This window comes from Silene latifolia, chromosome 10 (genome assembly GCF_048544455.1).
Source record: "Silene latifolia isolate original U9 population chromosome 10, ASM4854445v1, whole genome shotgun sequence".
Lineage (NCBI taxonomy): Eukaryota > Viridiplantae > Streptophyta > Magnoliopsida > Caryophyllales > Caryophyllaceae > Silene > Silene latifolia.
In genome coordinates this window covers 26,571,667-26,642,407 of record NC_133535.1, presented here as the reverse complement: position 1 = coordinate 26,642,407, position 70,741 = coordinate 26,571,667, and the positions used below count along the sequence as shown (strand labels likewise).

At 38.0% G+C, this 70,741-nt stretch overlaps 7 protein-coding genes across 9 annotated transcripts; 4 read left to right on the top strand and 3 right to left on the bottom strand.

The window, feature by feature from the left end:
• Positions 1-18,035: 18,035 nt before the first annotated feature.
• Positions 18,036-25,740, top strand: LOC141605403 (putative glucuronosyltransferase GUT1). Its single transcript, XM_074424139.1, has 8 exons — positions 18,036-18,576; positions 20,690-20,836; positions 21,011-21,075; positions 21,564-21,633; positions 23,060-23,278; positions 24,450-24,593; positions 25,049-25,184; positions 25,263-25,740. The coding sequence occupies exons 1-8, from the start codon at positions 18,223-18,225 to the stop codon at positions 25,490-25,492; spliced, it is 1,365 nt and encodes a 454-aa protein (XP_074280240.1). The 5' UTR covers positions 18,036-18,222; the 3' UTR covers positions 25,493-25,740.
• Positions 25,741-26,310: 570 nt separating this feature from the next.
• On the top strand, positions 26,311-28,420 carry LOC141605404 (psbP domain-containing protein 4, chloroplastic). Its single transcript, XM_074424140.1, has 5 exons — positions 26,311-26,788; positions 27,292-27,395; positions 27,482-27,593; positions 27,832-28,059; positions 28,169-28,420. The coding sequence occupies exons 1-5, from the start codon at positions 26,476-26,478 to the stop codon at positions 28,231-28,233; spliced, it is 822 nt and encodes a 273-aa protein (XP_074280241.1). The 5' UTR covers positions 26,311-26,475; the 3' UTR covers positions 28,234-28,420.
• A 316-nt stretch (positions 28,421-28,736) lies between these two features.
• On the bottom strand, positions 28,737-30,784 carry LOC141607332 (putative glutathione S-transferase parC). The gene is made up of 2 exons (XM_074426687.1): positions 30,452-30,784; positions 28,737-29,078 (listed from the first exon to the last, which is right to left on the bottom strand). The coding sequence occupies exons 1-2, from the start codon at positions 30,782-30,784 to the stop codon at positions 28,737-28,739; spliced, it is 675 nt and encodes a 224-aa protein (XP_074282788.1).
• Positions 30,785-34,565: 3,781 nt separating this feature from the next.
• On the top strand, positions 34,566-45,150 carry LOC141605401 (transcriptional corepressor SEUSS-like). 2 transcript variants are annotated; one of them, XM_074424136.1, is made up of 11 exons: positions 34,566-34,948; positions 35,222-36,218; positions 36,514-36,918; positions 37,007-37,126; positions 37,911-37,959; positions 38,073-38,287; positions 38,373-38,441; positions 40,538-40,635; positions 41,314-41,407; positions 42,031-42,100; positions 43,381-45,150. In XM_074424136.1, the coding sequence occupies exons 2-11, from the start codon at positions 35,574-35,576 to the stop codon at positions 44,280-44,282; spliced, it is 2,667 nt and encodes an 888-aa protein (XP_074280237.1). In that variant the 5' UTR covers positions 34,566-34,948; positions 35,222-35,573; the 3' UTR covers positions 44,283-45,150. The 2 variants fall into 2 exon arrangements, with proteins under 2 accessions (XP_074280237.1, XP_074280238.1); XM_074424137.1 differs by having other exon boundaries at positions 34,649-34,859.
• A 35-nt stretch (positions 45,151-45,185) lies between these two features.
• Positions 45,186-46,440, bottom strand: LOC141605402 (thioredoxin M-type, chloroplastic-like). Its single transcript, XM_074424138.1, has 2 exons — positions 46,046-46,440; positions 45,186-45,719 (listed from the first exon to the last, which is right to left on the bottom strand). Exons 1-2 carry the CDS (start codon positions 46,281-46,283, stop codon positions 45,400-45,402), a joined length of 558 nt encoding a protein of 185 aa, XP_074280239.1. The 5' UTR covers positions 46,284-46,440; the 3' UTR covers positions 45,186-45,399.
• Positions 46,441-49,007: 2,567 nt separating this feature from the next.
• Positions 49,008-55,496, top strand: LOC141605399 (small RNA degrading nuclease 5). The gene is made up of 14 exons (XM_074424133.1): positions 49,008-49,275; positions 49,409-49,465; positions 49,561-49,626; positions 50,127-50,260; positions 50,347-50,450; positions 51,357-51,482; positions 51,578-51,648; positions 52,704-52,763; positions 53,119-53,174; positions 53,535-53,595; positions 53,724-53,991; positions 54,454-54,638; positions 54,778-55,073; positions 55,292-55,496. Exons 1-14 carry the CDS (start codon positions 49,060-49,062, stop codon positions 55,413-55,415), a joined length of 1,824 nt encoding a protein of 607 aa, XP_074280234.1. The 5' UTR covers positions 49,008-49,059; the 3' UTR covers positions 55,416-55,496.
• A 362-nt stretch (positions 55,497-55,858) lies between these two features.
• LOC141605400 (scarecrow-like protein 1) lies at positions 55,859-59,905 on the bottom strand. Of its 2 annotated transcripts, none has more exons than XM_074424135.1 (3): positions 59,543-59,905; positions 58,904-58,961; positions 55,859-57,873 (listed from the first exon to the last, which is right to left on the bottom strand). In XM_074424135.1, the coding sequence occupies exon 3, from the start codon at positions 57,749-57,751 to the stop codon at positions 56,096-56,098; it is 1,656 nt and encodes a 551-aa protein (XP_074280236.1). In that variant the 5' UTR covers positions 57,752-57,873; positions 58,904-58,961; positions 59,543-59,905; the 3' UTR covers positions 55,859-56,095. The 2 variants fall into 2 exon arrangements, with proteins under 2 accessions (XP_074280236.1, XP_074280235.1); XM_074424134.1 differs by lacking the exon at positions 59,543-59,905 and adding an exon at positions 59,120-59,421.
• Between the last annotated feature and the right edge of the window lie 10,836 nt (positions 59,906-70,741).

Genomic DNA, 70,741 nt, shown 5'->3' with positions numbered 1-70,741 from the left:
TTATTTCATATACTTGAGTATTGAAACGAAATGGGTATTGTTGATTGTTGCTTGAGACGGTATTAAATTGAGCTTGAAACGGATTTTGGTAGGAAAAAGGGAAAAGGGCGGAAAAACCGCCCAAAACAGCCTATAAAGGGGCGCGGCAAACCCGGCAGGCCCGGTGGGTCCGGCCCGGATTTTGACCCGTCACTTTGGGTCGGGTCTTGGGTCTATTGTTTGATGTTTTGGGCCTATGGTTCATGTTTTGAAGTATGTTGGTATTTTGGCATGTAGGAAATTGTTTAAGCTAATATTTCCGTTGAATTGGTTATTTTATAAGTTGGCATATTTTCTCTATGTCAATAATTTTCACATGATATAAATTAAAAATGGCAAGAGTATGACATTGTGGTAAATTCCGTGATGTGGGCCAAAATGGGCCAAGACTCTGAGCTGGGCCAATTTGACCAAATGAGTTTGGTCAAGCTAGGTTTAAACCGGTCAGCCTCGATTTGACCGATGACCCGTCGCGGGACTAGGGTCGAGGATTTGTCTTTGAGTATGATTGTCTTTTCATATGTTGGTTGTTGGATGAATTGGTTGCCTTATACTTGAGTCTTCTTGCCTTGTTGCCATTTTAGCTTGTTCTCATGAATTATGAGATTAACGGTTATTGAGTTTTGGATTACTAATGAGATTGTGGATATTGTTGGATTGTCAGCTGAATTTACATTTTTGTAGTCTTTCACAAGGAAGGGTGTTATCCTAGAGTCCTTGATTTGAGTATAAGTATTTATGTTGCCAGTTTGGACTCTTTGCCCCTCTTATGGTTAAGTGGGTGTCCTACTTGTCTTGTGTGGTGTTGGTATCTTAGACCATCATCATAGATAGGCCCTTATAGTCTTTGACGAGTGTATGTTCACCGCTTGATAGCCTTTGTGTCTTAGCTTGGTGGGTTTATATCCAAGTTAGGGTATGACTTCCTGACGTACTCTTAGAAGTATGTAGTCAGCTTAAGTACTAGCCAACCCTTTGGTGGACTCCTTAGGGGTACTCATGTGTTGTTATCATGGGTCTTGGATGCGGTAGTTTTTCGCATGTCGCTAGGTCTGCGCAGGTTTAGGACTAGGGTGTTTACCTTACCTCGTGGTATAGACTCGAGTTACAGAGTGACTATTGACTGTACTAGGAACTTATGCCTGTCTCTAGATATATTGTCCTTTCTTGTTTGATGATTCTATGAATCATAGAAGGTGAGATGCAAGCCGGCTATGGTTGATAGAGTTTGGATTCCTGGATGTTATGTGATTCACATGATAGTGTAGTATGAGTCGGTCTAGTATTCACATGCTAGGACTAGGTGTTGTTATATTGTTGTTCACATGATAAGCACGATTGTCTAGCATCTATATGCTAAGGCTATGTGTTATTCACATTCATATTCTTATGTTTACATGTTATATTAATTATGACATTTCGTGACTGGGAGAACTCGGAGTTACTCCCCCACTGACTGTGGCTTTCGTATTTGTATAAAATGCGATCGACAGGTATGGTGATGCTTATATGGGGTTCATGGACGAGCTAGCGAGCAAAGTAACCTTGGGACTTACTTAGATTTGGTTTTATTTGTAGAGACTCTTATACGAGTTTTTATGTCACATACATTTTAGGGACATATGTCTCCCTCTTTACATTTGGTTGTATAACTTTGCTATTCGCGACTTTAGCGATGGTTATGTTATGAAACTTCTATTTAGGCCTTGTATGTTTTGACACCTTTTAATTTGGATATCTCTATTTTATTCTTTGGTAAACAATTTCCCGTAATATTCACATAAAATATTAAGGAAAACCAAATTATTCCGTCCTACCATAACTTAAACACGGAAATATTTCTTCCACATGAGGAAACCACTTGGGAACAGACGCAGCAGGTGCTGCGCCTCTTCCAAGAGACGCAGTGGCTGCTGCGCCTCTTCCCAGGTCCTTTTCTGCGTAATTTTCGTATCTATTTCATATCTTTCCGAGATTCACTTCCAAAGACTCTCCGAAACCCTAATTCCTTCACGTGATTAGTATAAATAGGAGCCTTCGCTCCTCATATTTCTCACGCGAGTGTCCGCCCTTCTCTTCTCCCTTTGCATTCTAGACCTTTGTTCTTACTTTTTGGCGTCTACGTGCTTGAACATTCGACCACGTAAGCTCGGATCCTTCTGAGTACCAGCCTCGTTTGCATGACCGACCAATTTGACCAACTCCACAATCAATCAACATAATTAATCTAATCGTTTTCCTCTTACGAGGGCACTTTCGTATTTGCATTATAGTTCGAGTCGAGCATCGCTAATCGATATCTTAGTCCTTCTCGTTTCGTCAAACATGTAAGTCTGAGGGTGTATATCTCTCTTTTGTTTATTGTTATTTACTTTTGTATCATTATTGTAAGGTTCATGTCGAAAATACTTATTAAAACCGATTTCTAAAACCGTGCTTTAAAACCTTTTTTTTAAGGATTTCCAGAAGACAAACCGTCGAGAAAGGACGCAGCAACTGCTGTGCCTCTTCGAAGGAGCGCAATTCCTGCTGCGCCTCTTCGTGAGGCTGCCGCAGTTCCTGCTTCCTTTCTTCTTCCTTCGTCCTCTGTAATTCGTTCGTCTTTTGTTTGTTTTCGTTTGTTTCTTGCTAATTCTTTGACCATAATAGCATATTAATTTCATGTATATCGTTTATCATTCATTAACATGTTTTATTCATCATTAAATCCGACTTAAATCCCTTATAATCTCATATTTGCGGGTTTTCGTCATTAAAGTCAATCCGGGTTGTAGGAATTCGATTCGTTCATATTGAGTTTCTGTAATTCACTCCTTTGACATATTTCCATCTGTTTATTGTCATATGCATCGCATGTTCGTCATTAATTTGTCATTAATTTATCATATTTAGTCTATTTCATTCACCCATGTCACTAATCAATCATTCATTCATGTAAATAATTAGTAATATTCCGTCTCATCCATGTTTTATTGCGTTTATGACCATTAATCACATGTAATTAACCTATTAATCACTTCCATCCGAGTAAATATCGTAATCAATCCTTAAATTCACCAATTAACATTAACGATTTTGTTCGGTTAAAACTTACGGCCAGAACTCACCCTTGGAACAGACGCAACAGAATCGCGCGCGCTGCTCTTCAGAGGGCTCTTGCGCTACTGTTCAGTTGAGTTTTGTCTCTGAACTCCGTTGTTGCTTGACCTAATTTAATTAGTTTACGTATAATTAACTATTATCCGTATTATCTCCTTCTGATTTGTTCGTTAATTCTTTCTTTTATTCGTTTTCTCAAATTATCCGTTTTAAAGGTATTTTCGACATAAATCGCTTAATCCATTGTAATTATTGTAATTTTCTTTATTGTAATTTTATTTATTGTATTTGTCATATTTCTTGTATCATTTGTATGTTTTCACATGTAATTCAGCATTAATCCTACTTCGACATTAATTGTATGTTAAATTACGTGTTAACCGACTTAGCCTAATTCTCACATGTTAGGATTAAAACTTGGATGTTGCATTGCATGCATATAATCGACGATATATCAAGTATAGACGATGTCCCTAATCATTAGTAGAGGCCGCTATCGAGGCGGGCGGGATTAGGTGTTCGATCAAAAGAGCTTCCTAATATGTACCCTCACCCCTTACTCCAGATCTCTGTGAACATCCGTGTTCATTGGCATCCACGAGAGTCATTCTAGACATAGAATGCTAAGGGTAACGATTGCTTAGTGTTCATGTCTTTACTTTGTGTCTTGACATGGCACGAGGTATTCGAACGGTTCCAATTTCCCATAAAAATTGGTGGCGACTCCAACAAAATGCAAACGCTTGTTCTCTTCCTCCCAAGCGCCCCCGTGGGCCCCCCGCTGTCCACAAAGGTAGTGAATTTTCAGCCTAAATCCACTGACGCCGGTGTGAGAGACCTAGAGGAGAGGGCTAAGTTGCTTCTTACAGCCCCTTATCCGGAGAGATTGGTGCCGACAAAGGAATAGGTATCGCTTAACAAATTTGAAAATGTTATTCGTAGCTTGAATGTGCAAGTTCCTTTTCTTGAATTAGTTAATCAAGTGCCTGCTTACATGAAATTTATGAAGCAACTTTTATCTAAAAAGAAGTCACTTGAAACTGTGCAATCTGTCGCACTAACTGAGGAGTCATGTTCTTATTTGACCCATACTGCACCTCATAAGCTAGAAGTCCCAGGTAGTTTTTCAGTCCCATATAATATTGGCACCTTTTCTATTGCATTATGTGACCTAGGAGCCAGTATTAGTGTAACGCCTTTGAGTCTTGCTAGGAAGTTGAAATTGACTAGGTTTGCAGTCACTAACATGACAGTACAGATGGCTGATCGATCTGCGGTCCAGCCTATAGGAGTCTTAGAGGACATTCCTGTGCAAGTAGGAAAGTTCTTTTTCCCTGTTGACTTCGTTGTGTTAGATATGCCCGAGGATGCTCACATTCATATCATTCGGGGTAGACCGTTCCTGCACACTGCTGGTGCAGTTATAGATGTTGGCTCAGGGACTTTGACCTTCAAAGTAGGGAAACATTCCATCGTCTTTGCCCAGACAGCTAAGAAGCAAGATCCTATGTGGCCCGTCACTTGTAATACGGTTTCTGAAAAGAAATCCTATTTTGTGCATGCCTGCCTCTATGCCTATTCCTGTTGTAACACCTCCGCCCCAGATTGGGAGCAAATTGGAGGAAGATTCTTCTGTTTTGGATGTTGCAGGAGCTGGTTTGGGGAAGGAAGAGCCGCGTGTTACTCCAGCTATGAAGGAGCCAATCATTCAAAGAGGCGGCCTAGTATGTCTTAGCTAAGGCACAGATGAGGAGCCTGATGAGGAGCCAGTCAAAGTGACGGAGTCCGATTTTGATTTTGATGAGCCAGAAGAGGTCATTGCTTGGGAAGATGTTGAAGCTGTTGATCCGTTGAGTTCTGCGGATGTTGAAGTTGATAGGAGGGCAGCTGAGGAGATGAGCACTATAGAGGCCACCTCTTGTAGCCAGAAGCCGAGCAAGTGGGCCATTCCGTGGCCGTTCTTGATCAACTATTAGTTGATCAAATGCTTTATAAGACATTTTATTGCTCGTTAAACTCCTTTTATTGCTTTTGTGTGCGCGAGACTTCGCATTTTAATAAGTTTGCTTAGGATTTTAAATACTTTAGACTGTTACTTTGGGTTTTGCGCAATTTTAGGCGTGTTATTATGTGTATTTGCAGGTTTATAGCCTATATTGGCTCGATTTATTGAGCTAATTCGAAGAAAATCAGAACTTACAGCAGGTTTTTCAGTCGATCGACTGCCTCCTATAGTCGATCGACTGAGCTGCGAATCCCTAAGCTTCGTTCTGTTCACTCGGTCGATCGACGGGTGATGTGGTCGATCGACCATGTTATTTGTTTGTACTGTTTTCGATCATTCCCCTGCTGTGTTTGATCAATTTGCGGAGTTGAGGGAGTCTTTCCTCCACTTTATTCTCCGACTCATTTCTGTTTTCTTCCGTTTCATTATTTTACACATAATGTTGCGTTTAATAAATTATTTTCTCGGATTTATGCGTGGTATTTTCTATCCTTTCAGGTACTTATGGTAGCACTGGCTACTGAAACCTCCTAGCTCACGCTGGTTTAGAGAGGTTTTCTTTGCTGCGCTTAAAGTCTTGTGAGTTTCCAAGTCCTTACTTCATGTCTTGTTTAGCTAATTTAACGCAAAATCTCATTTCCTTTTGCTTCTTTATATATGATTTTGCACAATGGGGACATTGTGTGATTTGGTTTGGGGAAGGGTTTTGCATTGCATTCATATGTTTTATTACATTTTTGTTTCATGTTTATTTGAGTTTGCATTGTTTTATTTCATTTCCTATATATATACAGAAAATTCAAAAAAAAAAATTGAAAAAATTTCAAAAAAATGCACGTTTATTTTAGCATTTAGTTGAGTCGGAACGGTAGTATTTTAATGATGACATTGCATTTTCAGTTGTTTATGCCTAAGCCTTGCTAATTGACATGTTATTAGTAGAATCATATATGCATAGTCTAGGAGTTTTCGTTAAATTATTTGCTGAATCTTGAGACTTGACTTAGATTTTTGGCAAACTACATCATTTTCTGAGATTTAGAGCCTATAACTGGTGTCATTCATGACCAGTTTATCTAGGATTGTGAGTAGTACTCCTTGTGAGACATGTTACATAAATGTGCATAAATATGAACTTAATCTGCTTAATACCTGTATGCATTCGGGTTCATGGTTAGTTGACACATGTGGAAGAAGTTTCCTTTATTCATTTTGCCCATAAGCTCCACACTGCCAAAAATAGTCTTTTTGTCCCGTTACTACATCCTACACTTAGCCTGCCTTTGTCAAGCTAGTAGTTTATGTTCTTGGGATTGTTACTTTGTTTTTGGTAGCTAATGCTCATTTTGAGATGATGTTGGGAAGATGAAAAAGGAGGGAAAGAAAGAAAAAAATAGAATTGGAAAAAAAAAATGAGAAAAAAAAGAAACGCGTGTTGTACTGTAAAGGGCGGTCGATCGACTGGCCATCTTGGTCGATCGACTGAAGCCCGAGAAAAGAGAAAAATCAAAATCACATGGTTGGAGTTTTGATTAGTTGGTGATTTTATTCCCATGCTTTATTATCATCATTTGGGGAATTACAATTATATCGGAGATTGTGAGATTTGTGCTTAATAATTAGCACCGTTTCGATTGAAATCTTGAGCAAGAAGTTGGATGTTGTTATTAATTTGGTTCCCTTAGTTACTAGCTTGGCTTTTAACTCTGTTTTTATCCAAATTTATTTTAGCCTCTTCTTACCCATAGCCTCACATATCCAAATTTACCTCGGCATGTGTCATGGTCATTTGTTCGGTTGGAATGCATATGTACGGTTGTAGAGATTATTTTCATATTAGATTGCAGGCATGTTCTTATAGGTCGTAGTTAGGTGAGAGTCACTACAAAATGAATTCTTTCTATATTTTACATATACTCACCTGTATTTATTGAGTGATATGAGCGACCCGTGAGAGTCCAATTTGATAAGTCTCTATAGTTGACGGTTCAGCAGCTTTTAACGGCTTCATAACTCGTTTACATGGTTCATATTGATAGTTGATTGTTAGTTGTTGCATTAAATCGGTTTAGGCTATTCAGTTTGCATTTCGCTCTGAGATTGAACTCGTTCCATTAGGTCTTAGGATCGAGTCTAGTTCTTGCTTGGGGACAAGCAAGGGTTTGGTTTGGGGAAGTTTGATGCGTGTACTAAATATGATGTTTTACACCCTATTTTACACGCATTTCAGAGCTCAATCATGTAGTTTATGCTACTATTTGCCCCATTTCGTCTACTTTCGTATTTTTATGTAATATTGCAGATTTGTGCGGAAATGAGTAGAAATCGAGCCGAATTCATCCCCGAGTACCTTGCATTGCATTTGACGTGAAGTATTTACTCAAGAAACGAACTTGGTGCGCATTTCGAGGCCTGAAAGACAAATTTATGAAGAAATAGAAGCGAACTACCAGCTGCAGTGGTCGATCGACTGCCTCTTATGGTCGATTGACCAGAGCGCGTCTTACAGAAGCTACTGTTCAGTGCAGACCAGTCGATCGACTGCCTTGCATGGTCGATCGACCATCATACGAGCTGACGCGCAAATTAAAGAAATAGAACGAGAATTCCAAAGCCCATTGTACATTAGGTTTAGGAATAAGTGTTACGTTATATTCCTATATAACGTAACCTGACATTATCAAGCATATATATTCAGTTTTCAGATTATCATCAAATTTATTAGGGTTCTATATTGAGTTTAGCATTAGGGCATATTTGTTCGAATACAATTTATCTTCGTTCTTGCTTTTCGGATTCTTCCTTTCTCTGCAATTCCTTTTACGGTATTCTCTGCTCCAATATTCGGTTTTATTACTTTATTTTGTTCGTAGTATAGAATTGCTAGAATAGTTTCCCGAAAGCCAATTATTCGTCTCATGTTATCTGCTTGTTTAGTGAATTTAATCATGAATTCAGTATCTCTATTTGTTAATCTTGTTGTTAATTTTATCGTAATCATGAGTAGCTAAATCCCTTGTGCTAGGATGTAGGGAACCTGTAGAAGTAGGCGGCGTAGAATAGTAAACCTGGAATCGCGCCACGGTCGATCGACTGGGTTCCCTGGTCGATCGACTGGCCACGTGGGTTTTGTTTCGTTTTAATTAATTTAATTGCTATGTTTGACGAATCAAGTGCACGCGACTAGTTGAATGTTTAGGAATTGACCGACCCGATAGAGATCGAAAGATAGGGGAGGGAAATAGACTGCCTAATTAAGACGACTAGATTAATGGGATCGAGAGATAAGTTAATTTAGACTTTTAAATCACTTTTCAGGACGAAAGTTAGCATTAGTGATACTAGGGACCTGTAGCGAGATCGAAAGATGTTACCTGTTGAGAATGGACCGAGAGGACTTCTTATTTTCCGTCTCACGTGTTTGTTTTAGACCTACCTGTTTACTGCCGCCGAAACTATAGTGAACCGGCCATCTTAGCACCCTTTTATTATTTGATTTCATCTACTAGCCTAGTTTACTTTTCATTTATTGCCTTAGTTATAGATCAACTCAAAACAACCCTCCCTACTCACTTGTTACTTTAAGACTAAAATCAGACAACTAATAATTGCATTCGCCTCTCTGTGGTTCGACCCTGCTACTGCTATCTATAGTTGTAGTTGGAACTATAAATATTATTTTTGACACCTTACGACGGGTATCACTAAGTATGATCCATTTATACTAGCACATCACGCCCACCAAGTGTATTTCGCATCTTACCATGAGAAATGATAGAAATCAAAAGGCATGGTGTGCAATCTTTAAGACAAAAGCACGATCACAAATTGATACAACTTTTTTTCAAGAAAAAATAGTATCAAATGGAACAATTTTGTCTCCAACTGATGAAATCATTTACGAGAATGCTAATGAAGAGGGTGAAGAGTTGGAAGAGGAGGAAGAATATGAGGTTAATATTGAGTTGGAAGATGATGATGGTGATAGTGATGACGATAATGATGATGATGATGATGATGATGATGATGATGATAATGACGATGAGGATGGTGAAGAAGACTATGAGAATGATGAATAATTTGGTATAGTTCTATAATATGTTATAGTTATGTACATTTTACTTTTATGAAATTAATATTTTTTATGTTTTTAATACTTTCTAATAATTTTATTTGTGTGATTGTAGATGGCAGGAGGTCGAGGTAGGCAGCGAGGCAGTAGTAGAAGTAGACGCCTTAGTACGTCGACATCTGAGCAGGAGGAGGAAACGACGGAGGTTGAGCAGACGACGGAGGCTGAGCCTGAGGATGAGGAGTCAGACCCGGGATACGAGATCCAGTGCACCGACGACAGGAGGATGATACTTGATCCGGCGGGATTATGGTAAGTGTTATTCTTTGTTATTTTATAATTATTCATTTTTTAAATAATAAATACATATTTCTACTTTCTAATAAATTGTATTTCAGGTTTAAGGATCAACAAGTTGTACGAGGAGTTACTGCTAGTACAAAGCAGAAGATGACGGGTCATGTTCCTACTTGTTGGACCGAGGCTAGACTGAACAAAAAGAGCAATGGTTCAATATCTTTCGGGTATGTTTTCTTTTATATAATTTAATTGATTTAATTCTAATATTTACTACTTTTTTAACTAATATTTAATAATTTTTGTAAGTCGTGATACTATTTTTTTTACTAATACTTGATACTTTATTTTTTTGTAGAAATCTTTTGCTTGACCAGTTGGATTAGAGTATGTTTTCCGTCAAAGGTACAACGATATCGGTACCAAACGATATCGGGACAACATCTATAAGGTTGCCAAGAGAAAGAAAGAGTCGGATCATATGAAAGGTATTTAATTAGTTTTGTTACTTGTATTTAATTTTTTATATAATTTAATACGATTTTATATTTTCTAATAACACGATTTTAAATTGTAGGTGGAGCATATGAGGATCTCATGAAGCAACGTGAATTACCCGGGTTCAAGGCTAAGTCAACCCAAGCATCAATCAACAAAAGGGGAGGAAAGAAAGGAGTGGCCGAGCCTACTCATTATGGGGGATCACGATCGTTCTTGGATCGTGTTTTGGGTGTAAGTTTACATATTAATATTTATGCTTATATTTTTTTAATTAAAACCTTCTTTTATGCTTACTAACCTAAGAACTAGTTTTGTGACCCGTGAAATTCACGGGTTGTTCTGTTTTTAGTGTAATATTTTAGTGATTTAATACAATAACATACTACGATCAATTCAATTTACGGTTTTCATGTTTTAAGAGTTGTATAAATTCAATTAGTCTTTTATACAACAATTTATCAGAAATTAAAATTTCATACATTAGATATACTAAGATACCCCTATCAAAACTAAAGTAACTCAATGCATATTATCAAACAAAGATCCCCAAAGCTAAAATGAATTAATAATATAAGTATTCATATAATCAAATTAAACAAAACTATATTATCAAACAAAGATCCCCAAAGATAGAGCATCCTCACAAATTAGATATCAAAATTTCATCAATAATTCTGAAAATAACATAAAACACACAATTAGAAATGTTATGACAAAACTAACATTTCATACCTCCATAAAATTGAAGCTAATACAGTAATAAATTGCGGAACTAAAATTTTTAAAGCAGCAACAACTTGAACAATAATTGGATCATTATTGCCGAATACTTCACCTATTAAACAATATTATACAAAAAATGCTATGTCATCCCCTCAAATTTTCCACCTTTTTGTGATATTTCAAAATATATATAATAAATGCTCAAAAAATTATTAATCATCCACGATTCCACGTTGATGTCACCAATCTTTAGTTAGTATGTAAAATATAGTTGTTTAAGCAATCTTAGTATTTCACTTCTCCTTATAATCTTCTTTCTTCAATAAATCATACCTATTAAAAAAAAGTAACACAATAATAGTAGAATTTGTTTTAAGCAATATTATCGTTATTAACTTAGTTTCACCTTAAGTAATGAAAAAAAGAGGGAATGATAATCAAATCGTAGAGATGTAAGTATATTTACCTTGGAAGAGCTTAACACAATAAATAATCTTGATAGCGCCTAAATGAGAACAAAACAAACACATACGCGAAATTGAAATTGTGATGAACACTTCATAACCCAATGAAACTTCCAATAAAAAAATAAAAAAAATTAGTTAATAATATCACTCTGTTGTTGAGGGCCTTTGAAACTTTTTCTAAAGCTTCTGGCGTGAGGATGAATGAGGGTAAATCAAACTTGTTTAGTAATGGGGTGCCTGAGAGTGTGATGAATAGTATTGAGCAGGCCACGGGCATGAAGAGGGGTAAGATTCCTTTTAGGTATTTGGGAGTTAATATCCAACCTAAGAGATTGGGGATCCTTGATTGCCAACTTCTAGTTGATAGAGTGACTGAGAGAATAAGGAATGTTGGGAGTAAGAAATTGTCTTATGCTGGACGAGCAACCTTGATTAAAGCTGTGATCAAGCTGTGTTCCATTCATTGCACACTTATTGGGCGCGTATTTTCATTCTGCCTAAGACAGTTTTGAACCAGATTGATGCTATGTGTAGAACCTTTTTGTGGCATGGGAATGAGGCTAAAGAGAGCCCTGTTTTGGTGTCATGGGATAGAATCTGCAAACCTGTGAAGCAAGGTGGCCTTGGTTTTAAAAATTTGCATAAATGGAACATTGCCTCCATTGGAAGATATGTTTGGTGGATAGAAGCAAAAGCTGATCACCTTTGGGTTCGATGGATTCATGCTATTTATTTGAAAAACCAGAATTGGCACAATTATAAACCTCCATCCTCCTCCAGCCGGGCTTGGAGGAAGATATGCTGGGTGAAGGATATGCTCAAACAGTTTATTTTTGATGATTCTTGGAAGGATACTGGGCAACAGTATACGATAAAACTTGGGTACAGCTGGCTGGATGAAGAGGGGATGAAGGTGGTGTAGCACCCTTGGATGAGTAACAGGATGCTGCAACCCAAACACTCCTTTTTCATCTGGTTAGTTGCTCAAAGCAGGTTACTAACTCAGGACAGGCTGCTTAAAATACACATTATTCAGGAAAACTGCTGCTTCTTTTGTGGGAATGAAGAGGAAAATATTGATCACTTGTTCTTCACTTGTGTGTTCAGCAACCAATGTTTGCATTTGTTGGCTCAGTGGCTGCAAGTGTTAATACCTGAGAAAGATGTGATTCACTGATGGATTCATTTGAGAGTACGGTCTCTTATGGTAAAACACATTATAGTTGCTGGTGTTGCTACCCTGATGTACCAGATTTGGTATCATAGGAATTGTAGTAGAATTGATCAGGTGGTTCCCAGACCTATTATTGTGTTTCAAAGTGTTAGGACACAAGTTTGTGCTAGGATTCGATGTAAAAATGATCTAGGCGTGTCTAGCATAGCTAAGCAATGGACTGACAGTCTAATTGCTCGAATGTAAGTTGCCTAGGAAGTATCCCTTATAAGTGTAATTGGTGAATTGACATATATAAAACTTACCTTTTCCCAAAAAAAAAAAAAAAAACGATAGAGATAAGAAATTTTTTGCTTACAAATTTTGCCTTCCATAAAAAATATATAAACAATTAAGGATGCGTTTTATGGCTATTAAATATTATTTTTTCATTATTATCAAATTTAATATAGGTATAAATAAAGATCAAGTTCATGACTTTTGGGCATCCATTTTTCATTATTATGAAATTTAATATAAACATAAATATGGGAAAATGAGAAATGGTATGTAAAAGGTTTGCATTATTATTATTGTTATTATTATTGTTATTGTTTCTTACAAACTCCACTTTGCATGAAAGTCGTTTAAAAAGTTATCTTGTATATGTAATTAAAATATGACATATTGATGATGATAGATATTTTGGTTTTTCTTTTAATTATATTTATAAATTTGTAGATATTAGTAGCTTTATAATTCAAATTATTAGATTGTTTATTTACTACATATCAGACCTTTTAGCTACTATCTTTATGGTTAAGGAGGAGTTAGATGAACAAATTGAATGATTTAAATGATGAGAGTAAATTCTTATTTATTTTTATAATTTAAATCATGATCTTATGGTTTTCACACAAAAATAAATATTAATAAACCTTATAATGAGTTTTAATAAATTTATTAAAGTAGCCTTAATATTAACAATATAAATTAATAGAATTTAATTATGATAATCCTACATGGCAAAAAATTAAATGTATTAAGTTGACTTTTAACTATATAGTTAAAATATGACATATTGATGATGATAGATATTTTGGTTTTCCTTTTAATTATATTTATAAATTTGTAGATATTAGTAGCTTTATAATCCAAATTATTAGATTTTTTATTTACTATATAAGACCTTTTAGCTACTATATTTATGGTTAAGGAGGAGTTAGATGAACAAATTGAATGATTTAAATGATGAGACTAAATTCTTAATTTATTTTTATAATTTAAATCATGATCTTATGGTTTCCACATAAAAAAAATATGACTTATAATGAATTTTAATAAATTTAATAAAGTAGCCTTAATATTAACAATATAAATTAATAGAATTTAATTATGATAATCCTACATGGCAAAAAATTAAATGTTGTAAGTTGCCTTTTAACTATATAGTATAGATAGATTATATAGATTTATAGAGGTGGCATTCGTAATGCACGCATGGCTTTTTCTTCGCCTATGTGGCTTTGTCTACGTGGCCTTTTAAGGTTACCCTTTTAATATAGTTTTATAGATATTTATTCAAAGTTTTTTATATGCATGTTTTAATTATTTAGAAGGGAAAGAAGAAGAAGGATAAGATGGCCACGACACCGGAACTCTTTCGTGACACGTATTCCAAACTCACCGACCATGGTACAAAGGTTTAGATTAAGCCGAAAGACAAGGAATTATATGTAAGTTTTAAACGTTTATTATTATTAACTTAGACAATATTTTTGTTTCATTAATTTTGTTAATAATTTGTTGGAATATTCTAATAATAGCTTTTGTATTGATAGGATGCATATTTGCGTGAGAAAGAGGCCAACTCCTAAAAGCCGGATAATGAGATATGGTTTGACTTGGTTAAAGGCTTCAAGAAAGGTATGGTGTACGGAACCGGAGCCGCCAAAGGGGTTTTCTACAAACAACCAAGTAGAAGGTCGCTTTCAATGCCAAAGAATACATATGAGTCGGGAATTATAAGTCAACTACAAGCTCAACTAGAAGAAGAAAGAAGAGCAAATGCCACAAGAGATGAGGAAATGTGGTTAATGAAGGAAAAATGACATGAAAGCCTTTTTCTCCACTTGCAACCCCGGTGCTCGTCCCCCTTTCGACCCTAATGATCCGTTTGGGAGAGGGAGCGGTAGTGGAGCCGGTATGGGCTTTCAATGTAGTTGATTTAGCTATCCCTTCCCCAAATAATGCTAAAAACTTGGTTTGATTAGGTTAATGAACCTCGGATTTTATATCGGTAGTTATGTAAACTTGAATACATTCTGATTTTAAATATATGAAATGTTTGTGTTGTCCATGTGGTGTATGTTGTCGAACTTGCTGGTTTAGCTTCTGTATGCAGATTTGATGATAATTTGGTAGGTACAAAATACGAGTTCTTTTACATATGCCCAGCTATTTTGGCGACTGATTTCAGTCGCCAAAACAGAGTGCAAAAACAGAGTGCTACTGATTCACACAGGTCTTTTGGCGACGGATGGCGACTGATAGCCAATTGGCGACTGAGGAGGGTAGTAGTCCCCAATTTGGCGACTGACAAAAGTTATTAGCATCAAAAGACAGTCGCTAATTTGGCGACTACCACCCTCTTCAGTCACCAATTTGACAACGGCTATCAGTCGCTACATTGTGTTATTGGCGACTACTGCTTCAATCGCCAAATTTGGCGACTACTGCAGTCGCCCGAATTCTATTAGGCGACTAATGCTCGCGACTGGTCTTGAGCGACTAATATCAGTCGCCAATTTGTCTTTGGCGGCCGTTTGCAGTCGCCCGAATAGTTTTTTCTTGTAGTGGGTGATCTATTCGGGGATGGTGAGCAGATTGTGACAGGTGATGATGGTCATTAGCTTTGGGACGAGATGAGGAGTCATCACTCGAGTCTAGCTTCCGCTGTCATGAGATTAATCTTTCAGTTTCAGTTGTTGAACATTAGTAATCTTTATTTTGGTTTTGGTTTTGGTATTGGAACATGTAACCATTAACTATTTATACTTTAATAAATGTTGTTTTGGATTGGTAACTTTGATATACTAACCTCGGGCAACCGAGATGGTGACGGTCTCTCATGCTAGGGTGGTCCTGGTAAGGCACCTTGGTATGTGGGGGTGTCACAATATACCTAAACTACCCTTACCTTAACACAACCCCCAACTAACACCCATTCTAAACTCCCAAATTAATTGGAATACTCAACACCCAAATCAATTGTTCATCACTGCTCCCTCTTTCCCCTTTCTATCACTGCTCCTTCTAAAGGTAACATACACGACTTTTGGACTTCAATTTCAATTGCTCCCTCCTCCCTCCTTCCCAACTCGACTCAAGCTTCAATTAGGGTTATTTTTTTTGTTTAATGTATGATTTAGCTTACTAATTGGACCTCTTTAGGTACCAAATGGAGCGAGAAAACGAGTGACAAGACGGGTGAAGAAAAAATGAAACGAATCATATGCAACAAAGTCTATGTTTGGCAAATGCTCCAACAAAATCACCAACACTCCCTGCTACCTTAGTAAGCTACTAAGCTCTTCGTCATTTCCAATTGATTAAAATTTTCAATTAATCCCAAACCTTCTTAATCTCCAATTCTCCATTATCAACCCAATTCACCGCTTAATCCACCACGAAAACCTATATGATCACCCTCTACTTTCACTTCTCCATTATCAATCACCATTATAATTCCACCATAAACACCGCCAACAATTCGTCCTCTCCACCATGAAACCACCATATTACTCCTTTCGAAACCCAAGGCCGAAACAAGCAAAATTTATGCTGCTATGGTTCCAGTATTACATCTTAGCGAACTCACATCCAAGAGACTATTGTGGCTACGTCTTGCTTTGCGCCTTAAATTCACCACCATCAAACAACTCAAGAAGTTTATGAACTTTCGCAGATGAAGTAAGCAAATGTTCACTGAATTTGGGAAAGCTGTGAAGATGAATTGCAATTCGGGTTAGGGGTTGATTTGAGGATTTTCAGGTTTAATTGAAATGAGTAAAAGTACGAGGGTGTTGGTTGGCGTGTGTTAAGGTAAGGTTAGTTTAGGTATATTACATAAGTTCAAGTCGTAATGTCGTATATAGATCAGGTTTTATAAAATTCGTTAGCGTAGTCATTAGTAGGTGGCAATTTTTCGGATTAAGTGATATTTGAGGCGGTTATTTGTAAAAATGGACATAAAAGGGGGTTTTTTTTGTAAAAACTTGTACATAAAAAAGAGGTTTATTTTCAAAAAACTCTTGAATAATAATACATAATTCTTCATTTTTGTAAACATAAATTAATAAATTAAGTTAACATAAGTAGACGAGTACGGACAAATTCCGGTCCACCCGGTTGAAAATTTCAATTCGGTCCCAACCTTGAATTTTTGATTATAGTGCGGTTTTCGGCCTATGATTTAGTGTCATTTCGGTATAAGGCATTGTTCTTTTGGAGTTAAAGTCACCCCCTTTAAGTTTAGTTCATATAAGTTCAGTTCAGTTATAAGTTCAGTTCAACTCCTATAAATTCAGGTCATCTCCTAAAAATTCAGTTAGCCAAATTCAGCTAAGGGAAAGGGTATGGAATAAAGAAAGAGAAAGAGAGGGAAATGAATGAAATTACCCCAAAGTTACAATGTTGTTTGGTTACATCATTAGAAGGAAACAAATAACCCGAATTAAATTAACCCAAACAGCCACCCGTTAATCCCCACCACCAAACACCACCACAACCACCCACAACCACCTCTCACCCCACCCGCAACGGCCGTCCGTCGATGACATACCCTAGTAACCGCGTAGCCTATTGCTCTATTGAGACCTAAAACTTCTTCCCCTGAGATCGTGCCATTTTTGTTCTCTTCCCATGAAAGATAACACCTTTATGAATCAATTAAAGCTTATGGGTCAAGTGTGATATCAGATCATGTAATTTCCCACATTTGTGAAAAGTTAATAGCATGAATTTGACATTTTTGCCAAGTTCAATCCACTAAGCATATAATTGCATTATTTCAATTCCGTGAACATCTAAATGGCATCAAGGAGAATGTTGTTAATGGCCTCATCAATTTGGTTTTAATTTATTGCTTCATTACAATTTTAGAGCACAACAGCAATGCAGTTACCTTTTTTGGGTGGAAATGGAATGGTAGGGTATTGATGGTAGTGACAGTTCTGGGTAATGACGGGAAAGTTGAGGAGAGAGGGTGGACGACGACGGAAATGCGCTCGTGGTGGTGGTGGCGGTGGAGGTGAAGTAGCAGTATGCAAAGATGTTGGGTTATGTATTATGATGGTAAGTTGGTTACATGGGGAATTAAATTTCATTTCCTAGGGAGGGGGTCAGGGGTAAGGAGTTAGAGAGATATGAGGGTAAAGGAGGAGTAAAGGGAATAATTTACTTTAATTCCCTTTCCCTTTCACTTTCCTGAAGACCCGTAACCAAACGACCCCTTAATTTAGTTTAGTTCAATTTTTAAAAGTTCAAAATTACAAGGCCTAAGTCCATTTAAGTTTAATTTTTAAAGTCCAAAATTAGATGGCCGAAGTCCATTTCAGTTTCGATGTGGTTAATATCCGGTGCAGACCGAAGCATAGTCGTAAATCTCGTAATTACTAACCGCAACCCCTTTAACGATTTTTTTTTTTTAAAAAAACGTTTTAATACTACTCCCTTGTCTTGCTCACTAGACATCCACTTTTCCAGTTCACAGTCGGCCAGTCTGGAGTGTCGACCATTCTCTACAAACAGCCACACCCACCCCCACCCCCACCCCCACCAGAGTAACCACCGTGAGTGGGTTGTAATGTCAAGCACGGTATTCCCCAAATCACGACCATCCCACAACACAACATGCACCCGAACCCACCAAATGGGAGCCCTCGTCTTAATCGCAACCACCTTCTTCATCACTCGCCTCTTCAACCAATCATTCCCTCCTAACAATCCCCACTCTCTTCCCGCTTCTCTTCGCATTTCCGCCGTCAGCTTCGATCCTCACCGTCCCTTCTCCTGGCCCGACGTCGGTTATGGCTCCCACCTTAGTCTCAAGATCTACGTCTACGGCGATGATGAGATTGATGGATTGAAGGATTTGTTGTACGGCCGTGATCACGCTATCTCCGCCGACGCCTGCCTCAAAGGCCAGTGGGGCACTCAGGTATCGCCTACTTTTATCTTATTCGATTCGATATGAGGGGTATTTTAATTAAAGGTCGGGGGAGTGAATTATTAATGTTTTTATCTAGGGTTTCTGATTATGTAGTTACTATCAAGTAGAGCTTTTCGTAGTGTGTGTGTGAAACTTGTCTTGTCTATTGTTTTCTTGTGTAATCTAGTGTTATGTAAGCTTACCAATTGTTTTAGAATAGAAGTGCTAAAATGGCTACATTGATTGCTGAATGAGTGGTGTGTTTGCAGTATTGCTTGATTGTTTACCAATCAAATTATAGCATCAAAAATGATGAAGGATTGTTGAGTTAGGTTGGGAGTAAATGAGTAATTGTTTTGGTGGCAATGAGACTACAAACCAAGGAAAAAAGGGGAAAATTATGAAGGATGAAGGGGTGGAGGGGGGGATACCTTTTATTCCTCAAGGAGGAAGTTATTAGCCTAACCTCGTCTTCATACGCACCACGTTACTTCCTCCTTTTATTTGTATTTTCCTTGTATTGCCCATCTGACAATTACCGCTAATCCATGTAATCTCTAAGCGGTGATGGTAGTCTCGAGTTAGTTACAAAAGACATGGAATCTTGCTCTATTTGCTTGTTTCCATAAGAACTATGAAATGTGTTTGATACTTTGATTATTCCGGAGTACCTGTTATCAACCATAGTTGATTTTTCCTTGCTGCCTTGACCGCTTGACCTCATAACTTTGCAGCATATGCCATACTTATACACAAGGATCACGACTTCTATATGGTTTCTGTCTTGTCGAAAACAATATACCATTACCTCCATATGGTACTCCCTCCGCACATTGTTCACTCCATTTCTCTAATATATGTGAGAAGTATTTTATTGAAATGGGTGAACATAGGTGTGTGGAGGGAGTGCTATTTTTCACTAGGAGCTTATTAAGTATTAACTCGCTCTCCCCTGGATTGACTGAGAGTATGACAAAGAGCGTGCCTCCGATTAACCTTTGGTGAGTGATTGGAAATTTGGTATATATTAAATAGCTAGAAAAAGAAAAACTAAAATCAGCCAACTATATATGTGCATTCCGTTACACTCTTATGGTGATAAAGTGAATCTTTTGACTCAGTTAGAAATGGGGATATGAAGCTTAGTATCGAATAGGAAATTTCCAAGAAGGCTAATGGGATTGATTAACTTAATTCCTGAGATTTCTTATGCTGCAAAAAACAAAAAATCTCCGTATCTTTGTTCATGATGGAGGTTGTTTACCATGGATTCATGGAAGCTAAGTTTTTTTTTTCCAGACTATATTGTAGAAGCTTGAGTGGTCAAAATACTTAAGCTTGGAGAACTTGTAGTGGAGCTAGCAGAAACTTGTCGGCATAAGGAAATTTAGCTATTTTTTTCTTAAAATGTTAATTTCGTGAAAGATACTTCTGGAACATAAATGTTGAAATGATTGTAGACATATAGTGATTAATTACAATTTTTCGAGGTATTTTCTGTTTGCTTGCCGTTTACAAATCTAACAGTAGCCATATAATGGTTGATTATAGCGATGCATTCTTAGGAATCCGTGGGAGGGGTGACTGGAGAAAAGCTTGCAACTTGGAGGTTGAACTCGCTACAATCTGTTTCTGATGTGTAACTTGAAGGGTTTAGCATTAAGTACTCTTATTATTGTTAGTTTAGCGCAAGTTACACGAACAAGAAATCTACTATAAATGCCTGTTTGCATGTGAATAAGTTTTTATTTATTTATTTTTTATTTTTAAATTAAAGGTGCTTTTCTTGTTGTCATTACTGATTCACACCCTAGGTTGAAGCATATGTCCTCATAAAATTATGTCCACACCTCATCTGAGGTCCTCTTTGTTTTTGGTTATATTTTCTACTCCTTATGTAATGTTTAAAGCTTTGCAAGCTTATTTGTATGATCTTGTAAAGTGCAAGTACTGTCCCAGTTTGTTAGTCCTGGACAAGTATTTTTGTGTAATACTCAAATATGTGCTAGACTAATAGTTGAACTAGTATTTCTATTGCTATTGAAAGCGGTTATGTCACCTTATATATTTTGTTATGTTTTTTGAATTTGGCTATCTTTCTTATTGGAACTTGTAATTGTAGGTCAAAATACATAAGATGCTTTTGAAATCCAAGTTTAGGACCTTGAATAAAGAGGAGGCGGATCTTTTTTTTGTGCCTGCTTATGCTAAATGTGTTAGGATGATGGGAGGTCTGAATGACAAAGAGATCAACCAGACTTATGTCAAGGTAAAATTATTTCGTGGATGCCATTTATTTTGCATGGACCTGGATCTTCCACCCTTTATCCTTAACATGCAAAGCATTTTATATCATGATATTTTTTAAATTTTTTGTAGGTGCTGGTATGTTCCTTACATGTAATTGGGATTTGAGTTATGTGGTTCGTAATGTGCTTTTCAGGTGTTGAGTCAGATGCCATATTTCAGACTCTCCGGTGGCCGGAATCACATTTTTGTCTTTCCAAGGTATGCGTGTTATTTTAAGAAAGTTGTATAAAATGACACGCACTAAATTTCTGTTGTTTAACACTTGGAAGACTTGCTTGATGTGTTTATTGTAGTCAGAAGTGCAGTTTTAGTGTGCCTAGTTTAATAAACCAATATCATTTGCATAATAGGAGCAGTCAAGGGCGCAATTCCAAAGAAATGAAGTTTAAAATTGTGAACTCTGTTTTGACCTAATAAACTACCGAGCTTCAACAATGGTCTACACTGATACCAGGGGTTTAAAGCTACTGCGTACATATACTGCTATAGTTTTGTGTCAAAGTTACAACTTGTTCTGTCTGATATAATGGAATTAGAGTGGTCTACACTTTTACGTGACAAATTATTTCATCCCTGTTTGCTGTGCTATTTTGTCAAATAGTTACTATTGGTATATTGTTTTTCAATAGCAGACCTCTGCCCTAAACTCCCAAATTCCTGATTATTGAAGATTTCCTTGTTTCCAGCGGTGCAGGTGCTCATTTATTTAAGTCTTGGGCTCCATACTTAAATCGATCAATTATTCTGACTCCCGAGGTACTTTTCAATGCTTTTTATGATTCAATTGACCAATCCTTTTGTTTGTTATTATACATATACCTTTTCAGCCTTACAACATCACCTATGACAGGGTAAGTTGGGGTGGATGTAATTAACCTTCATGTGAGAGAGACACAAACAGTTCATTTAGCCCAATAATGCACATCAGTGTATGGTTGTATTTAGGGATGTAACCGAGCAAATCTGAGTACAAGATTGCCTTGGACTTTTGAGATTATGATCAGGCTTTCTGACCCTAGTAGCATGGGGCACGTGGTATCCCATGTGAATCAGCAAGGACCACCTTGCAAGGCTAAATACTCTTGGGTGGCCGATAGCAAAGTAGTACCGTGAGGGAAGGGTGAAAAGAACCCCCATTGGGGAGTGAAACAGAACATGAAACCGTAAGCTCCCAAGCAGTGGCTTGAAGCTTCATAGCCTAAAGAGTCGAAGCTCTAGCTCGGCTCCGAAAAACGCTCAAGCTTAACCCGAGCTCGGTTCAATCATTGTTTTACTTTTATTTCTTTCACCTTTTCAGTTAAAATTAACTATAGTTATAATATTATACTAAAGTAAAAACTAAAAAATGTACTCCAATTACCTCTTTCCCTTGTTTATCTTCCCTTTGTGTTTCACTTGTTAAGAAAATTAGTATTATAATGTAAGTGGGCTTCATATTACAAAAGAGCCAACTTTGATTAAATTAATGCCTTTTCTCTAGTCACCACTGGTGTTGCCCCCAACACCGAATTATGTAGGTAATATTAGGACACCTTGGTAATTTTGGACCCAAAACTGACAGAAATAGAAAGAACGATAATTGGGAAGAAATAGAAGAACTCCCGGAAAGGGAATGTGGGAAGGAAATAGGAGGAAGGAGAGCTTCCAATCCGCTCAGCTCGAGATTGTCTGACCAAGCTTGAGCCGACCTCCCGAACAGATCTCGAGTCCTTTCGAGCTTGGTTGGCTCATTTACATCCATAGCTGTGGTATAATTTACATAGGTGTTTCTATTCCACCATGTACTCTTGCATGCGCTGGAGCTGCAGTTGATGCTTCACATAAAAACTTCTGATTGTTTTTCTATTTCTTGGTGGGCATCCAGCTACTATCTTTGTGTTTGATAGATAATTACTTTTAAAATATCCACATCTCTTCTAAGATGGGTCGTGTTCATGCTTGCATCGTTGGAGGCGCCTTGAACTATTTTTTTCGTCTGTGTGTGTGTGTGTCCCGGGGAGAGGGTAATCTGCAAGTAAAACTATAAATATAGTATGTATTAGGCAGAATCAAGGATAGCTAGCTTGATGGTTAGAGGCTTCACCTTCCATCCAATAATTGCTGTTGGTTAAATGTAGAGTTGGACAATTGAAATGCTTTGCCGTTTAGTGAACTTACATGCAATGACTTTATGAATTTTCAGGGTGATCGCACTGACAAACGAGATACAAGTGCCTTTAACACATGGAAAGATATAATTATTCCTGGAAATGTTGATGATGGAATGACAAAGGAAGGTGCTACTGTGGTCCAACCTTTGCCATTATCTAGGCGGAAGTATCTGGCAAACTTCTTAGGACGTGCACAAGGAAAGGTTGGGCGACTTCAGTTAATTGATCTTGCGAGAAAATTCCCTAATAAGGTATGTTTTTCTGAAACTTTTGTGATTTCCTTTGAAGTTTAAGATGTTCCTCGATTGTTTTAGGCAATTCCATGGCTCCTATAATTTTTTGGTGAAACATGATGAAGCCTTTATGTTTCTGGTGATAAACTAGCTGATTCGTCATATAGATCTTACAAGTCGATTATATCCCAGTTTGAGTAGCATATATAGGAACAGCAACAGTTTTTTTGGAAGTCCCTCTCTGATAAGAAACTAAAGTGAATGGAGAATGTCAAAATTTGCTCCCTGTTCTCTGTGAGGCTGCGTTCTTTCATAAATCTTAAAACCTTCATCGTGCTAAATAAAGATACAACTTATAATCTTGGCTCTGCTAATTAGCCTGTCTCGTCCTTGATAAATAATTGGTGGATATGACTCAAAACTGTCATCTTGGCATAATGTTTGTGGATTTATGTTACTGGCGTATCCCTTTCATTGTTGTGCTTATTAAACAGTGATCAAGTAGCTCTTCATATCTTTATTCTAACTAGAGTTACGTCAGCCGGTGTTTGTGTGGACTCTTATTCGACCCAGTTCCATATATGGTCTTAACAAGGGCATTTTTACTGATCTTAGGAACATCACCATCTTCTATGCTTCTTGATTCATACTCCCATTGGATTTTGACGCCCAAAATATGTCAACCTATGTTACTCGGACTCGTCTACAAGTATCAGACACGACACGGTGTCAGAGTATTGGATGTGGCTATTATATCTAAATTTTCAATTTTTGTGTACGGCAACTAAATGAAGTGTCGGAGTAACATAGATGTCAACTTTGATAGCTTTTTTCTCATAATATACGTTAATTACAACTTTCTTCGACTGATAATATAAGATTATTTGTTTCATAAATCAATGTAGCAAATTTTACATTAGAGCTCGTCAGCTCGACATATATATTTGGAGATATTAATCGCAAAGTTGACATCGACATCGTTACCAATGTCAAATGGAGACAATATAAATTGAATTGGAGTAAGACTAATATCTGTGCTTGATTGACCAATATATTGTTGAATGAAACCCCCCTCAGAGCCTCCACTCATAGGTCATATGCTTTATCATGCTGTCTTTATGGTTGATTTTTTGATAGTTTCTGATTTACTGATAGCTCTTGAAATCTGTGTATTTTATTACATGGACAGTTGGAATCACCTGAGTTGAAGTTCAGCGGACCAAACAAACTAGGAAGGAAGGAATATTTTGAACATCTCCGCAATGCAAAATTCTGCCTAGCTCCTCGTGGAGAATCTTCGTGGACTCTACGTTTCTACGAGTCATTTTTTGTGGTAAGTCTTTCTCTGCCCATAAGTCTTTCTATGTACTATCAAATGGATCCCTCTGATCGGGTCAGTCTGGTATTTTATGCACTTTGTGTCAGTTCGAATCGAATTTGGTCATTTTGGGTTTGAGGTTTTCCGGGTAGAGTGGTTACTGCATCGGGTTATTTCAGCAGGTCGTGTTTATTACGGTTCCTGTCATTTGTTGTGCAAATGAACTTAGGTGTAATTAGTCGTCTCGAAGGATTATTGATCTGGTGATTTTCTGATCAAGTCTACATCATGTCCAGTAAGTTTAAGGCAACTACAGGTCGGATAGAATGATAAGAGAGCCAACAAAGGTTTTGAGTCAATTTCTGGTTTTATTCTGTTCTTACTTAGGCCTTGGATCTGGTTGCTTGATCTAGACTTTGTAGTCGATGTTGTTGCCTCTTCAAATGATGTTATATGTTGGTTCTGGACAGGAGTGTGTACCAGTCATCTTGTCGGATCAGGCGGAGTTACCTTTCCAGAATGTCATCGACTACACTCAGATCTCAATCAAGTGGCCGTCAACACGAATAGGCACCCAATTATTAGAATATTTAGAATCAATATCAGGTTTGATCATATTTTATAATCGATTTCATATTAATATTGCATTTACGTGAACGACTTTCTAAGACTGCGACTGTTCAGATGAGGAGATAGAGAGAATGATAGATCATGGTAGACGGATTCGATGTTTATACGCCTACACTCCGGAATCACAACCATGTTCAGCATTTACTGCCATTCTTTGGGAACTACAACGAAAGATCCGACATTTTCAGCAGTCAGCTGAAACGTTCTGGCTGCACAATACAACAGTCGTAAATAGAAACCTACTACCATTTTCTAGTTGGGAACCACCCATGCCGTTGCCTTGATTCCGCGTTCTGCCCCTTTTTCTCATGGGATGAAGTGGATATAGTGTAGGATACGTGCAAGTGATTTACTGCACTGGCTTAAAACTGGAGAGTTTCAAATAGATCCGGCGACTAGCAAGAATCTGTCTGTAATAGCTTTGAAACATGAATCTAGTACATGCTCACTCATTTTTTGGTTCTTTATATTAGAATGATTAGAATTGTAAATTGTTTATTATCAATGTTTATATATTTTGTATCCATTTCCAATGATGCCCACATGGCCAATTATTCTCTACTTCCAGATTCCGGCTGAAAAAAGAAGCAAAATGGGTCGATAAATTGGCTGTGCTTTTTGTTATGAAATAACCGTCCGTGGATGCAACTTTCACTATGGTTCATTCGAAAATAACATCTCTATGTTGTTAACACAGATGATCGCGACATTATCTTATACTCCCTCTGTCCAGGTCATTTGTTGTCCTTTTCCATTTTGGGTGTCTCAGTCATTTGTTGTCTTTTTTATTTTAAGAATGAATTTGATGAGTACTTTGATCATTCACACTCAATTTATTCCACTTGTCATTTAGTAATTAGCCCCCTCTCATTTCCTTGGTCTTTGTGCCAAAATCAAAGGACAACAAATGGCCGGGACTGAGGGAGTAGTTTTTTCAGGAATACTCCAGTCTGCTAATCTGCAATATTTGATATGAGATAATAAAAAAAAGCAAAAAATAAAAATAAAAAAATACGAAACAATCATGAAGTGCCACGTGTCAGGTTAGAAGTGACATAGTATCAGAGTTGGGTCTTAGTACACGCCACTTTCTATCTTCACTACCACAAACGTTCCAGAGACACATCCACAGTAAGGAGAATTTAACAGACTTTTTGAACACATTTTCTAGAAAAACACAGATTTATTATCACCAAAATCTAGCGTTGTAAAGCTTAGTAGCTTCATACTTTCATTGTTAAAAAACAAGAGAGTTGGAAACTTGGAAATGGCATCAACAATATGCAGTAGCCCTTCTTGTTTTACCTGGAAGAACAAGAGACACCAAAGTTTCTATAATCATAATCAAAATTCCCAGAGCTTCATTGTTCAATCATCATTGAGTTCAGAATCAGAAACATTGTTTGATGGCGATGTATCGGAGAAGTTTTCTTCAGGGTTAGTGAAGAGAAGAACAATGGTTGTGCTTCCATTGGTTTCCTCTATGACAGCTTTGGGATTTCCAGGACAGGGTTTAGGTGTTGTTAAACAAGGGCTCCTTGCTGGAAGAGTACCTGGATTGTCAGAGCCTGATGATCAAGGTTATTTTCTTTTCTTTCATCTCCTTTTTAGACTGTCATTGCTGTATTGGATGTTTAATTGTATACACCAAAGAATTTTTTATGTTGACGGGTTTCAAACCCGCGTCAGAACTCATGAGCACCAGCATTCAACAACTTATTTGGCTAGTGATATGTGAAGATCTTTTTACTGATGTGCCAGCCCCCACCTTTGGCAACTTATCTATCCAAATCCCCAACCTGGAAGAAAATTATGGTTGATCCTGAAGGTAGATAAGATATCTATTGCCTTAAATTAAGACTCGACATTTCCCGTACCTATGTTCTAGTGTTGGACACTGTAGGTAAGGCAAGTAGAAGAGTCGGAGTAACATAGATCATAAGATTCATAACTTGAGTTTTCAGAGGTGAGATTTAAAGGAATTCTGTTATATACAGTGGAAATTAACACCTACAATCTACGGAATTTCACTTGCGCTATTTTGGCTCAGAATACGCTAACAAGACGTAAAATGCTCAGACAGGTTGGAGAACATACCGGAGACCAGATGATAAGTCAGGAGGCCATGGTGTTGGATGGAGTCCAATTATTCCTTATCTTTTCAAAGTCCCTAGTGAGTGGGATGAGGTAAAGATGCCACCTATTTATCATGAAGAAATTCTAGCAAGCGTTTATGACTATTTGTCTCAATGAACTCTTGCTCCACAATGCAGGTTCCTGTCTCGATTGCAGATCTAGGCGGCACAGAAATTGATCTCAGATTTGCAAACCCTAAACAAGGCCGCCTTTCCGTCATTGTTGCTCCTGTTCTCAGATTTTCTGATAGTGAGTTTCCTCGAATTCATCATATTATTGCTGCATTGTCATTTTACAGTAGTTCTGCACCCGAAATCACAACTAGGAACTCAAATATCATATTCACAGTGTCTAATATAAAGCCAGTTGGGGTCCATTGTGACATAAAATTGTATTTTAGCTCAATTAGTGAGCTCCATTGTGCATATTTAGACAAGTGCTAGTGGCAACGACTGACATGAATTCTCTGGCGGTTTTATGAGCACAGATCTTGGTGACAACGTCACAATTGGAGATGTAGGACCGCCTGAGAAAGTGATCAGTGCCTTTGGACCAGAAGTTATAGGAGAAAATGTAGATGGCAAAGTACTACGCACAGAAGTAGCAGAGCATTCAGGACGAAAATATTACCAGTTCGAGTTGGAACCACCTCATGTTTTGATCACAGCTACTGCAGCTGGAAATCGGCTTTATCTTTTCTCAGTCACTGGAAATGGTAGGCACATGTTCTCCCAATAACATTCTAAATGTTTTGAATAACACAACTTATATGAGACATTGTCTGGACAAAGTTGGACATAATTTAAAACTTCTGTGAATTGCAGGTCTTCAGTGGAAGAGACACTACCCAGATCTGAGAAAAATAGCTGAATCTTTCCGTGTTGTATGAATAGGCTAGTACATAGCACAAGATTCAGAGAGAGATTACAATATATTTAAGGTTGTCATAATTAGTTCATTAAAGTTTCAGACTTTCCTTTCCGAAGGATTCCTCAGGTTCAGATGTTTGCATCATGGGCACTTGAGGCTTCTGTAATATTATATGGCAGTCAATGATCTTTACAGGAAGTTGCTTATTTATAATTGGTTCAACACAGATTCCAGCGGACTTAGTTGGTGATCGAGTTGTGGTTCTCATAAGTCATAACCCAAGTTTGAAAACCGTAGCATCAAAATTGTCCTTGTGGTTCAACACTTGGCATACATGTCTACCAAGCCATTTACAACAAACTGATTAAACTTCAATCCCTTTGGCCCAAAATAGTACTCTCTTTATTCATTTCAAGTTCATACGTTTAAATAAAATAACCCCACATATATGAAACAATGTATGCAAATGAAATACACACAGGAGAGACCGAGGAGAATAATAATCGGCAGAAATACATGAAGTTAAGCTAATCCAAGGTTACGATTACGTTCAAGAACGTAATTATAAACTTGGACAGGATTAGGAAGAGAACGTTGAACACTGGGTCGTTGCATGCATCTATTGGCCCATGCAATGAGTTCAGGGCACTCTGCCTGGATGCTAAATTGTGCGCAAGTTTCATAAGTATAAAACCAGCTATAATCTGGAATTAATGCAATGTCCAAATATCCAAAGTTGTTGCCTCCAAAATAAGGCTTGTCACCAAGTTCCGCCTCCAACAGTTTTAGGCATTCTATGAATTCCTTCTTTGCTATTTCTGCTTCACCTTTGGCTCTGGATAACTTCATTCCCACGCTCATCAACTGCGTACAACATTATTTCTTTTTCATACGGAGTATATAGATAAAGTCTCTAGATGATTTGGTGTTCTAAGGCTCAAATCTACCTAAAAATGTTTGCAAATGGGGACGGTTTGAAACTATTTGTAGAATTTGATAGTAAAAACACTACTTGAAGTAGCGGCTTTTCTCTATACACAATATTAAACACATACAATGAAATTATTGAGGTAAACATATCAGTAATAAGTAAAAGTAGCGGCTTTTCTTCTGTCGGATTATTTTTTCTTACCAGCTAGGTTGTACGGACACTCCTCCTAATCAGCGTTCCCGTGTCGGACACTCGTGTCAGACACGACACTCGTCGGACACACCTCATAACGTGTCGGACACTTGTAAAGCCGTGTCTAACTTTCATCTTTTATTTGGGCACGTGTCCATGGTATTTTGAGCCGTGCTCATGGTATTTGGACACACCTCCAAACGAAATCAAGTTGAATTTAAGATAAATGACGAGAATTGTTATATGGTTGAATTTGGTGGGGAAATAAGCTGAATTGGAGACAAATGATGTTCTTTAGACTAGTAATGAAATGTCGAAATAGATTGATTATAAGTTGGTTTTTGGTTTTGGAAGTGAGAATGAGTTAACTTACTTTCACTTATTTAAATTTAATATTCAATACTTTTTCAAAAATAAAATCACACATATATAACTATAAAATATATATTTTATTAAATTTAAATGACGTGTCCCGTGTTCTAAATTTCATGGGATGTCGTGTCACGTGTCAGTGTCTGTTTTGGTGCAACCTAGCTTACCAGTATGTGTTATTTTGTGAGGTAGCTACTTTACTTCTGATTCTCATATATAGACCCATTCTAAGACACCAAATCCTAAGACACTAGGTAATAATATTCTGTCGGTCAAGTCAATAGTTTACATTTACTCTACTTCCTCTCATAAAATAAAGTAAATATAAACTATTCACTGGACAGCGTCAAAGGGAGTATCAAGAGAAAAAGGATTGTACATCGGATGTACTACATCATACTTAATGACTTTTTGAGTTTTTGTGTATTTTTTTCGAGTATTATAGAGTTTATAAATTACATTTTAGTTTTATGATGTCAAAAATCAAATTTTTTTGAGCTTTTATGTAATTTTTTTGAGTTATAATGTAACCTTTTGAGATTAAAATTTAAGTAAATAAACTCAAAAACTTTAAAATAAAACTAAAAAATTTTAGATTAAAACTCAAAAACTTTATTTTAATACTCAAAAAGTATACCATCTGATGTACTACATCAGATGTATAATCTACTTACTGGAGTATCAATTATCAACAATATAAGATTATGAATGTAAATGAGAAGAACGAAAGAGTAGTATGAACCTTGGTATCAATAAAATGAGCCAAAAACCTAGCTCGTGACTTCAAAAAAGGATCAACCGGAAGCAACATAGAAGAATTATCCTTCCACACTTCATCAATATACTCCACTATTATTAAGGACTCGCATATTGGTTTCCCATTATGGATTAAAACCGGAAGTCGGTTGTGAACCGGATTCATCTCCCGTAGAAGTACGGTTTTATGAACATACGGGTCCTCTTGTAAACATTCATACTCCGTAATACCTTTTTCTTCAAGTGCAATTTTGACTCTCATGCAAAACGGACTAATCCAAAAATCTAATATCTTAATTTCATCGGATGTCGTCTCCATTCTCTATTGAGTTGTTTGATTTTTAGTCGCGTTTTCGGGTGATTTATTTGTTACGGAGTACTTCAAAAAATTGGCATTGTTTTATACACAAGTTTTTTGGTCTAACAGTCTACCTAATTTGGCTTGGTCATGCATGGCTAATTGGCTACCGAGTTATTAATGATATTATGGGACGTACGCAAGGCGGCTCAGCGAAATTTAATAACCCATGGATGACTAATCTTCTACATAATCGCGTACTTTACATTAGCTGTTACGTTAAAATGAATTTGGAGATGCGTTTTTGACTTTGTCACCGAGATTTAAAATAAATCAATATGAGCTTTGTTCTTGATGGGAAGGTACGGTAGAAACCTTGAAAAAATAAAATGAAGGGCTTCGTCCTAGTCAATTGTTGCTCTTTGGTTTTGGACAAGGACCAAGAAAAGAGGAGGGGGTCAATTAGTAAATGACAAGTGGATCAAATTCAGTGTATAGGATCAAATTGTTAATCAAGTTCATTTTTAAAATAGAAAAGATAACAATTGATTGTGATAACCAAAAATGAAAAAAAGGACAACAAATGACGGGAAACGGAGGGTAGAAGGAGTAAAAGAGTTTAATTACTTGCCATTCTCATTGAACAATTAGAATATATATATATATATATATATATATATATATATATATATATATATATATATATATATATATATAAGTTCATATAACATTCTAGATGTTTTGGGTCAAAACAATTAAGTCAACGCTATTTGAATCCGAGTCGGGTCAACGCGCTCCTTTTGGATATGATGTGTTGGGTTAATGCGCTCCCGTCTCGAAAGGTACCTGCACACGATACGCAACAAACAGGGCCTCAGGGGGTTCCCGAGGACTCCCTCTCTGATGCCTAAGTTAGTACAGTACTTATATCAGGCCTGGATTTGTGCAAATTCTCATTTGTTATTAAAGAGACGTTTTGTTAATTTCAATTTATGCACAATTCATCTATATAAGAATCTTATCTATATTAATATAAAAGACAATACTCAATCCTCAGCGCGCCACGTCATTAATGCAATTTTTTTTTTTTTTGGAAATTCATGTTATGGTGGGACCCATGAGTATGCAATGTATTTATTTGTTCAGATTTCCGTCTTTTCAAACATGCGATAAATTCCGTCTTACACAAATTCTATGAAATACTATTATGAAAGATTTTTATGAATTAATATTATGAAATAATTTTATACATTCCGTGTAAATAAAATTAATAACATATACGCAAATTGAATTACAAATGCGAGTAAATAAAATTGAATTACATAATTTTTAAAACAAAATTACATAATAATAAAATTACATAATTTCAAGAAGGAATTATATTTATATACGGGATCGAACATAAAACGGAAATGAATTACATACATAATTTTTTAAAACTACATGGTACAATAATTTTTGTTAAAAAAATAAATCTTGACGGAGTATTTACTTGGAGTATAAAATATTCATGTATTTTGGTTAATATTATTGTACTATGCAACAACATCCCAACATAATTTTTTAAAAGTACATGGCACAAAAAATTTTGTTTAAAAAAAATCAATTATGACGGAGTATTTACTTGGAATATAAAACTCGGCAACTTAACTATCAGCCGCACACACCGAAAATAGTAGGTGACAATGATAGGCAACCGAGTTAATTTAGTCTTCAACTACAATTTAAAGCAAATTTTAATTTTTTTTTAACTGTAAAAAAACAAATAAATTTTAATTTAATTTACAAGTGATTAATTTTTTTTTAATAAATTTTTTATAATAAATAATTCGCAATTGTTATAATAAATATTTTTTTAATAATAACAACACGATAAGTTAACAGTCGAATTTTTTTAAAATACTCCCTCCTATTTCCTTTTATTTTCCCCTTTCTTTTGGGCACAAAAATTAAGAAAGGGGAAGAAAGAAGGAATAAAGTAGAATAAATTATTGTAGGTTGTGAAATTTATAGGTGAGGGAAAATAATAAAGAATGAATGATGAATAAAGAATAGATAAAGTAATGAGAGTTGTTGATTTTTTAAGAGAGAGAAATTAATAAAAAATGAATGAAACTTACCAAAAAAGGAAAGAGGGAAGATAATCAAACTTGTGTGAAAAAGGAAAGAGGGAAGATAATAGGAAATTGGAGGGAGTATGTTCTTTTTAGAAAAAATAATCCTCTCAAATTAGTATAGAAACCGAGGATTTATGTACTTGGAGCAAAAATTCTGGCAATTTTACTATCAGTCTCGCACTCCGAATTCGGAAGATGACAATGATAGGCTACCGAGTAATTTCTACTTCTACAAGTACGAATGATAGGCAACGTTAATATCATCCTGATAAATTATGTAGATCGTAGATTTAAACCAACTAGATAAGTACAATAGAAATGCAAAAACAAATATACATCCAAAAACATTAATACTGACCCAAATACATACCCGTGCAATTTTACACGAGTTTAAAACTAGTTTGTACAAATTCAATTGTACGGCGAGAAAAGTTATTACCACGATAAATAGAACTACTCTTGATTAAATAATGACTACTTTTTATGATTGAAAAATGACCATTATTATTTATTATAAAATGATCATTTTTTTTTTCTCAAAAACACGAAAGAGATTGTGGCATAAGAGAATTGTCTTTAAATTGTCGAGCCATTAAATAGTCTTAAGCCATTGCAAATAAATACGTGCCACCACCAAAAGTACAATACATTATCACCATCATCATTATGTTTGTAAATTAATTATTGAGTTGACATAACATATGATACAATCCATCCATCTATCTATCCCTTGTACATAGCCTGATAGCCATCCATCCAACCCATAGTGGAGGAGAATTTGACTTCCTATTTCATTTCAATTTCTAGTGAGGAAAAAATAACATAAAATGTTTTTTTGTAATTTATTTTAGTCTTGATCAATTTTTACACTTGCTTTGGAGATACTACCTCCTATTTATTCATTTCCTCCCTTATTTCTTTTTAGATAAGTCGAGTTTTCTTTCCTCTTTCCTTTTTTGGTAGCTTTTGTGTAGTCCAAATTTAATTACATGTGGGGTAGAGTGAAATAGAGTGTTTTGTGTGGTCCAAAATCATTTTCTTAATTCTTGTGCAAAATAAAAGGGGGAGGAAATGAGTGAATAGGAGGGAATATATAATAAAAGAAAAACTCAATAAAAAAAAACATTTTCTTAACAAAGAAAAACAATTTATGTTTTTAAAATAGAACGAATAAAACTGATTAAAATATCTAAATAAGAAAAACTTGAGAATTGACATGGTATAGCTGGAGGGGGCAAATTCTCATTACAGATTTATAGACGGTAATGTTACTCTGAATGAGATGGATAAAATGTGAACATTTTCTTTTAAAAAGTTATCACCAGCTTATTGTTAGAAGCTGTCAATTTTACTTCAGCTAATCTTGCTTGTGATGGGCTAATCTCGTCATAAGCCTGTGACCTCTCACAAAAAGGGAGATTTGACAAGGTGAGTACCTTATGTGCTTCTCATTCATCTCTCAATGAGTATTTTGTAAGAGGAAACGTTATCCGTCACAAGCTTGTGACGGATATCACCTGTCTTCGATGAGATTTGGTGATTTTACTTATAACTTTTATTATTAAATTATTATTTTTTATTGTAAAACGATGTTATTTTTCTTGTTGTAAATTAAGACCGTTTTAGAGGAAACTAGCCTAGGGAGTATGGTAGAAATTAAATCAATTGGAATGATAATTTGACGTCCGCAAGAAGAGACATCCTCTCTCCACACAATTCTCTCTCTTGTGCTTCGATACAGCGAAGAACAGCAGACAACCAAGGGTCCAATAAATAAAACTAAATAATTTAATAAATAAATAAATAAATAGAGTAAAACAACACATACTCAGAATCTCAGATAATACGAAGTACAACCCAACACTTTTCATTAGTTTACAGATTCTCATTTTCACAAGAATTTTCCCAAAAACAAAAAAACAATTATACTTTAACAAATTAGGGAAGAATAAAACCCTAAAATTCAGTCATTTTCATTGGTGGGTCTTTTTTCTTCACTTGTTTACCAATTTGACAGTAACCCAGTTCATCATTTTCTGTAAATTCCAATACCCTTTTCTCAATTTTGGTAATTTCTCTTTCTATTTTGCTACTATTTTCGTCGTTTTTAGTCAAATTTTAGTCTTTTTTAGTAAACTAATTTTCGTTCTTTGTATTTATTTTACTCAAAAGGTGAAAATTTGTACCCTTGTGCTATTAAAAGTAACAATATTTGAGCTTTGAAGTTGGTTAAAGCTGTTTCTGTTTCCATCTTTTATCTCAATTTCTGCATGAATTTCTATTTTTATGGGATTTGTATTTATTCCTGAAAAATGTATTTTGTGTGTGTGTGTGTGTGCAGAATGAGTGAAGGGCCCGGCCCGAGCGCGAACCCGAAATTGTAGAATGTTTGGTGGCAAAACTAGTAGCTTGGTTTGTATAACATCATTACTGGGTCTTCTATTTACTGACTCTCAACTTGTTATGGTCATGTACAAAGGTGTATCTTATGCTTCACTGTTTGATTGCTACTTTGGAGTGTCATTCCCTCGTTTTCGAAGTAAATTGATCGATGGGTTGTCGTCTTATATGTTGAATTTTGAACGTTCCTTAGTGTAAAATCAAGATTTTCTTGTTGTTTTAGATGGTTAATTTTGTATTTATATAATTTAGAGGTAAGTGACTGTAGCATAAGATTATTTTAGATAACAAAGATGGGACCTTCAGGGCATCCCACCACCCCAATTGGTGGTGCCCAATCTATTATGCCGTCATTTTTAGGGTCGAATTCCGGGATGTTGGGAGGTCAAGGGGGTCAAATGCCTTCTCAAGGGGGTTTCTCTTCTCTAGTTTCACCTAGAGCTCAGTTTAATAATGGAAACTTGTTGGGAAATGGCCCTAATGTGGCATCACCGATGAACCATTCTTTTAGTAATGGTAACGCGAGTCCCATGATTCATGGTGGGATGAATGGCTCAAGAGGATGTATTGTTGGAGAGCCCGAAACCAATTCCCTTTCAGGACTTGCAAACGGAACTGGGTTCAATCCTCGGCCTTCTTTAGCAACTACTAATATGAGGAACCCTAGTACATCTGGTCAGGTTCAGGGTCAACCGTTTTCTAGCACCTCTGATAATCATATGTTGCCGGATAATTTGCGTTCGCCACAGCTTGAATCTCAAAACTCTCAGCATCCACAATTGCCAATGCAACAATTTTCTGCCAACCAGCAGCCATATCAGTCAATTAGGGGTGGGCTGGGTGGCGGTGTTCCTATGAAATTAGAACCCAAGGTGACTGGAAATCAGCATGGGGATCCACAGCAACAGCAGCTACAGTCTTTGAGAGGTCTTGGTCAGGTTAAGTTCCTTTTTGGTGAATATTATTTTATATTAATGTTTTAGCTAATAGTTTTCATATTCTATTTTAGTCAGTCCCCACCAGGCCACCAGTAGTTAATGTTTCCATTTTAGGCAAGTTTTGGAGAATGAGTGTAAGACTTCCTAGCCCACTTGCATGTGCACCGTGGTAGATACCCACAGACACACCCATACAATACTTCCAGCATAGTTCGAGCAACATAGTCCCCATGTGAGGGGAAGGACCAATCTTTGTTCTTGCATCTTAGGGCTGATAAGACTCGAATGCTTGCAGGTTAAGTTGGAACCACAGCAACACCAGAATATGCGTAGTGTCGGTTCTGTAAAGATGGAGCCGCAACAATCAGATCAGTCTTTGTTTTTGCAGCAGCAGCAGCAGCAGCAGCAACAACAACAACAACAACAACTCATGCACCAGATGTCAATGCCGAGGCAGTCTTCGCATGCTGCCTCTGCTACTCAGCTTAATCTATTGCAGCAACAAAAAATACTGCAGTTACATCAACAGCATCAACATCAGCTTCTAAAGTCTATACCTCAACAAAGATCGCAATCACAACCTCAATTGTCACCCCAGAATGTGCCTCTTAGGTCACCCGTAAAAAAATCTGTCTATGAGCCTGGGATGTGTGCCCGACGGCTCACGCATTATATGTATCAGCAGCAACACAGACCAGAGGTCAATGCCAGCATTTTGACTCTTCTTTTGTGCATATATCATGGGTAATGCTGTCTGTGGACTAATACTTGATGTAATTTTATTACAGGATAACAATATTGAGTTTTGGAGAAAGTTCGTTGCTGAGTATTTTGCTCCAAATGCCAAAAAGAAGTGGTGTGTTTCCATGTATGGATGCAGTAGGCAAACAACTGGAGTTTTTCCTCAGGCAAGTTGCTCTCTTATGAACTCCTACATATTTGTTATTTCTTGGCAGGAGTTAGCTAAGGGTTCATTTCTTAAGTCTTGTAGTACACTCGCATAACCCCATCACATTTCTATTGTCAACTGTCAAATCGTACACAAATACTTCTATGAGTTGGTCTTGAGGCCCACCCATTATCAGAATTGATTAAGAAATACTCCTCCCGTCCCAGTCATTTGTTTACCTATTCCATTTTAGGGTATCTCATTCATTTCTTACCTTTTTATTTTAGGAATGCTTTTGATGACTAATTTGGTCATCCACAAGCATTTTGGTCCACTTGTCATTCAATAACAATGCACAAAATTGGTCCCTTTCACTCTCCTTGGCCTTTGTGCCAAAACCAAAGGTAACAAATGACCGGGATGGAGGGAGTATATAAAATTGGGTGGACTTGATGTGAGGCTGTTGAATACAAGTCTCACTCTGATTTGAATTAGCATTGTGTTTATCTGGTACGTCCTCTATTTCACTCAGTTAGCGTCGTTTGACTTTTTCTGCGAGGAGGAAAAAGTCAAAAAAGCTAATGGAGTGAAATAAATGGGGTACCATTTTGCCTGCCATAGTGCTCTGCACCAATAGTGTCACTAGTGGTTTTACATTATCGCTGCATTGTATCCTTTGACTGTAGTATCTATTTTATCTACTTTTTTGTACTGCTTCACTTTTCTTACAGACATTAAGACGTCAAATAATGTTTTATTTCAAGACGTCAAAATAATGTTTTATTTCAAATGCAAATTAGCAGGATGTATGGCACTGTGAAATATGCAAGCGCAAGCCGGGCCGTGGTTTTGGTGCGTAGTTCATATCTCTCGAAGGCCTTATGATGTTTTACCATAATTTATTAATGGTGCTTCTTATTATTGGCCTTTTAATGACATCCAAACTTCTAATTTTGGTGTTTTAGAGGCAACTGTTGAGGTCTTGCCGAGGCTTTTCAAGATCAAGTACGAAAGTGGCACGCTGGAAGAACTACTTTACATCGATATGCCGCGTGAATATCAAAACTCCTGTGGTCAAATTGTCCTAGATTATGCAAAAGCTATTCAGGAGAGTGTATTTGACCAACTTCGTGTTGTTCGTGACGGCCAACTTCGTATCGTTTTCTCTACAGACCTAAAGGTTTGACTCCACAATTTCGTATTTTGATGAACTTGAAATTTCTGAGGCATGTTATTAAATTTTGACTGCGAGCAATGACTATCAGATATGCTCGTGGGAGTTTTGTGCCCGACGACATGAAGAGTTGATCCCTCGTCGACTCTTGATACCCCAGGTGACTAATCATGTTGCTGACTATATTTATTTCTTTATGTGAGTTCATTTTTCTTCAATTTATTCAAGAGATTGAGTCAATTCATAATTTAAGAAATCCTCCCGAACTTTTATATCTCCTTGCAGCCAGTTTATGCTTTTGTAAATATAATAGTAGCCCTCAAATACACATTATTTTCTTGCCACTCCAAAGATGGCCCATCTCCCAGACACTCAAAAGTCGAAACGCATCAATGAATACTTCATATTTCTGCTACGTGTATTATGCTTACAGTTACTTAGAAGTTGCCTTTATCTGGCTTTGAATCATGTTGCATAAGATTTTTTGCTACCCATTTGGCTGCTCAGTTGTTTTATTTTGTAAGACACAGCATTCTACACGTAATCTTGTGTTTTCTTGATTTGTACTTGTGTTCCAATGTAATGAAAAACCGGGAGCCAATGACAATTGGATACCAAATAATATCTCACACTCAAAGGATAAACACAAATCAACACAATCCTCTCAATCAAGCTAGCTATAATGTAAATATAGCACATATATATTATGTGAATCAATTAGTTTATATTGTATAGGCTCCTCTCCTTATTTAGATGTATGTAATCCCTATATATAGTGTACATATATCATCAATGAAAACACAACTCTTTCACACAAATAACCAAGTCTTATATGGTATCTACGAGTCTCAATCGATCCAACCCTCTTCGTCCCAAACGCTCCTCTTTCAAATGCCACCAGCGCACCATTCCTCACCCGTGTCCCACCATGACAAACACCCACCCTGAAACTCTCATTCCCAACCCCCACGACGCGGCCAAACCACTCACGGCCCCGAACCTCAACCACGTTGTCAAGTTGACGCCCCTCAATTACACGGTTTGGCGTTTCCAACTCACCAATATACTCTTTGGCCTTAGTCTCCTCGGCTTCCTTGATGGATCCGAAACCACACCTCCTGCCACCATTGTTGATGCCAACAAGCAGGAGACACAAAACCCTGCACACCTGTCTTGGCTCAAGCAAGACGGGCTCATTCTAGGCGCCCTTATGGGCACCATCACCTCCGCCCTACAAACCTTAATAGTACGGGCCAAAACCGCTAAAGAAGCATGGGACATTTTAGCCCATACTTACGCCAACCCATCTCGTATTCATATACAACAACTAAAAGAAAAACTCGATTCGATAGTAAAAACTACGGATCAAACCATCAGTGACTATGTTCACTCTATCAAGGCCTGCGTGGATCAACTCGCTCTTATGGGCAAACCAGGCCTTGATAGAGTGAACATAGTCACTGATGGTTTGATCCGTAGTTTTTACTATCGAATCGAGTTTTTCTTTTAGTTGTTGTATATGAATACGAGATGGGTTGGCGTAAGTATCGGCTAAAATGTCTCATGCTTCTTTAGCGGTTTTGGCCCGTACTATTAAGGTTTGTAGGGCGGAGGTGATGGTGCCCATAAGGGCGCCTAGAATGAGCCCGTCTTGCTTGAGCCAAGACAGGTGTGCAGGGTTTTGTGTCTCCTGCTTGTTGGCATCAACAATGGTGGCAGGAGGTGTGGTTTCGGATCCATCAAGGAAGCCGAGGAGACTAAGGCCAAAGAGTATATTGGTGAGTTGGAAACGCTAGGCCGTGTAATTGAGGGGTGTCAACTTGACAACGTGGTTGAGGTTCGGGGCCGTGAGTGGTTTGGCCGCGTCGTGGGGGTTGGGAATGAGAGTTTCAGGGTGGGTGTTTGTCATGGTGGGACACGGGTGAGGAATGGTGCGCTGGTGGCATTTGAAAGAGGAGCGTTTGGGACGAAGAGGGTTGGATCGATTGAGACTCGTAGATACCATATAAGACTTGGTTATTTGTGTGAAAGAGTTGTGTTTTCACTGATGATATATGTACACTATATATAGGGATTACATACATCTAAATAAGGAGAGGAGCCTATACAATATAAACTAATTGATTCACATAATATATATGTGCTATATTTACATTATAGCTAGCTTGATTGAGAGGATTGTGTTTATCCTTTGAGTGTGAGATATTATTTGGTAAGATATTGGTAATAATGCTATCCGTTTCTTGTTTTTTGTAGGTTACTCAGCTTGAAACTGTTGCTCAGAAGTATCAGGCATCCACACAAAATTCATCATCGAATACGTCTGTCTCAGAATTACAGACCAACTGTAATATGTAAGCTGCCTTCTCTTCTTGTTGGTCAGAGATAGTAACTATATTAACTAGCAGCACTGACGACACTTCTATGTGGGAACTTTATTTTAATCACCAGCCATATCAGTCCTATAGCTTGTTTAGCGACCACGTTAAACCACATTCAAAGATCTTTTTTTTAACAGGTTTTGTATTTCGTTATGCGTCTGTAACTCTGTATAACATCATTATCATCATCATTAGAGCCTTAATCCGAGTCGGCTAACATGAATCATCCTTCGAAACTGTAAATGGCCAGTTACATAAATAAAAGAAACCGGGCAAATAGAAAAAGGAGAATGAAGGGAAACATGATAAATCATCGATACCATTCAATAACGACGTGTCCTTTATTCAATCTTCTTTGCTGGATGGTTTAGTGGAACCAATTCATTTATAAAGTTGATTGACCTGCTTGTCTTGCTTACCTATTTATACAACCTTTTTTCTTTGTTGTATTTTCCGCATTTCGGAAGCGAAAGTTTTTTGCATCAGTTCAACAACATTGGCATTACCCTATACTCCTTTAGTGCAGGCTTCCACTAATGGGTGGGGGTGGAGGGCAGTTGCAGAACCCAAGAATATTGAGTTTTTGACTTAATTGGAAATGAAAATGTGTGATTTTGTTTCTTTCAATTTCGCTTTGGATACTTGTGTCAGGTTTGTTGCATCGGCTCGACAACTGGCAAAAACATTAGAAGTACCATTAGTTAATGATTTAGGTTACACGAAGAGATATGTCCGCTGCCTTCAGGTATGTTGCTTCTTTCTGATCTGCTATGTGCTTGAGATAGCTGCACAATTTTTAATAGTCACAGAAGTATTTTGTTGGTTTATCCCACATTCTGGCTGTTATAATATACTCCCTCCTAGTCGCTCATTTCTTCCCCTTCCATTTTGCACAAGAAATAAGGAAATTGATTTTGGACCACACAAAACACTCTACCACACATGCAAATGAATTTCAACCACACAAAACTTTCCAAAAAGGGAAAGATGGAAGAAAATCCAACTACCATGAAAAAGGAAAGGGAGAAGAAATGAGCGACTAGGAGGGAGTAATTAGAGGCCGTTTGGTTCAATGGTTAGGAATAGAATGGAATGAGAAACCATAAAACTATTAAAAGTATGGGGTTCCAAATCCTACCTTTTAGGTTCATGTCAATCTTAACCATGGACGAATGAAGTTTGAAACCAAGGGGGAGAGGTGAGTATGGGATTCCAAGGGGTTGGAATGGAGTTTGGATTCATTAGGTATCTAACTCCATTCGAAAATCCTCCAACCAAACAGTGGAATGGATCAAATCCATTTCAATTGAGCCAACCAAACACCCTCTTATTGATTCTTTTCGCTTATGTTTGATTTTGGCTTGGCAGATATCAGAAGTAGTCAACAGTATGAAAGACTTGATTGATCATAGTCGGTTGACAGGGGCAGGACCTATGGGTAAGTTTGAATTTTGTGTCTTCATGAACTACTCTTATGTTTAGTTAATCTGATTTCTTTATTTAAACTGATCATTCTAAATCTGGCCTTGCTCCCCTTTTGTTTTTCACTTTTTCTTTTCTTTTTTTTTTCGCATTGAGGTGTGCGTTCACCCATAGACAGTTCCAAAGGATGATTCATGTCAGCCGACCCCAAATCATTTTGGGATTAAGGCTCTGATGTTGTTGTTGTTGTATTCTAAATCTGGCCTTTACGTAACTTTTCAAAATTCTTGTCACATGTATTAACGTGTTAAGTATTAAGTGAAATAGATAAAATACTTGTTTCTCTGCTATGATGAAGAATCACAGGGGCATAATGTTGCTGCATGATTGCATGGAACTTTTTTGTTATAAGTAATAGGGAGTAGAGTGTATTGAGGAAAGGACACACCATGGGGTTGTTGCCCATGCAAACTTCCACAGACCTCCATCATTTTTGATATATCGTGTCTTTTGAAGGCTTAATTAAACTTTATTGGAGTACATATATACTCTGGACACGGTCTTGTAATAGCTTTTGAATATGAGGGTGTAGGTTGTATAGTGGATATGCTTTTGTTAATGGAGATTATGATAAAATTGATGTCGGTTTTTCCTTTAATTTTGCGCCATTTTAAAATCTAATTAACGCAACAAGAAGCTCGTTTTTGGTCGACGAACTTTGAAGTGTGACTGTCTACCATAAGAAATTCATTTTATAATTGAAAATCATTGGCCTTTGGAAGGGTAAGGCCTGAGAAAGAGTTGAATTTATTCCACAGCCCAAATGCTTCAAATGAATTGGTGTACTTTCCAGATTTATAATCCTGTAAACATGCATGATGATCACGCAATAAATATTTGCTCAAAACTTATATGAGACGGTCTTGTAGGTGAGACCAACCCATCAAACATATACTCCCTCCATCCCGGTCAATTGTTGTCCTTTCGTTTTGGCACAAAGACCAAGGAAAGGGGAGGGGGCTAATTATTAAATGACAAGTGGACTATATTGGGCGTGAAGGATCAAATTGCTCATCAAATGCATTCTTAAAATAGAAATGACAACAATTGACTGATACACCTCAAAATGGAATAAGACAACAAATGACTGGGACGGAGGGAGTAATTATATTTGGCCTCTAATCATTTGGGCTTGTCTCACATGTGAGACCGTCTCATAGAAATCTCACTTAAATTTTTTTCATTTTAGGACTTGCAAATTTCTCACTCTTTTTGTTTTTCTGCTTTTGTTTGCAGCAAGTTTGGCCAAGTTTTCTCAAAGAATAAGTACACCATCTGCACTCCAGGAGCAAAATCAGCAACCTGAGCAACCATTGCAGCAAGCGGTGGCTCTCAATTCAAACAACAACAACAACGATCGAGTTTCTAGTCAGGGTGGGACCATGCAGGTTCCTTCAACCAATGGGGTCGCTAGTGTAAATAACTGTCTCTACCCATCTTCCTCTACTTCACATAGTACCATAGCTGCGCTTCTGCACCAGAACTCAATGAACTCCAGACAGCAGAACCCTATTAACAACACTAACGGCCTGTACGGTGCTGGAAGTTCAGTTCAGATCTTGTCGCCAGCTCAGCAAAACCCTTCTCCATTCCAGTCACAAACGCTGTCCTCTTCTAACAATCCTCTTGAAAGTTCACACGGTGCCGTGGCGGCTCCCAGTATGAATCACATAAACCAGGGAAATTCACCAGCTGTGCCTAGTATGCATCAGCCCACCATTTCAGGTGGAGATACGAAGGATACCCAAAGCTCCGTTCAGAAGTATATTCAAGAAATGAAGATGAATAATAATCAGCTCAATGGTGGAGGTATGGTGGCCATTGGTTCTCTCGGAAGTGATGTGAAAAATGTTCATGGCACCTTGCCTAATGGCAACTTGCCCATAGATATCCCCGCCTGTCTTGTGGGTAACAGGCCTACAAACGATAATTTGGGTATGGGCCCAGGGCCGTTTTGTGGAATTGGCCAAGGATCCATGGTTAATTCTATAAACGGAAGGGTAGGTATTACGCCTATTGCTCGGGATCAAAATATGAACCACCAACTGCCAGAGGACTCGGGCAGGCAAATCCTTAGCGGTCTTGGAGCGGTCAATGGCTTTGACGACCTTCAATTCGATTGGAAATCGTCACCATGAAGGGTATAATACGAAGTGGAAATTTCTTTTAAAAAAGACAAGCTGCGAACTCTTGAGCTTTGTGATTCATCGTTCTCATGAGGAAATAAATAGTACGAATGTGAAATTGAGGGATGCGGTTCAGGTTTCTACAGTCTACTAATTTCAGAAGAGTTAGAATAGCAGCATAGTGTTTTACTGTTTTACTATCAGCTTAAAGAAGTCACATCCTTTAAACATACACACTTTAAAAACCCGGTCTCTCAAGCTTACCCACTAATTATAGAATGACATGGAGGTTTGTTTCACTCTCATAACATGGAAGACACTCTCTTGTGAGACTAGCTGCCCGTGAAGATGGGCTCTCACATTCTGATATCTGACTTGGTTTCCTCATTTCTCTTTCTCGAGTTTTGTTGTCTACCTATGCGAAGAACAGAGAATGGCAGTTACTGGGCTATAAAAAGAGGTTTCGAGCTTCAATCAACAACCTTGCAGGTCTGGGAAGCCATCTGTACACTACATACATTCGAGCTTCAATCAACAACCTTGCAAGGCTATTTTCTTTCAGTTAGTTAGCAGGTATTAACAGTTTCTTGCAGGTGATTATAGGAGTTTGGGGTTAAAAAGGGTAGAATGTATTAATACGCTGATCTTATATACCGTCTTTAGGTAGGAAAAAAAGTTTTGTACTAACCTGTATCGAAGGAACAGTTTTCTAGTGCTGGATGTATCTCGTATGGTTTTTGTATCGTTGAGAACAAGGGTCTGAACAACAGAATGTAGGTAGCAAGTATTTGGCAGGAGTACTTCACTGTCTTGAAAATTGCCTCAGAAATTACATTGATCTTATTGTTTATATCAGAAAGGCGAATCGTTATGAACTGTACTAGTGGTACTCGAGAATTTTACCACCAAAGCTAGTTGACATCTGGTAATAAACTTATCCTTAAAACAAACATATCATGATTACATCAATGTTGATACAAACTCAAAGCTACTAAACTATACATAGGCAATGCTTTCATGTAGATTCAAACATTTCATAATTTCAACAAATAATAATGCATTACCAAAGACTAGTCATATACTCGATCGAGTCGGCTTTGTTTTTGAAGAGTAGACAATAAACAAATGATCAAAGACCTAAATATTTATCAATCTTGTCAGTCAAAGTGGTCTTAGGCACAGCACCAACAATACTGTCAATCCTTTCTCCATCCTTGAAGAACAAAAAAGTAGGAATGCTCCTAATGTTGTACTGTGTTGCAACATTTGGTGATTCATCCGTGTTCAGCTTGAAAACCGCTATCTTCCCGCCGTACTCCTTTGCCAATTCGTCGATTGTTGGAGAAATTATCTTGCATGGTCCACACCATGGTGCCCAGAAGTCCACCAACACCGGGATTGTGCTCTCTAGGACCAATTCTTTCCAACTTGAGTCATTCACATTTAGGACTGTACAACCAGTAAATAAAGTAGTGTTAATACAGCATAACCGTGTTAATCGAATATCTGACTAGCACCAGTGTTACTCAAGATGGAGAGTTATCCATGTGGTTCTACTCGACTCTAATTCGGACTAAACCAGTTGTTTTAGAAAAAGTCTGAAATTTAGAGTAGAAAGGCAAATCCTAGGTCAATATCAACGGAATTACTTTTTCACACAGTCGATACCAGATTAATACATATTCAAGAAAGGCTAATACAGCAAGCAGAATTGTAATACAATTAAGCATGGCATGGAAATAAAACAAGGAAGGGTATGTAGCTGAGTTGAATACCTTGGTCTACAGCTTCACTGGCCTTGCATACAATGCTGGGTTTTCGGGTTTGTCGAGGAGACGACACTAAGTGAGTAGTTGCAATTGAGGAAGAAGATAACACTGGAAATGATCTTTTTAGACCTTGAAAACTTGGCATACTACACTTTGCTGCACCAACTTGTTTATGGGAGTTTAGAACAACTGTAACTCTTACATTTGCTGTTGTGCTTAATTGCAGACAATGTTCTACTGCCATGATTATTGTTTGGTTTTTAGATTTGTGGGTTACAGTTGCTGTTTCTGTTAATCTTGTGCTAAATGTTTTTCATGGTAGTGGATATAGTTGAGGTGAAATCTGAGGCTGTTGGAATGATCATGTTCATGTGGATGGCATTTGTTTGTTTTAAGGACTTGAAAGCTGCCACATTGGTTATTGAAATTCCATGTCATTCGACTAAATTTATTAACAACTACGGAGTATCTTGTGACCGTCACAAGTTTGTGACGTCTCACAACTCCACTCCCATTTGTTCTCCCCCTTGCTTTTTGTGAGAGGTGATAAACTTATGATAAAAGAGAAAAAGGAACATACATCGGATGTACTACCTCTAATTTTTTTTATTTTTGAGCATATATGTATATTTTTTGAGCTTATTACCTCAAAATTTATTTGTTTTTGAGTATATTCATTTTTTTTTTTGAGCTTATTAAAATAAGTTAGATATTAATTTTTTTCCATCAAAACTCAAATTTTACTAAATTTATATGTAATGTTTTTGAGTTTCATTGTAATTTTTTAGAGCTTAATGTTTAAGTGAATAAACACAGAAACTTTATAGTAAAACTCATAATTTATAAACAAAACTCAATTTTTTTTTATAATGCTCAGAAACTATATAATTGGTGGTAATACATCAGATGTATAATCCACCTACTGTAAAAGAGAAATAGTACCGTCACAAATGAGAATTTGTGATTTATTAATGCTAATAAGCGATCTAAATGTTACTCATTCTGTCCTGGTCATTTGTTTATATTTGGTTTTGGCACAAAGACCAAGGAAGGAGGAGGGAACGTATTATAAGATGACAAGTGGATTAAATTGAGTGTGGATGGTCAAATTGCTCATTAAAGACATTCCTAAAATAGAAAGACAAACAAATGACAGAAGACCCCAAAATGGAACAAACAAACAAATGATAGTGACGGGGGAGTACTTCGTAATATCTTGCCCACTCGTCAGTCGTCCCGTCATTTGGTTACCTTTGGTTTTAGCACAAAAACCAAAGAGACGAAAGAGATCATTTGTAGATATAGGCGCTGTTTGGTAAACAGCGCTGTTTGGTAAACAGCATATTGGCCAAATTTTAGCATATTCAAGGCTTTTAGCATGTTTGACCAATCAATATGCTAATTTTAGTGTTTGTTAAACAGCATATTGAAACAACATATTTGGGGTCAATATGCTGTTTTACAATATGTTGCTTACCCCAGCATATTGTAAAATAGGAAATTTTTCTCCATTTTACATAGAAAACTAACAATCTACTAATCGTAATCTGCCAATTACCAAACACTCAAATCAATTCTGCTAATTATAATATGCTAGTCAAACCTTCTGATAAAATATGCCATTTATAATCTGCTTTTGCAATCTGCTTATGTTGAAATTAATCCGCTGTTTACCAAACAGGGCCATAATTACAGTGTGACAAGTGGACCAATATAAGATGGATGATCAACATTACTAAATTAAAATTTAGAAAGTAAACAAATGAATGAGGCACATAAAATAAAATAGATATAAACAAATGATCGGGTTTTTTTTACAAAGGGCTAAAGGCTAAGGGGGTGTTTGGTTCACGCGTGGGTATGAGTTTGGAATCGGAAATCTTACCTGGGTGGTATCGGGTTGGAACTTGATACCCCATACCTTGTGTTTGGTTCAATTTTGAAGGATATGGGGTTAGAAATCAATCAACCTAAAAAATCTTCAAAATACAATATTTTTAATAATAATTTTTATATTATTAAATCATGTAGATAAAATTTAATCAAATAAATATATAAAAAAAAATTTACAATTATTTTTATCACTTTTTAATTTTTCTAATTTGATACCATGGGTATCAATCTCATACCCACCCCTTTCCCTAGGTATGAGAAACCCATGCCTCATGGGTTTGAGGTATGGACATGAAACCTTCATTTTCGTCAAACAAACACATGGTATGAGTTTGGTTCATTCCAAACCCATACCTCATACCTCATACCTATATTGGGTGAACCAAACACCCCCTAAATGTGATATAATTGAACCATTAAATATGCAAAAACTCAAATAAAGTTCTTTATATCTACCCCATTTTATATTATCTTTTTATGACAACACTTAATTGTTGGGAACCCTAAAATTCTATTCTCAGGTTACTTCAAGAACTATTCCATTTGTCCCGATCATGGGAGTTGCTATAAGGAGTAAGTGGATAATTAAATTACCTTTTAAAAATATTCTCAATATAGAAAGATAAACAAATGAATGAAAGATCCATAAATAAAATAGGTAAATAAATGACCGAGATATGTCAATTAATTTAAAAAACGATGGGCATGATAGAATTTGAAATAATAGAGATATATAACACATAAACATGTTCTTTACTCTTTTATGCGGAGTAATATTTTAGCGGCCTAATATATTGAAAAGTTGATCGACATATTTAAATCAAAAAATTATTTAATTTAAATATCCGTTATTTTAAAGTATTAGATAACTGAATAAACTATTTCTACCCACTTTTTTAAGGAATTTTTTTTTGTCTAAACAGTTAATATTCATCAATCTAGTACTGTAATTATTATCGACAAGCTAGTTTTACCGATAAAATCATGAGTTGTGACGATTAAGCCCATTGTATAAATTGAAAAAATACAAACCTGAATGATAAACACCAATCCAACAACACAATAACTTGATTCAAGTGTACAAAAAAAGGGTGAAATTTACAAAGGCCCAAAACTAGAAATCTGAAATGCTAAACACATTCTCCCAACTCAGCCCTCCTCCATGTTTCCTCCCACACTCTTCTCCTCCTCCTTCATCCCTTGTTCTCCTTCCTCCCCCAACCCTTAAACCCAGAAATCACACCATGACTTCTCCCTCCATTAATCCATTAACTAACAATAATAATGACGATAATGACAACAATAATTCTTCTAAATCTTTCTTTGATATCTATGGTCCTCAGGTATCCTTCTTAATTTTCATGGTTTTTTCAATACTTTAATTGTTTGATTATGTCTATATGTATGTTTATGATATGGGTTTTGCATTTTAGCGAATGAGTTAATAAAAGGTGACAACTTTTGTGGTTTGTATAGGCTAAAGCCGAGGTTATTTGGAAGACCCCAAATCCTAATTTTACTTTGAGCTTGCAAGTATGATTCTTTCTTGCCCTAATTTCATTACATTTCTTTTGTTTATTTGGTTTTCTGGATTTCTGATATTGGAATTATTTAAATGTGGAATGCAGGATGTTCAAGGATTAATAACCTGGGTTCTTGCTGATGGAGATATGCACCCTTGGGCTTTTATCAAAGTATGCTTTCTTCGTTTTTTCGTTTTTTTGCGTTATTGCATTACGCAATTGCAAAGATTATCACAGGGAGGAATATTGTGGAATTTCTGTCATTTGAGTGTGCAATTTGGATATTAGCTTTGTAATAGAAATAACTTTCCTAGCACGGAATGTTACATTAAGCTTTCATGCTTGGCACGAATCTATGTTACTCTGACTCGTTATATTACCTCACGTACCCAAACCCGACAATTGAGAGTCCACACTTCACACTCGGACTTGCATATCACACTTGGACACTTCCAAACAAATTTGAGTAACATAGCTTAAGGCTGAATAACTGGGATTTTATGATGGTTGAAAACTTTCACACTTCATCCCAATCGTTTGTTTGCCTTTGATTAAAATACCCCTCACAAAGAGTAAAAAAACCAAACAAATGATTGAGACAAAGGGAGTATATCCTATTGATGTTTGTCTATTTAGAAAGAAATGTAGCTAAACATCATGCCCTACTGCAGAACAAGCCTCTTATTCCAAAAGTGGTCCTTCTATATATTCCGGGCCTTGATGCAGCGTTGTATATGTCACAATTAAAGAAATTCAGCAATTTGAAGAAGTGTTGTGGCAATCCAAAGGCAGTTCAAGCTTTGAGGTTGGTGGTTATCTTCTTCTGTTCTGTGGATTTAATGTCATTTTGATATTTTGTGTACCTTATCTGAATGGTGTTTGCTGTGCTAGCTGTGTATTAGATGGTGTTCAGACAATTGATGCCATCCTCACTTGCAAGTTCAAAAGAAAAAGAGTTCCTGATTCAAGGAAACTCGAGGAGTCGTCTGAAAAAGGTAACAAATACTAAATAGTAATTATGTTATACTCCCTTTGTTTCAGAAATACTTTGCACTTGTGTTTATGTACTAGAAGTAAAAGTAGGATTAGAATTATAAATACATGTGTTTTTTTTTTAAATTTATAGACAAATGTAGTATATTCTTCCTTGAAATGCCACAAAAAGAACAAACTCAAGTATATTTCTAATACTAATTTTAAAATCCTATACCCGTATCAAATACAAAAGTATCTCTGAAATAGAGGGAGTACTATAGTTGCTAGTTTTTAGGGTCCTTTGAAGCTATTTTGTCCTCACCCATTTGTGGTCTTCCTTGTCTTCTTATGTCTCGTTAATCCGTTGTGATTTACCAAGAATACTTGCCCCATGTCCCCTATACCAATCCATTATGTAATAACAGCCATCAGTCTTAATTTCTACTGTAGAGAAAATATCACCCTCCGACAGGCTGATATGAAAGTAGCTCCAAATACCCCCACCTCTTAATAGATGTTGAAGTATCCGTTGTGATTTTCCCTCCAAATATTTCCTATGTTGGTGTGGAAATAATTTGCCTTGTAGGAGGGAAATGGAGAGATTCATTTTCCCTCCCATCCAAATCTCTCTACCTGTATTTCGCTAGCCAAACAATGGATTTCTCATCCTTCCAACTCCCTCCCCTCCCTTTTCCTCCAAATCCCTCAATCCAAACACATCCTTATAACTACTTTTTCTAGAAATTGCCCCATTCCTTATTTATCACATTCTATGTAATTGCCCCATTGAGTTTGGCACACTTGTAAGGCCCACCTCCCAGTTACCTTTATTAAGAATCGCGCCTGAGTAAATGTAGTTCCTCAGAGTGGGAGGGAGTATTATAAAAGTGCCAAATTCTCTGATATATCGTAATCTGAATGTGCAGAATCTAGCTCTTCTATTTCTAGCCTCTCCTTTTCTGAGCTTATGAAGGATTTACCATTCCCTATCACTTATTACACTCTCACTTCAAAGCAGCTGGAAGATAATGGATATTGCTTTAATCAACCTGGTGATACTTTATAGTCTTTTCTTTCATCTTCTACACCTTTACGTTGACTTTCTTGATCATTTCATTTTGTTTAATTCTGTTTATATAATATGCAGGATTTCTTTCTACCCGTCCAGCACAGCCCGAGTCCCCCTACTGTGATATTTTAGCTCTTGACTGCGAAATGGTAAGAGTTATCATTGTGTTATCTATAGATTCTGTTAATCTTGCATGAAAAATGTATGATGTACATTCTCTCTGTTTCTAAGCTTTTTGGCTATCAGTGTATTGTATCTGTTGACCTGAGACATAGATAGTGAGATACTGTTAGCAGAATGAAAGAGAAGATGTTTTTGGTTTTGTGAGGTTGGTTTCTTGGCATGGGCCACATGGAGCACTCTGTACCCTTTTTGATGATCTTTTACGTATATTAGACTGCTTGTTACTTCACATGTCACTATGTCAGTACTAGCTACAACAGGCTTTTAGTTAAAATTTTGGTTGCTCTTGTGTTGTGCTCAAGCTTTCATCAATTAGTCTCTCCTCACATCAACCAACCCTTCTCTTTCTCCTTTCCTACATCCTCTACATCTGTTTCTTTGCAAGTTCTAAGGAGTATACATTATAAGTTGGAGATTCTGTTATCGGCATTGTTGATACTATAACAATAACAAAGGTTACGATTTTTGAGGTAACAGAAGAAGAATCAAACCTCACATTTTGGGTTCACTATCTAATAGTTATATATATGAGCTAATGACATACCTTTTTTCCTTCGTATTCAATTTTAGTCGGGTTTGAACAAAAAGGCAGTGGAAATTGAGAGGTAAATTAGTCCTTGGGAAATATGTGTTGCGGGGGGTGAGGGAATAAAAAAATTAGCGTTAGGGAGTAGGTTTTTCTTGGGTGAATCAGAGGAAACTTACGAATCAAAAGGGTGAACTAGATGAACTAGATCAGGAAACAATGAAATTGTGGTCACATGCGACACGTTGTCACTTAATCTTCGAAAAAGGAATAAGTTGGGTTAAGAAGGCGGCTTTCGCAAATAGACATGGAAATTTTTGCCAAAATATGGATAAAAGGGTAGTTTCTGACAAAATTCTATATTTTATAGGTATCCTCTGTGATGTTTAACCTTTGCCTTTTACTCAAGTGTATATAATTATTATTCTCTTACCACGATTTACCGCTTTGAAGTTTCTTTTTGATCTGATCCTGACAGCCTATGTTTCATCTCAGTGTGTCACTTGCGAAGGGTTTGAGCTGACGCGGGTGACTCTTGTGGACGTTCAAGGTCAGGTGTGTTCTTAATGTATTTTCACATCTAAATAAATAATGGATTGTTTTGGATCCTCCTCATAAACGTTACAGCCTTTCTTTATCTATGTTAATTGTTAAGTGAGGTTGATGGTACCATTCAGTTTCCAGTTTTGCATACCGCATCCCCTACATGTATAAACTCGTTGTCATACCCGACAATTAATTAAAAGACTAGATTTCCTCTACTAATGATCTTAGTAGATTTCCATAGACAATGTGCTGTCTTCAGCGGTATGTTGAATACTTGCATAAAGTCCTTTTAAGCTCTATGGTCCAGACTATCTGGCTGATTATTTTTTTCCTATTTTGATCAAACCATCGATTGTTTTTCCAGGTTAAGTTGGACAAACTGGTTAAGCCATCAAACCCTATCGTTGATTATAACACGAGGTACTAATCCTTGAATTACCAATTGATCCTGTCTCCCTTTTTTTTATCTCCTCTGCTTTCTTTTTAGTTTTCTTTGTTAAGCTGCAGCATTGGATTTTCTGGAATCTTCTGTTAGAATCAGTATCTGAAACTCTAGTCCTGTTTATTACTGAAATTATCACATTGAACCGTCTTATGTGAGGTTTATCCTGCTATTACTCAAAAAAGTGTTTCGAATTGGACCTGCTGATAGCTGTGTCACCTGTGTGTAGTGTAGTGGGAGCCACTAGTCAGTCCATTATGGCATTATCTACTGAACTTGGTTGAATTTAAAGTACTTTTCATTCAATTTTTTTTTTCTCCGCGAAATTTTTGTTTCAGATATAGTGGAATCACACCAGAAATGCTGAAAGATGTGACTACTTCTCTTGCAGACATCCAGGTTTGAATTCTTTTTACTTGGTTCTTTGTCGTCGTACCAAAATCTTAAGTCATCTGTGATGTTTATAATCTGGAGTAAACATATTACTTATTAATTATTATTATTTTTGTTTTGCTTTTGGTGCACAGGAAGAGTTTCTGAAGCTTGTTTATAAAGAGACTATACTGATTGGACACTCGTTGGAAAATGATCTGCTAGCTTTGAAAATATCACACGAGCTAGTAATTGATACTGCAATACTTTATAAGCATCCTCGCGGAGGCTCATATAAAACAGCTCTTCGAGTGCTTTCCAGAAAATTTCTCTCTAAAGAAATACAAGATTCGGGAAGTGGTCATGATAGCATAGAAGATGCTAGGACGGCCATGGAGCTGGCTTTGCTAAAGATTAGAAAAGGTTAGTGGGCTGTCCCTTTTTGCTATCATATTTTCTACGTTTTACTTGTCTTTGGTGGAGACTTGGAATGAGGTACATCCATGTTTTTGGCATAGAGATAGTAGCTTAATAGCTAACATTTGTTGATTCTGACTGGTATAACCAGATAAATATAAATAGAGATGGAAATACAAGATTCGGGAAGTGGTCATGATAACAGTTGTTCGGTGGCGGTTTATACAACTACTCTTGTATAACCAGATAAATACAAATGGGGTATTAATTATATTATTGCTCAAGTAAATTGCTTTGTCTTTTATCGGCTAAGGGAATCGTGATAATGAGAGCATAATCAGGCTTGTGGTTTTATATATGTGAATCACTGAACTGCTGGCTCTCTGCCTCTATGCTGTCGTACAAAATCAAACTGCAGTTTTCCTATCTGTTGGCCTAACTTTTTTGGATGCTTTTATTTTTCTGTAGGGCCTGATTTTGGCTTAGCAGCACCGCAATTTACAAGGAAGAAGCTTCTTGCTGTTTTAAGTGAAGCGGGGAAAAAATCATCATTCATTGACGATGTTTCCATTGTAAAGCGTTATGCTACCGGGGAATGTCATGCATTTCCAGTTTCATCCGATGAGGAAGCACTTTCCAAAGCTTCCAAAGAGGTACCTGATTTAAAATGAGTCTCGTGAAACCAACCCAAATATAGTGTTAATGATCGGTCTGACATGCGAGACCATTCATATAAGTTTCCATGCCTGATATAGTGATTTCCTTCCTTATATAAGGTTAACGTGTTTTCAGGCGAAAAATGACAAGGTGCAATTTGTGTGGACTCAATTTTCGGAAATAAATTCGTTTTTGAAGAAACAAGCAGACGATGAAGAAAATTTTAGTTCGCGGCTGGCTGAGCTGATATCATTGGTTACCTGTAAGAACAAGTCTTCTTCCAGAAAGGGTATAAAGGGTACTGTACCAGCTACACTTAAAGAGATCCTGACTCGAACAGATTGTCGGATTCACAAACTCTATTCAAGCTTACCTACTAATAGCATGCTCATTGTATTTACTGGTCAGGGAGACACTGCCTCGGTTCACAGGTAATCCATCTCAATAGCTAAAAGACGGAGTATTATTTAATGCATAGGTGGTACTAGACATCACAAAACTGATCTACCAGAATGATCCAACCAAAGACCCAAAGTGGACCAGTGCGTAAACTGAAACTGAATTTAGCGAAACTTTGTAATAAAAAGTATAATGTTCCATCTTAATATTGGTGTTTCATATGCTAACATTGTCCTGTGAAATGTCTCAGACTACGGAGGATGTTAGCGGAGCAAACCAAAAATGATGTACCCAGAGAACAGCTCGTAAAGGTCTTGGAAGAGCTCCAAGCCCAAGCAGAAGTAGCACTATGTTTTGTGGGTATTAAAGACTGAAATTTTTCATCTAGAAACTTGTCTACTAATTGTAAAATCATTATTTATGTTTAATGTCTCGTCTACAATTTTTGTGGTTCATTGACATTTGTCTGTTGCTCTGGTGCATGTTTTTTCCGCACCTATCATGAACCTCCACATATTATGACAAAATATGGCTACGAGGAAAAAAAAAACTAATATGGATAGACCATGGATTGAAGAAAATTTGTTGCATACATGTATGAACAAATAGAACTCTCTGCCTAGACCGCCAAAATAGAGATCATATCCTTGCAAATAAGTTGGGTTCTTTTGATTTGTTCTCGTCGGAAAAAAAACAGTAATGTTCACGTCAAATGAAGACTAAAATAGAGATAATCCATTATTGATGTTCCTGAGAAAAACATCACTAAAAGCCAAAAAAAAAAAAAAAAAAACCGGTGCTGCTGAAACCGGCAAAAAAAGAGTACAAAGATTTGCACTACTTGTGTATAGTCGGCAAAATTAGGAACTTCAAGTACACAAATGTTGCAGTGACGGAAAACAAAAACCGAAAAAAAGAGGGGGTGTCTCCTGGAACTAAGTCATTATATCACAATCTAATCACACAACTCTTGCTACAACCAAACTCATTACTACAGAGTACCAAGTACCATGATATATACAAACCTCAGACAGAACCTTCAACTGCAATCTTCCTAAGTCCAAGCGGATGCAACAATTAAGTTTTTGCCTTCCCATCCGAAATTCAGCGTGTCCATCTCTTCTTTAACCTCGTACTTGTTACAATACTGCTTTACAATAAGCTCTTGGATACCGTCACTGACGTTTTGACTGATGCGACAAGGCTGGAAACCGGCCATCAGCATCCTTGCCCTCCATTTCCCGGCAACCTCATAGCGTTCGATTCTCTCCTCCCCTTCACAAGCAATAATGTTCACAATGTCGCGTGCCAAGCATTGCTTCTCAACGTTTAGTCTATCTTGGCTTTCTCTAGGGAGCGTGGCATCGAGGGATTCAAAAATGGCAGAGTAATAGCTGTATGCCTCGGAAAACCGGAAGAGGAAAGGGGTGGTGTTTGTATTGACATCTTGTTCGACAATTGTCACTAGCTTCGGGTTTAGATTTTTTACCATTCGGAGAAGCTGGTCCCGCTGATTTGTTGTTGAGACGCTCTCATCGGGCATGTGGTGAAGCTGGAATGCAAAGTTTACAACCAGAGCTTCGTCTGCTCGACACTGTAGCATCTCTGGTGTGACAAGCGGAGTGCTAGCTGGTACCGCTCGAAACTCAAAAGGCAAACCGACACCTTCCGCTAATGCTCCTAGCTTCTGTCCAATATTGTTTAGGCCACCAATGGATCTCTGAACCGATTCCGGGTCATCAACCCCGGTTAATCTCAGCCGGATCGACTTTCCATGTCGTTTGGCAAGCGATCTTATGAGGTCAAAGTATTGATTTCCTTGGTTCACGTCAAAGTCGATGATATGGACCGTCTTTTCGTTCTTAACCGCCTCTATAATTGCCTCATTTGCAGCCATGAATCCGAATTTGAAACATGGGCATACCTCGAAGAGTACCTGCATTGAAGCAAGCCTTTCGAAAGACGGTGGCTCTTTGCATTTCAAAGCTTTGTAAAGAAGTTTGCCAGATGAGGCCAGCCGGGCTGCTAACCCTTCCACCATGTAGGCCGCTATCCTTTGAGACGGGTCTCCTTGGATGGAAACCATCTGTCTAAGCTCATTGATTATCATCGAAGCTTCCTCAAAACTTCCTTCTGAAATCAGAGCAGCACATTCAAAGAGCAATTGTTTGGGGATACGCGAAGTACTGACGCTACTCAAGTTCGAAGACTCTGATGAAGTGGACTCTTTCGGTGAGTCGTGGAGCATCATGTTCCTTAAAGGGCCAGCCCAGTCTTCATCAAGTTCCATGCTGGGCTCAGGCCCAATCATAACTTCGTCATCTTCATCATCAAGAAGGGCATGCTCTAGTTCTTGAAGCTTAAGCCTCATCTTACCTTCATCATATCCAACTCCATCTGGACTCTGACTTACCAGGGACTCCAAATCATAAGCATTCTCGTCGCTCCTTAAGCCCAAGAAGGAGGACTCAAACGGGTTTGGAGTCAAATTTGACGGGTGGATTAGCTCTTCTGAGTGAGGCGAGTCCATGAAAAAATCCAGATCATAACTTGGACTGTTAAATGATTCTGTCATGTACACGAGATTACGCTTGTCAGACCCATATAACGGACCCGACAACCCAGACCCGTTATTACCTGCTTGAACTGAATAGAGCTTGGAATTTCTATATGACGCGGTAGACATATCTGCAGACCTAACTAAGGACATGATCTTTGCTTGTGCCTGAACTTAAACAAATATAGAAGTAGATTTTCAAGATTAACCAACTGTGGTTGCAATATTCATGCTGCTTTTGAGGCCCTTGATACCTACTGAATGATATAATGATTCTGCATATAATAATAAAACAATTAAAAATCATGTAAATGAGTAATATATGGAGCAGGTTAACTCTCTGAAGAAATACATATATAACTAAACAACTAAATTAATGTGTTAAACAAATAGGCAGCGCGGGCGTGTGGCATACGCTCTTTTATATTCTATATGTCAGTAACTAGCATAAGAAGGCGCAACTCGTGAAAGTATTAACTTATTACAGACAATTTTTTAGTTCTAGATGATGTCCAGGTGCTTCCAAATGCTAGTAGTTCATCCATATTAGCATAAGAAGGCGCAACTGGTGAAAGTATTAACTTGTTAAGGACAGAGTTCTACAGATCGCTGAGCGATCATAACCATGAATTATGCCCTACTGAGAAAAGATCGATTTGGGTCTATCATTACCATCTAACTTTGTTCAATCACTCTTACGCAAGCCTCATAGTAAAACGATACGCCTTCTTGTCAAAAAAAAAAGTTTTACTCCTATGATTTTATGTTATGGTGGGTCTATGTAAATTTAGTTAATGATTCAAATGTAAACCATTTTTTTTGGTGTTGATGTTGACCAGGAGTATCCCCTACCGACAGCTAGGGCAATCTCCTTCGGGATACTGAAGGCAATTTAATGGGTTAACCCCTCCCATTCGCAAGAATCAGTAATCGAACCCCTGACCACTTGTTTAAGAGATGAGAGCCCTTACCACTCACACCAGCCAACTTTGGTAAATGTAAACCATTTTGCACAAGACTAACTACTACTCTATGATTTATGTTATGGTATAATGTATATGTAGATTTAGTTGATGATTTACCCTAAACCGTCTCACACACAAGACTAATTCTTGGTCTACAATTACCCAACAAAATACTTCTTATCCCCCACAAAATACAAATCAAACATCCACTTGATGAACTAATTAAAAGTTAAAATTTTGTTTATATTTTCATAATTAAAATATTTCTCAGAGATGAATAAAAACGTAAAGGATCAGATGAATCGGAGGAAGTAAAAGATTTATACAAAAATACTTATACCTGAAGCAGGCACCAGAGCGTAATCAGCTGAAGCAAAAATCACAAGAATTGAGTAATCCTGCAATCAAGAATAACCCAGATAGATATAAAACTTACAATTTGTATTACAACTACAAGAAAGCAAAGCAGAGAAGTTTATGCAATTGGTTAGAAATTCCTATATGAAGAAGATGTAATTTTCCACAACAAAAATTGACCAAAATCCAATACTATTACCTTTGAATAATTTAGATATAGTTGAGTTAGGTATGGTCCAACACCAAAACAAGTGTCAAGTACACTTTTATAGATAAGAAAAGTAGATTCAACTAAAACATGATGATGAAAACGGGAAGAAAAATATGTCCGTCATAAATTATAGAATAAGACCGTTATTATGTGTGACCTTCTTTTTATATATAAAAGGCTCGTCTAAAACAAGATTGAGGTGGAATTTGTGTTTAATGATAGCATGCTTAAATGATGAGAAAGTTAAAAGCTAAATTCAATTAAAAAAAACCCAAAAAAAAACAAATCAAGAACAATTAGTCAATCAATTATTATAATATATTCCAAATTCCAAATACCCTATTTGGTGATAAATCACAATCTTCTGGAATCCAAAGAAAATCTTGAGAAATTTGCAAGAAAATTGCTTACCCAAATAATTTTACGGACAGATTTATATGAAATCATACAAGCGTGTAGCCGTGTATGTATGTGTATGTAAGATGCAGTCTTTTTTCTAGAGTGCTGAATATTATTATTTTAATAAAGAAAATGCGTTGTACCAACTATGCTGACCAAAATAGTTTGTGGGTTGTTGTAGTCTTCGATTTTTTTGATCGTTGAATGATGAGCCGTTGGATATTGTAATGTACGGTTGATTGAGAGGCGACAGTTATCCATTAAGGTGGCAACTTTTAACGGATCATAATCATAATGTTATAAGAGTCAAAAGTTTAAATCATGAAAAAAACATTGGAAACTTGCTTGTAGTTTGGTCAATCCATTATGTAGTTTAGTCGGTCGTAATTTTAACTTTGAACTTGATTTTGTCAAACAAAGTGAAATCATTAAATCATTGTTTGTGTGTGTTAGAGATTAATGTGATCCTATCTATTGTGCCTGTGATCACGATGACGATCACTCGATGAGTGATAATGGTTCCACAAAATTCATTTCTCTCGGGAAAACAATTATACCAAAGGTTTGTATGAATGACTCATTTTTTTTCCAGCGCGTCTTCTTTTAGAAGGCAGTTTATCTGAAATAAGACGGACAATATGTATCATTTTACAATAAAATGTTGTTATTTTCTGATAAGATGTTACCATTATTTTTCACAATAATTTTCAGGGTAAAAAATGACACCTTTAGTGATAACATTTTGTGGATTAAATGGTTACATTCTCTTAAAAAATGGCAACATTTTGTCGGTCTTATTTTAGACGGGAAAACAGCCCGTCGAAATAAGAATTTGTGTTTTTATTTTTTAAGACGAGAAGGCCAGTGGTCTCTATCTTTAGTGCGCACCTTCAAGTATAAGTAATATAAGGCTGCAATTAATTATACCAGATAAGCCACCCAAGAGTGACAGATTTGAGGTCCAAAAGGCATAACCTCAGGTAAGGAGACACCAATAGCTCTTTGTGAATCACAATGTAAGGAGACTAGTGCAACTTGTCCTACTCATATCGGCACGTCTACTAATAAGTTTCTCAACCATTCTGCTTCTTGTCCTACTAACTCAAGACTCAAGAGTAATAAATTCGCATTCAATGGTAGAGCGTGCTATACGAGTCTGTTTTGAAGACTTCTATGATATAACACATCCACATAGAGTAAAAATATAACTAGTAGTAGAACAAATCTCCTAGTTACTGGAAACCTAACGTGCATCAGTGAAATCCCTCTAACGCAATAGTAAATTTACCGTGATGTAAACACAAAACAAAAGTACCTTTCAAGCATTTAAGCATACGGTGAAGAGCATTTCAATGTTCACTACTCGTGTTATGTGTATAAAGACTCAGTCTACTAACAACGAACATATGCAATATCTAGTCGAATACAATGTATAAGGAACGTTACACTACCTATAATTTTAGCATACTCTTCTTGAGACACAATCTCACCCAAGTTCTTACACAAATGTACATTCGGATCAAAGGGAGTTCTAACAGACACAACATCAATGCAATCAAAATTTTTCAACATAATGAGATCGATTTAAGGATATTCTATTAAGGTCTCAAATCATTCCAACTCCTAGAATAAAATCAGTTCTCGTAAGCTTTTCATCTCAAATGTGGTGACATAAAATCTTTGGTTTTATTCACAACAGTTAAATTATTGTCAAGTATTAGGATGTCATTAGCATAAAGGCAAACGATCATACACTGTAACACCCCAACTATCCGGCTAAGATAATTGGAGCGTTACCATTTTGGTTTCCCAAGGTAGGATTTCAAAACTTCAATCAAAGAACATTTTATTAATATAATGTTTAATGATTTACATAAACGTAAACAAATGAATAAAAGTACAACTCGTGACATCTATACTCTTCTAGCTAACTAGACTCGTCTTGTGACTCATCAAGCTCGTCTCGTCTCTAGCGTGCTATCCAAACAACCTGTACTTAACCTGCTCCCCATATGATCGAAAATATCATATGGATCGACATAGGCCACCCCGGAAATAGGTGACAATTACACAGACACAACAAACGCCAGTTTAATTAAAATAAATAAAGTGTGACCCGTCTCGAGTGTGTGAATATACAACATGACTATGATATGAATGAGACACTATCAAACAACCACCCCCATGGTACCGGGACATGCCCAGACATACTGACAACCACACTGGTACCGGAACACGCCCAGACATACCGATAACCACAAACAGGTACCGGGACACGCCTAAACGTATCGGGTCTGGAAGCCAACCGGATCCCCTGCCAGATGTTGCGTCTCAACCACACGAGTCCCTCCGTAACTCAAGCCATTAATGTGCAGATCCCTCTTAGAGTGGGAAGTTCCAAGAGGCGACTTAAGCGTAAGACGGTCTCCCAACCGTCTCACGTCTCCAAAACAATAACAACACAAATCCTCCAACATATACAATCACAACCGGTACAATATGAAATGTGTGACAGACAATATACACCATGACGTGCCAAACATGCCATGAATACCATTTTCTCAAATATCCCGACTCGTCGAGCCGTCGGAACCAACAACATGAAATACGACTCACTCAATGCAATTAAATGATAAAAGACTCATTTAATAAATAAATGCAACAATGAAACTGAGTAAGATAAACCTACCTCACAACAAATCCGTATAAGCAAGCCGTCACACAAGCTAGGCCCGTCTCGTAAAACCGTCTCACAAAACCCATTTCCTAAAATACGATAATAATACAAATACGTATAAATATACTAATCTATTTATATAAATATGTATAAATATACTAATCTAATACTAATTGAATACGTATACACTAATTAAACCCGTCTTATACAACTACCCAAACCTGACTCACTACACACCACCACCACCACGCCTCCCCACCGTGGACCACCACCCAGCCACGGTGGGTCCGGCCTGCCCAGCCGCCACCTAGACCCGCACCAAGCAACAACACCAATGGACACAACATCATCAACCAACACGATAACAACAACCACCCAACCACCACCGTGAGTCTCCCACTGACTCAGCCACCCCACGCGCCGCCAACAACCTTAAACATCCGACCCAACAACAACAATCAACAAACAACAACTTCAACAACAACCTCGACACCTCCCTTTCCTCCCCCATTTCCGCCACTTCCAGCCACCATATCCACCACCCAGGAGCTCCCCTCAACTCCCCTCTAATCCATCGACCCATACCTGCCCAGAACCGGACCCAAACCAACCCGCAACACCCTCAAAATCAAGCCCTAACCCGAGTCACAAAAACCCCAAAAATCCCTTAAAACTCTCGGTCAAACGCCCTTATGGTGGTCAACGACGGTTGTCTGGTCAGTCACGGCGGTCACATAGCGGGTCTAAGTCGCGGGTGAAATAATGGTATAAAAATAATAATATAAAGGCTAGTATAAGACGGTTTATCTTACGATCTCGAGGCGGAGGTGTTGGAATATGTGTCATCTGACAATAATGCGATCACAACTGTCGATCATGATGATCACATGTTTAAGTCTCATTTCAAGAATACAATTGGGAAGTAATATTTTACTGTCAACTGGTCCACACATATCGGTAATGATTGGTTGACTAGAGTTTGACATTACTGTCGTGCGACTGTGGTGATCAGTTGATCCCCTTAGGTCATACCTAAATGGTAACACTCTTAATTGATTATTTAATTGATCGTATGACGATACGGGTTAATTAAATTACTTAAAATTGACGGACGATTTTGGAAGTAATATTTACGTATCTCTGTGGACAGCGGGCCGCCCACGGGGGCGCTTGGTAGTGAAGGGGCTCGAAAACAAGCGTTTGCATTTTGTATGGAGTCGCCACCAATTTTTATGGGAAATTGGAACCGTTCGAATACCTCGTGTCATGTCAAGACACAAAGTAGTGACATGAACACTAAGCAATCGTTACCCTTAGCATTCTATGTCTAGAATGACTCTCGCGGATGCCAATGAACACGGGTGCTCACGGAGATCTGGAGTAAGGGGTGAGGGTACGTATTAGGAAGCTCTTTTGATCGAACACCTAATCCCGCCCGCCTCGATAGCGGCCTCTACTAATGATTAGGGAGTTTATTCGTACTCGATATATCGTCGGCTACATGCATGAATGCAACATCCAATAGATTAATCCTAACATGTGAAATTAGCTAAGTCGGTGAACAATTAATTAGGCAAACAATTGGGTCGAAGTAGGATTTAATGTTCAATTACATGTGGAAGCACACAAAACGATGAAATAAATTAAGTAAACTACAATAATGGAAATTACATCAATTACATTGGATTAGGCGATTTATGTCGAAAATACCTTTAAAACGGATGATTTGATAAAAAAGAATAAAAGAATAGAACAACAAATTAACGAACAGGAATTAGCGATACTACGAATATTAGTTAATTGATACGTAAACTAATTAATCTAGGTCAAGGCAGAAAAGGAGTTCAGGGACGTAAGTCGCCCCGGAACAAAGAAGAGACATCTGCGCCCTTTGGAAGAGGCGCAGCAGACAGACGCCGTCTGCATTCCAAGGACGAACTCGTCGTGAAGCCGGAATCGCAATTGTTAATGTCGTTGATGAATTTAATGAATCGATTTAGATTATGTACCCGGATGAAAGTGATTAGCATGTTATTTACATATGATTGATGTCATAAAACAATAAAACATGGATGAGACGGAAACAAACGGATTAATTATGTGAAGGGTCGATGTTAATGAATGATTAATTAAACTAACTAACGAATTATTAAATAAACATGATGAATGATGACGAATTAATGACGAACAATAAATAAACAGATGCAAATTTATCAACAACGAATCCCAGAAACTCAATATGAACTAATTGAACTTCTAAAACCCGAAACTTGAATTAATGACGAAAACCCGCAAATATGAATTATAAGGGATTTAAGCCGGATTTATGACGAATTAAACATGTGAATGAATGATGAATAATATACATATGAATTATTGATGATGATTATATACATGTGAATTATATGCGACGATTATATCAAAGAATTAAAGAACGAACAAAACAAAAGAAATAAATTTGATACGGATTACAGAGGACGGAGGAAGAAGAAAAGAAGCAGGAACTGCGGCAGCCTCATGAAGAGGCGCAGCAGGTGCTGCGCTCCTTTGAAGAGGCGCAGCAGTTGCTGCGTCTTTTCCCGACTGTCTATCTACTGGAAATCCGCAAAACAGGTTTTAAAGACGGTTTTAGAAATCGGTTTTAATGAGTACTTTCGACATAAACCTTACAATTGTGATACGATAATTAAAATACTATAAATAAAAGAGAGATTACACCCTCAGACTTACATGTTGACGGAACGAGAAGAACTAAGAAAATCGATTAGTGATGCTCGACGCGAATGCAAGGAAAGAGTGCCCTCGTAAGAGGAAAACGATTGATTAATTTAAGTTGATTGAGTGTAGTTGGTCAAATTGGTCGGTCATGCAACGGAGAGGCTGGTACCCGGAAAGATCCGAGCTTACGTGGTCGGAAGTCCAAGCACGTAGGCGCCAATTAGTAAGAACGAAGTCTAGAATGCAAAGGGAGAAGAGAAGGGCGGACACTCGCGTGAGAAATATGAGGAACGAAAGCTCCTATTTATACTAATCACGTGAAGGAATAGGGTTTCGGAGACTCTTTGGAAGTGAATCTCGGAAAGATATAAAAAAGATACGTAAATCATGCAAAGAAGGGCCTGGGAAGAGGCGCAGCAGCCCATGCGTCTCTTGGAAGAGGCGCAAAGCAAAGCCGCGCACTGTTCCCGGAGGTTTCCTCCTGCTTAAGAAAGATTTCCGCGTTTTAGTTATGGTAGGACGGATTTAACTCGATTATCTTTTGAATATTACGGGATATTATTTGCCAAAAGATAAAATTTGATGAATATGGAATAGAAATATCCGGAACATTCCAGAATATTCCGACTCGGGATTTAACAGCTATCAGAAAATGGAGACGGTTTTTGACCCGGACTCCGAATGTACTCTAATTACTGCCAAAACGACCGTATCGGCACGTAGATGACAATTAAGAGGTTGACATTTATATTTGAGCAATCACTTGACGATAAACTTACGAACTGTCACTAATCGTTCCGCGAATCAAACATGCGGCCCAATCATCACTGGGTGGTTTGCGAGGGGTGCAGAAACGAGGTGTCCACAGAGCCCCCACTTTGACTGAGGCTTGGACAAGGCGAAAGTCAAAGTATAGCCATCAGGTCAATCGAAGATTACAACCTGACGACTATGGCGACGCGAGGCGGCTCAAGGGGTTTGAACCAAGGACCTGTCGTCGGGAACATTTTAGAGTCTGTCGACTATCGGGGAGGGTCGTTTAAAGTCCATTAGACTACGTAAGGAGGCTCGCCAGCCATAAGAAAGAACCATACCTGAGACTTCTTCCTCGAGATGCTTTCGGAGGTGCATAGGAGATAATATATGAACGTGCTAGGGTATGGGGCCCTAAAGGAAAGCATTGACAGGAAGGAGGCCAAATGTGAGTTCTGACCTAAAGGTAACTAAGGTTTGGGTATAGGAACTTCTGGAGAACGACACCCTGTCGAACTCCGCGGGGAAACAAGAAATATTGAAAGCAGCAGGACGTTGGTGGAAACTGCTGGGGATCCGCTTGCGTCGGTCTCAAACGAATTCTGGCGAAATTTTGGAAGTTGAATCTGCTTGCGTCGGTCTCAAGCGAACTCTTGTTGGGGAATATGTCGACGACTAGGAACATCTTGATCGTCGGGGGAAAGTCTTGAGTGAGCAGTACTGCAAAATACTACTGCGCCGGAATGGTTGAGCAATACTGCGAAATACTGCTGTGCGGGAATGGTTGAGCAATACTGCGAAATACTGCTGTGCGGGATAAAATGAATTCGGACAATACTGCAAAATATTGTTGCACTGGATAAAATGCGGGCCGGAACGAAGGGAAATCATCGAAACGGACCAAAGTGATAAAATGTCATCAAAGAAGAGGCGCACCAAAGATGGGCCCACGAGTAACGAACTCATAACGGATTTTTGAAAATCCATCAGGAGGGAAACAAAGGAAGAGGCGCAGCAAGAGCTGCGTCTCTTGGAAGAGGCGCAGCGCCTTTCGCCGCGTCTGTTTCCCCAATTCAAAGAATTCCGCGTAAAAACGCGAAATCAGAAAGGTTTTATTTCATTTCATTCGAAACACAAATCCTTCAATTTCTCTCTCAAATCTTCACCATTTCTATCAAGGTTGGATTCAAAAGCTTGCTTGGAATATGACTAATCGAGGTATGTGCTTTAATCTTGCATTAATCATTCATTTTTGTCGAATTTTGAGCCGCGAACATTAGGGTTTTCGACCCTTTTGATCGAAAATTTGGGGCTTTTCCCCCAAATGGATTTGTCATGCTAAATTGATACTAGAAATGAGTAGTAGGCAATGTTAGGAACATAACCATGTATTCACTTCGAATTTTCATCAAGTTTTGAGCCCTTGAGCGAATTTTGAGACGGTTTCACAGCTAGATCGAAAATTGCTTCGAAAATGGCCTTAGGATTGCCCATTTGTGATGAAATTTGATACTTGGGACCCTTGGATGATGGGTAAACTTCCTGTCATCTCGGAAATTTGGTTTGTGACAACTTTTTGCAGGACACTTTTTAGGGCATAATCGCCGTTATAACGAAATGCTGCCGAATTTTCGACTCGAACTCGGAACTAGGCTTTGACTTTGACTTGACTTGACCCTATTCATCACATGAGTGATTGGGTTTGGCGGGAACATGGCCAAGGATGGCCGGAAAGGGGCGATTTCTGGGCCTTGAAGGCTCGAAAACTACTTAACAAGGGCTTGTCGCCATGTGACGCGGCCTGGATTTGCTTTAACCGTTGCAGGTGACGATGCTTCTTCTTCTGGGAGAGATCCCATGGACATAGACGCCGCTGCTGTTGAGGAGGCTTTAGAGCAGGCCTTCACCGCCGCGGTGATGGCTGCTGCAGAGGAGGTTCCCGAGGAGGAGGCTGCTGACGAGGAGGAGATTCCGAGACGGGCCCACCTCGGACGAGGGGGTCGCCAGCTGAGAGGTGCTCCTGCGTGGGCCGAGACCTAGGAGAGTAGGCACCTTGTATGGGCTGCAGAGGGTCACTTGTCCTACAGGACGGTGAAGAGCTTGGTAAATAGGAATTCCCTAACTCATTACCTATCCTTTTCCATTTTTGTTCAAATTCCTTTTAAATTTATCCAAAACTAAAGATAGCTTTGTTTCAAATCATAATAGGAGGCCGGGAACATCCGGTCGTTCTCGGGGTATACGACGGCGATGGAGCATTACGAGCGGCTATCGGAGGAGGAGAGAGCCATGATTGAGCGCGGAGCGTTTGGTCCTCTGGTTCAGGTTTGGAGGGATATCGTGAAGAGGAAGTTGCGGGCCAACCTTAGCTTGGTTCGCGCTTTCTTGGATCGATTCTGGGATACGACTTCCACGTTCCACCTGCCTTTTGGTGAGGTGGGAGTCACCTTGGAGGACTACGGCATGATTTCGGTCCGTGCGGGATCGAGGAGATGGTGTGGCCGGAGGGGTGGCATGATGAGGCGCATTCGGCCGAGGCGAGGAGGTTGATTGGCTGGAACCTGTCGCCGAAGGCTGTTGCGGTGCCGGGTTTGGTACCCAGTACCTATGTTCGAGATTACTTTGCGGGGAAGACCCCGGCATCGGTGGTGATCGATGGGAGGGAGACGGATCCTCCTCCTTGTACAGCCGAGCAGAGGGCTCGTCTGTGGCTCTGGTGGTTCTTGTCTTCGATTTACCTTGGAGACAAGGGTGAGAGGCTGTCGACGAAGCTTCTCCCCTTTCTTTCTGACCTGAGTTCCTTAGGGCGTTGGGACTGGGTCACTGCTGGTTTTGCGGTCCTCATCCGCTTCATGAGGGCCATGGTTCGCCCAGAGCTGATGGAGAAGGGGACTTCTCCTGGCGCTGTCGGACCTGGACTACTGTTGGAGGTATGAACCTACCTTTAAATCAACGTAAATTCCTTTCAAAGATCGTCATTTGACTATTCTGTTTTACAGGCGTGGGTATACTCTTACTTTCCGGACCTCGCGCCCAAGAGGACGGAGCCGTTGGAGAGGGCCTATCCCGTGGTGAGGGATTGGGTCATGTGCCGGACGAAGAGCAAGCGTTCTTCTCACAATGTCTACCGGCGGGATGTGAACGCCCTTGGTGAGCGGCGTGAGTATCCCATTTGTATTCATTCACATCTTCTCATATTTTGTTTTCAATTGATCATAGGAATGACCTTTGCCTTCATATTGTGACGGTGGGTGCCGGACCTTGGGCGGAGTACGCCTGGAGCGCCTCCCTTTGTTCTTGCCGAGACCCTTCGTCCTAGGAGTTCGAGCCTCTTTGTTGTGGACGTCGATGGGTCTGTATGGTATCCGGGCGAGCGGTTAGCTCGTCGGTGCTTTGGGGCGCGTTGACGGTTCCCGTCGATCCTCCTAGGACGATGTTTAGGAGCCTTCGAGGCCGAGAGGGAGGCGGACTGGCCGGTGCCGTGGCGACGACCTTCTTCTCCCGAGGAGGATTACTCGGCGTTCCTTTACGGGAGGTTGGCCTATTGGCCGGTAGTGGTGAGTATCCTTTGTTTTCTTGTTGATTTGATTTTGAAAATTACGACGAAGGATCATCGATTAACGAGAGTTGTTTTGTCCTTGTAGGAGGTTGAGGCGGCGGGCATCGAGCCCCCAGAGTACCCCGAGACCCTCGAGTACACCGACGCGACCGGGAGGACGACGATCTCCGAGTTACGTGACTTTGACGTAGCCGTGACGGATCTGGCCTGGATGAGCGGCAAAAGCATCGATTCGGAGGGTGAGTTCCCATTTTGCATAGTTTTCGTGTAAGAACACGTTCGATCGAATTTGTTTAATTTCCGAGGATTTCTTTGAAATGCAGTCGCGCCATCTCGGTTCGTGGCACTATGGAGGGTGGCCAACCGGCTACGAGCTACGGCCATTGAGGCACTCGTCGGTGGTCGGGGTCGTCAGGTATGAGCCTTTGTACCCATTTTTCGATCTTCTTTTTTTTTGAGTTTTGGTTTTCCAATTGAGTTGATTGACGTGAGCCAATTCGTTGCCGTTTGCAGGGAGACCGCGAGTCGGGACGAGAGTTGGCCTGAGCTCGGGAGGAGACGGCTCGCTTGTCGAGGGAGCTCGAGTTTCGGGATGCCGAGATCGCCGCCTCCGATGGCGAGAGTTCTTTGAGTTGGAGGGTGCCCAATGAGTAGCTTGTGTAGTTTTGTAGATTTGTACGTTTTGATTTTGAAACATTTTTTGGACCTGGTTTGGGGCGCAAGCCCCCAGTTTACTTGGACTTTTGATTTGGTCGGGGCGCAAGCCCCCAGTTTGCTTGTACATTTGGACTTGTTCGGGGCGCGAGCCCCCAGTTTGCTTGTACATTTGCTTTTTGCTGTATATATGATGGCCTCGAGTGCCTTTCTTCTTTGGGTTGTTTGTTTGTACTGCAGTTAGTTCTTGAACAGGTTTGGTAGATGACGGTTTACGCCGTCATGTTACCGGAATTTACATGGACAAAATCACGCAACACATACATTTTATATACATATAAGGCCTTTAATTAGTGCAAAATGAGACTCAAAAGAAACGCAAAAATGCAAAAATTTTGCCGGAAATGACCGGACGGTAGGGAGGGTTACCCCCGAAAAAAAAAAAAAAAAAAAAAAAAAAAAAAAAAAAAATAGAAATTCATAAGTTAGAAAATGTAGCAAAAGAAATTAAGAAAATGAAATAAATATATGAAAGTTTGAATAATAAAAAGAATTAAATGGACAATTAAATACACAAATGTGATAAAATGGCGAAAATGTCAATGTCGCCTCGAAATGCGTGCCCGCGAAATTAGGAAATCCCAAAACATGGTAAACTTCCGTAGTTTACCCAAAATAAAATCCCATAGGAATAGGAAATCACGCGTGTTATAGAATTAGGAAAGATCCAAACACGGAAATCACAGGAGTGAGCCTGGGGAAGAGGCGCAAAGACACAAGTGCGTCCCTTTGAAGAGGCGCAAAGCAGTGCCGCCCTGTTCCCAGGGGTTTGTTCGACGGATTTTGGAAA

Coding starts and splice junctions, on each gene's coding strand:
- LOC141605403 (XM_074424139.1), top strand. CDS start 18,223: ATGTCAAGCACGGTATTCCCCAAATCACGACCATCCCACAACACAACA. Junction 18,577..20,689: donor AAGGCCAGTGGGGCACTCAG/GTATCGCCTACT, acceptor TTGTAATTGTAG/GTCAAAATACATAAGATGCT. Junction 20,837..21,010: donor TCAACCAGACTTATGTCAAG/GTAAAATTATTT, acceptor TGTGCTTTTCAG/GTGTTGAGTCAGATGCCATA.
- LOC141605404 (XM_074424140.1), top strand. CDS start 26,476: ATGGCATCAACAATATGCAGTAGCCCTTCTTGTTTTACCTGGAAGAAC. Junction 27,396..27,481: donor TCCCTAGTGAGTGGGATGAG/GTAAAGATGCCA, acceptor TCCACAATGCAG/GTTCCTGTCTCGATTGCAGA. Junction 27,594..27,831: donor TGTTCTCAGATTTTCTGATA/GTGAGTTTCCTC, acceptor TTATGAGCACAG/ATCTTGGTGACAACGTCACA.
- LOC141607332 (XM_074426687.1), bottom strand. CDS start 30,784: ATGGAGACGACATCCGATGAAATTAAGATATTAGATTTTTGGATTAGT. Junction 29,079..30,451: donor CTCATTTTATTGATACCAAG/GTTCATACTACT, acceptor TGTTGTACGCAG/TTGATGAGCGTGGGAATGAA.
- LOC141605401 (XM_074424136.1), top strand. CDS start 35,574: ATGGGACCTTCAGGGCATCCCACCACCCCAATTGGTGGTGCCCAATCT. Junction 40,636..41,313: donor TTACAGACCAACTGTAATAT/GTAAGCTGCCTT, acceptor TACTTGTGTCAG/GTTTGTTGCATCGGCTCGAC. Junction 41,408..42,030: donor GATATGTCCGCTGCCTTCAG/GTATGTTGCTTC, acceptor TTGGCTTGGCAG/ATATCAGAAGTAGTCAACAG.
- LOC141605402 (XM_074424138.1), bottom strand. CDS start 46,283: ATGGCAGTAGAACATTGTCTGCAATTAAGCACAACAGCAAATGTAAGA. Junction 45,720..46,045: donor CAGTGAAGCTGTAGACCAAG/GTATTCAACTCA, acceptor CTGGTTGTACAG/TCCTAAATGTGAATGACTCA.
- LOC141605399 (XM_074424133.1), top strand. CDS start 49,060: ATGCTAAACACATTCTCCCAACTCAGCCCTCCTCCATGTTTCCTCCCA. Junction 53,175..53,534: donor ATCGTTGATTATAACACGAG/GTACTAATCCTT, acceptor TTTTTGTTTCAG/ATATAGTGGAATCACACCAG. Junction 54,639..54,777: donor TTTCCAAAGCTTCCAAAGAG/GTACCTGATTTA, acceptor ACGTGTTTTCAG/GCGAAAAATGACAAGGTGCA.
- LOC141605400 (XM_074424135.1), bottom strand. CDS start 57,751: ATGTCCTTAGTTAGGTCTGCAGATATGTCTACCGCGTCATATAGAAAT.